Source organism: Nicotiana tomentosiformis, chromosome 2, assembly GCF_000390325.3.
Source record: "Nicotiana tomentosiformis chromosome 2, ASM39032v3, whole genome shotgun sequence".
Taxonomy (NCBI): Eukaryota; Viridiplantae; Streptophyta; class Magnoliopsida; order Solanales; family Solanaceae; genus Nicotiana; species Nicotiana tomentosiformis.
The window spans coordinates 17,811,154-17,883,242 of NC_090813.1; the positions used below are offsets into that span (position 1 = coordinate 17,811,154).

The window sequence follows — 72,089 nt, forward strand, 5'->3', positions numbered from 1 at the left end:
ACAATATGCCATAGTTGAGTTCCCAAAATATAACTCGATCCAACGATTACCCCAATATACATAGATGACCCACACAAACGTCTACAGAGCCTCTAAGAGTACAAAAGAGTAACATGACAATGCCGGCAACAAGGCCACATATATACCTCAAAATATGAAAACTTATACAAAAGAAGGACTACATGACCCCTGGGAGAAATAGGGCTCACCAAGACTACTGTGAGGAGAGAAAGAGAGCACCACCTATCTGCAATCGGCACTATCTATGATGGAACCACCTACATCCATTCAAAGATGTAGCGCCCCCGGCAAAAGGGACATTAGTACTGTCGAATAGTACTAGTATATAAGGCAAACACCAATCTTAGTAGAATGAATAGTGAAACAAAGAGAAGGTAGTCATAAAAATCAATAAGCGTTTCATAGAAATACAAAGAAAACACCAAGTAAGGGTCACATAGTTTCCAATTCAATCTTTCCATCTTTTTAGATTAATAATCTTTAGTGTTAAATCCACAACTCACAATGCCACCGTATTTTTACACGGAGTCCGGTTTCGGCCTAACCGGCTAAGCCATCTCAAGTGAGACATATCCATATCCACAATGTAAATCAATAATTCCAACACAAATGCCACCATGTGTACAACATGGCATCCGATCTCGGCCCGATCGGCTAAGCCATCTCACTTGAGACATAACCTCTTTCAATTATTCACTAAATTTATATTTCTTTCCCATCTTTCGTTACATGGCACAAACAGCCTCATTTATTAAGTAGTCCTTGGCACTTGGGAACATTTTACAATTCAAGTCTTTTTCCTTTTTATCCGTTCAAATAACATTATCACATAAGGCATTGCACACATAAGGGAAGGAGCTTGGAAATAACATAATTACATTCTCAAATAGCATGATGACATGGTAACCAGCTAAAACAATTAGGGAACATGAATCTTTCAATCCAACACACTAAGGCAAATAATTCTAGTACGATCAAGTTAGAACTTACACCCATCATTCGGACACCAGGAGTTCGATTCTAGGAAGAAGAGAGTTAGCCATACATACCTCAATTGCGCTTCTTTAGACTCTACAATTATCTGAAACACTTAGCAACCACAATCTATTTTAGCAATATACAAATTGAACCCATAATTAGAAAAACGTTCATAGTTCTAGCTCACTTTTTCCCCACACTCTTTATCACACATGTATGCAAGATAAACCACCCTCATACCCATGAAGTATCACCCTAGTACCCAATTATAGCTATGTTTGAAATTAAGAGCTGGGGTGATAAAGACCTTTTAGGGTGAAGAATTTTGGTGCTCTACTTGAATATTCCCAAGGCTTTGAGTGATGGTTGAAGATCAATTTGATAAAAAATTAGGCCTTCCCTCTAGAACCCTCCCTCTCACTCTAGAAATATCAGAAATGAGCTTCAAAATAGACTAAAGGGGTGTTTAAACGGAATAAGGGTCGGGTTTTAAATTAAGAAAAATGGTGCCCCGACATAGGTCTGCGGTCGCATATGTGACCGCATAATGGTTATGCGGTCCGCAAAGTGATCGCAGAAATGGCCCTCGAGGGCCTAAACTTTCAGCTCAGGTATGCGACCAGTATGCGGTCCGCATACTTGTTCTGCGATCGCATAATTCACCGCAAAACTCCCTCCGCAGAAACCCAGGAGGAATTATGCGACCGATATACGGTCTGCATATCGATTATGATGTCCGCATATCGATTATGCGGTCCGCATATCGATTATGCGGTCGCATAATCGACCGCAAAACTGACCTCAAATTGGCCAAACTTACTGCTTCACTCTGCGGCCATTATACGGTCCGCAGAGTGATTATGCGGCCTCATAATGGGCCGCAGAAACGCTTTCTTCTGTGAAACATTTTCCTCTAAGTCCGTAGGGTAATGTTCAGTCCAAAAAAGTCCGAACATAGTAACGCAGGAATCTATCTTGGCACCACGAAACCCCCGAGTTTTTGGTTAAAATTTTTACAAGTCTTTACATTCTCCCCCACTTAAGATCATTCGTCCTCGAATGAGGATCAAGGTTCACTTAATACAGCTTCAGTTATGCCACATACCAGCAGCCCCAAATTTTCCTAACTTCCTAATTTTCTGAAAATTTCGCTAGAGTTTCCTTTGTATTTAGGCCTATCCACCTGTCAGAGAGCCCCTGAAGCACACCTTAGCAACATATATAGAATTAAATGATACAACAAAATGGAAAATAACACCAACCGAAACCTCATGAGGGACATATAGCTAGAAAGGGGTGTCTTTATATTAGCCGAACAAGTGATACAAACTTTAGGGGAAACAACTTCATAGAACTATTACATGGCTGTTCAAACAAATGGGGGTACTTTTCTTTCATTTCATTCTCGGTTTCCCAAGTAGCTTCTTCGACTTATTGGTTTCGCCATAACACCTTCACGGATGCATTTTCTTTGTTTTTCAACATTCGGACCTGCCTATCAAGAATAGCAACCGAAATTTCTTCATATGACAATTCTTCACTAACTTCGATGGTCTCAACCGGCACAATAGCGGACGGATCTCCAACTACCTTCTTCAACATGGACACATGGAATACCAGGTGTACTAATAACATCTCAGGTGGTAGTTCAAGCTTGTACGCCACCTGACCTATCCTTTGAATGATTCTATACGGCCCGACATACCTTGGACTTAATTTCCCTTTCTTTCCAAACCGCATGATCCCCTTCATGGAAGATACCTTCAAGAACACCCAATCATCTTCTTTGAACTCTAAGTCTCTGCGATGAACATCCGAGTAGGATTTTTGACGACTCTGAGCAGTTTTCAACCGCTCTTTTATGATCTTAACCTTTTCCATAGCCTGATGCACAAGGTCTGGTCCTATTAGTTCAGCTTCTCCAACCTCAAACCACCTAATCGGCGATTCATCTTCTACCATACAAGGCCTCAAACGGCGCCATCTGAATACTGGCATGGAAGCTGTTGTTATAAGCAAATTCTATGAGCGGCAAATGATCATCCCAGCTACCCTTGAAGTCAAGCACACACGCATGCAACATGTCCTCAAGCGTCTGAATAGTCCGCTCTGCTTGCCCGTCAGTCTGTGGATGGAAAGCCGTGCTAAGATTTACCTGCGTACCCAAACCTTGCTGAAACGTCTTCCAGAAATTAGCTGTGAATTGGGCCCCTCAATCGAAAATGATGGAAACTGGAGTGCCATGAAGCCTGACTATTTCCTTAATATACAATTGAGCATATTGTTCCGCAGTGTCGGTGGATTTAACCGGCAAAAAGTGAGCTGATTTTGTGAGTCGATCCACGATCACCCAAATTGAGTCAAACTTACGTGGAGTGCACGGTAACCCTACCACAAAATCCATGTTGATCATTTCCCATTTCCACATTGAAATTTCTATACTCTGAGCTAACCCACCGGGCCTTTGATGCTCGGCCTTCACTTGTTGACAGTTTGAACATTTTGCCACAAAGTCCGCCACACCCCTCTTCATGTCATTCCACCAGTAAACTTTCTTGAGATCATGATACATTTTTGTAGAGCCTGGGTGCACGGAATATCTAGAAGTATGCGCTTCTGCCATGATTCTTTCCCGAAGACCATCTACATTTGGAACACATAGTCGTCCTTGGTACCGTAATGTACCATCATCCATGCCAAGAGAAAAGGACGTAGTCTTATGTTTATGAATCCCTTCCTTCAGTTGCAACACTACTGGATCACTGTATTGCTTCTCCTTGACCTCCGTCACAAGCGATGATTCCGCCCTATTTCGCACAATCACTCCCCCTTCACTAGAGTCCGTACGACGAACTCCCAAACTGGATAACTGGTGAACCTCCCGGGCCAAGGGCCTTTGACATGCCTCTAAGTGAGCCAAACTACCCATAGATTTCTGACTAAGAGCATCCGCCACCACATTAGCCTTCCCCGGATGATACAAAATGTCGATGTCATAATATTTGAGCAACTCAAGCCACCTTCTCTGCCTTAAGTTCAATTCCTTCTGCTTGAAAATGTATTGGAAACTTTTGTGGTCCGTGAATACATCTACATGGACTCCATACAAATAATGACGCCAAAGTTTTAATGCAAAAACCACCGCCGCAAGCTCTAAGTCATGAGTTGGATAGTTCTTTTCATGATTCTTAAGTTGCCTTGAAGCATATGCTATAACCTTACCATGTTGCATTAATACACACCCAAGACCGATCCTTGAAGCATCAAAATACACCACAAACCCCTCAGTACCCTCTGGTAGGGTCAATACCGACGCCGAAGTCAATCTTGATTTCAATTCCTGAAAGCTCCTTTCACAAGCATCAGACCACTGGAACTTAACCGCCTTCTGCGTCAATTTAGTCAATAGAGAGGCAAGAGTGGAGAACCCCTCCACGAACCTCCTATAATACCCGGACAAACCCAAGAAACTGCGAATCTCTGTTGGAGTAGTAGGTCTAGGCCAATCCTTCACCGCCGCAATCTTTTGAGGATCAACCTTAATTCCTTCTCCAGAGACGACATGACCCAGGAATGTAACATATTCAAGCCAAAATTCACATTTCTAGAACTTTGCATACAAGTGGTGGTGATGAAGAGTCTGCAGAACTGCCCTGAGGTGGTCGGCGTGATCCTCTCGACTTTGTGAATATACAAGGATGTCGTCAATGAATACTATCACAAAAGAGTCAAGAAACGTCCTGAAGCCTCGATTCATAAGATCCATGAAAGCTGCCGGGGCATTTGTTAGCCTGAAAGACATTACCAAAAATTCAAAGTGCCCATACCGGGTTCTGAAAGCTGCTTTCGGAATATCCTGCTCCCTTACCTTCAATTGATGGTACCCAGACCGCAAATCAATTTTGGAGAAGAACTTAGCACCTTGTAATTGGTCAAACAAATCATCTATTCTAGGCAATGGGTATTTGTTTTTGATTGTGACTTTGTTGAGTTGCCGATAATCAATACACATCTGCAGCGATCCATCTGACAAAGAGAACCGGTGTGCCCCAAGGCGACACACTCGGTCGGATGAAACCTTTCTCTAGCAAATCCCCCAGTTGTTCCTTTAGCTCTTTTAATTCTGCCGACGCCATTCTATAAAGTGGAATGGATATAGGCTCCGTGCCTGGTATCATATCAATCCCAAAATCAATCTCCCTGTCTGGAGGTACTCCAGGGAGCTCATCCGGAAAGATATCGGGGAAATCATTCACAATTGGTGCAGATTGAAGGGTAGGCACCTCAATAGTGGTGTCCGTCACTCGGACCAAATGATAAATATACCCCTTCCTGATCATCTTTGTGGCCTTAAGGTAGGAAATAAACCTACCTTTCGGCATAACATTATTCCCTTCCCACTCAACAGTTGGCTCATTAGGAAACCCAAGCCTCATAATTCTGGTCCGACAGTCAAGTTTGGAAAAACATGAATAGAGCCAATATATTCCCATTATTACATCAAAATCAATCATCCCTAGTTCAATAAGATCGGCCATGGTATCCCGAGCACGCATCGTGACAACACAATCCCTATAAATCTGTGCGGCCATAATAGACTCGCCAACCGGAGTAGATACAGAGAACAACTCATGAAGCTGTTCTGGTTCTATCCCGAAGCTCGTAGCAACATAAGGAGTAACATAGGACAAAGAAGATCCAGGATCAATAAGGGCATACACATTAGGAGATTGAAAAGTCAATATACCTGTGATGATAGCTGGGGAAGCCTCGACACTCTGTCGACCACTTATAGCATAGAATCTGTTGGGTTCTCCCAAACTCTGTGCACCACCCGTAGCTGTACCACACCCTGTAGGTGCTGAAGAGCCTCGAGCTGGAGGGTGTGCTAAAGATGTGGCAGCTGTAGGACTGGATGACTGAGTTGTGCCCCTGCCTGCACCTTGACGGGATGCACGACACTCTTTTTGAATATGGTCTCTCATTCCGTATCCGTAACATACTGGCATGTCCAGGTAGCAGACTCCCGAATGTATCCTCCCACACTTAGGGCATAGGGCCCTCTGCTGCTGCTAGAATCTCCCTCCTGATCGGCCCTGATGGTGGGACCCCCTACTGCCCTAACCGGGCCTAAAGCGACTCCCCTACTGCTGGCCATGCCCTGATGGCGGGGCACTAGCTGAAGACTGAGCATAAGACTGGGATGGCCCTGATGATCCTCCCCGAAATGCTGATCTCCCATCTCCGAATGAATCCCCAAGGTTGCCCGCTGATCGGGCCCTACTACTACTTTCCCGTTCTATCCCAAGCTTTAACTTTCGAGCCTTCGTAGCTTGGAAAAATGCCATCATCCTTCCATAGTTCATGTTAAAATTTAGAGCAGCTGTGGCAGCCTCATTAATAACCAAAGGGCTAAGGCCCTGCACAAATCGACACACTCTTACCTCCATCGTCGGCATCATATGAATAGCATACTTTGACAGGCACACGAACTCCATGTGATACTCCTACACATTCTTACTACCCAGTTTAAGGGTCTCAAACTCCATAGCATGGTCTGCCTTAGTCTCGGTAGGAAAGAAATGGTCTATGAAAGCATCCGCGAACTTACTCCATCTCGCCGGAGGTCTCCCCTCCTCACGGGAATCTTCCCACATCTCAAACCAGGAATATGCCACCCCTTTCAGATGATAAGAGGCCAACTCTACTCCTTCTACTTTAATAGCACGCATAACTCGGAGAGTCTTATGTATCTTATCAATGAAATCCTGAGGGTCTGCCCCGGGATCAGTACCTATGAACAATGGAGGGTCTAACTGAAGGAACCTGTTTACCCTGGAACTAGAAGAATCCTCTTGCGAGCTAAATAAGGTGGGTGCAACATTTGACCTCTGGGCCTGAGAAGCTACTAACTGAGTCTGCATCTAAATAGCTCCCCTAAGATCCCCATCAGAAATATCGGGACCTGGAGCTGGGGCTGGAGGTGGAACAGGTATATCGACGGGAGGGATTGTGGCACCCTCCGCGGGTGTAGGAACTGGGGTAGTCTGTTCTGGAGTAGACGAATCAGGAAATGTGATAGTAGGGGGATTATCCTCACCCGCATTATCAAATAAGGGATCAACATCCACTCCTGGTATGGCATTGGCTTCTTGGCCAATTCTCGTTCTCTTCTTAGGTGCCATTTACTGAAAGTTAGAACAATGCACGAGTTAGGGGAAAACAACCTCATGTTCCGCTCTATCGCACGATATAGAACAACAATGAAGGGTATCATTCTTAAATGTCCAAGTAGCCCCCTAATTATAGTTGTGGTCGACAACACACCGATAAGAAGGGCTCTACTAGACACGGCTCTGAGGCATCCTAGGACACTTTAAAACCTTAGGCTCTGATACCAAGTTTGTCATGCCCCAACCTCGGGGAGCACGACCGGCGCTCAACTGAGTAAACCCGGTCGAGCAAGCCTATTAAACCTTTACTACCCGACTTATTCATAATCCAAAAAGGGATTGCATCACCATTTGTAAAATGGGGGGGATCAGTTATATAACTATATAAACGTTGCTAGTTCATATTTCCTTATATACATTATGCCATAGTTGAGTTCCCAAAATACAACTCAATCCAACGACCACCCCAACATACATACATGACCCACATAAACGTCTACGGAGCCTCTAAGAGTACAAAAGAGCAACATGACAATGCCGGCAATAAGGCCCCGGCTATACCTCAAAATATGAAAACTTATACAAAAGAAGGACTACATAACCCCTGGGAGAAATGGGGCTCACCAAGATTGCTGTGAGGAGAAAAAAAGAGCATCACCTATCTGCGATCGACACTATCTGCGATGGAACCACCTACATCCATTCAAAGATGTAGCGCCCTCGGCAAAAGGGACGTTAATACTGTCGAATAGTACTAGTATGTAAGGCAAACACAAATCTTAGTAGAATAAACAGTGAAACAAAGAGAAGGCAGTCATAAAAATCTATAAGAGTTTCATAGAAATAAAAGAAAACACCAAGTAAGGGTCACATAGTTTCCAATTCAATCTTTCCATCTTTTTAGATTAATAATCTTTAGTGCCAAAGCCACAACTCACAATGCCACCGTGTTTTTACACGGAGTCTGGTCTCGGCCCGACCGGCTAAGCCATCTCAAGGAGACATATCCATATTCACAATGTAAATCAATAATTCCAACACAAATGCCACCATGTGTACAGCATGGCGTCCGATCTCGGCCCGATCGGCTAAGCCATCTCACTTGAGACATAACCTCTTTCAATTGTTCACTAAATTTACATTTCTTTCCCATCTTTCATTACATGGCACAAACATCCTCATTTATTAAGTAGTTCTTGGCACTTGGGAACATTTTATAATTCAAGTCTTTTCCCTTTTTATCCGTTCAAATAACATCATCACATAAGGCATTGCACACATAAGGGAAGGAGCTTGGAAACAACATAATTACGTTCTCAAATAGTATGATGACATGGTAACCATCTAAAATAATTAGGGAACATGAATCTTTCAATCCAACACACTAAGGCAAACAATTCTAGTATGATCAAGTTAGAACTTACACCCATCATTCGGACACCAGGAGTTCGATTCTAGGAAGAAGAGAGTTATCCATACATACCTCAATTGCGCTTCTTTAGACTCTACAATTATCCGGAACCCTTAGCAACCACAATCTATTTTAGCAATATACAAATTAAACCCAGAATTAGAAAAATATTCATAGTTCTAGCTCACGTTTTCCCCACACTCTTTATCACATATGCATGCAAGATAAACCACCCCCATACCCATGAGGTATCACCCTAGTACCCCATTATAACTATGTTTGAAATTAAGAGCTGGGGTGATGAAGTCTTACCTTTTAGGGTGAAACATTTTGGTGCTCTATTTAAATATTTCCAAGACTTTGAGTGATGGTTGAAGATCAATTTGATGAAAAATAAGGACCTCCCTCTAGAACCCTCTCTCTCAGTCTAGAAATATCAGAAATAAGCTTCAAAATAGACTAAAGGGGTGTTTTAACGGAATGGGGGTCGGGTATTAAATTAAGAAAAATGGTGCCCCGACACATGTCTGTGGTCGCATATGCGACCGTATAATGGTTATGTGGTCCACAAAGTGACCGTAGAAATGGCCCTCAGGGGCCTAAACTTTCGGCTCAGGTATGCGACCAGTATGCGGTCTGTATACTTATTCTGCGTTCGCATAATGCACCGCAAAACTCTCTCCGCAGAAACTCAAGAGGAATTATGCGACCGATATGCGGTCTGCATATCGATTATGCGGTCGCATAATCGACTGCAAAACTGACCTCAAATTGGCCAAACTTACTGCTTCACTTTGCGGCCATTATGCGGTCCGCGGAGTGATTATGAGGCCGCATAATGGGCCGCAGAAATACTTTCTTCTGCAAAATATTTTTCTCTAAGTTCGTAGGGTATTGTTCAGTCAGAACATAGTAATGCAGGAATTTATCTTAGCACCACGAAACCCCCGAGTTTTTGGTTAAAAGTTTTACAGGTCCTTACAATTTCCTAGCCCTATTTTGTATTTTTCCCATCAAATATCTGTTTAATTTTTGTTTTCTTTTGTTCTATTTAGTTAATCAAATATATGTTCCATCTTATTCTATTTGGTTGTATATCACAATATTGTTCAATTTTAGACTTTTAATCTGTGATGTCTAATTGAAGAAAAGCAACAGTTTAGACTTTAGAGCACACAAGGTTTGATGGAACTTAAAGCAACAAAAGTTAGTTAATCAAATATCTGTTTCGTCTTATTCAAATCCTATGTTGTTGCCTGCCGTAAGTTAATCAAATACATCGGCATCATCATTGAAGGAAGAAATCTATTCTTTACTTCCAGAGCACTCACTAAGTCCATCTAAAATACGTGGACAAGGTTATGATGGGGCTAGTAACATAAGGGGAGAGATAAATGGTCTTAAGACTTTGATTATGAAAGATAGTCCATCGGCATATTATATTCATTACTTTTCTCATCAATTACAATTAACACTTGTAGCTATTGCTAAAAAGCATTTGGATGTTGAAGATTTCTTTTGTCATGTTACTAATGTGTTGAATGTTATTGGAGGATCTTTTAAGCATAGAGATTCGCTTCGTCTTCTTCAAGCTGAAAAGTTGGAGTAATTACTTGAGTCCGGTGAAATTCATACTGGACAAGGATTAAATCAAAAACGGGGAATTCAAAGACTAGGTGATACTCGTTGGGGATCACATTTCAAAATATTAGATAATTTTATTATTCTTTTCTCATCTATTATTCGTGTGCTTGAAGTGATTAAACATGAAGGTTCTACCTCAAATGATAGAAATCAAGCTAAGTATCTTCTGAGTGATATTAAAACATTCAAATTTATTTTTATGCTACACTTGATGTTGAAAGTGTTGGCATTGTCAAATGAGTTGAGCAAGACCTTACAAAAAAGGGATCAAGATATTGTTAATATTGTGAAGTTTCTTAACATTACAAAGAAAAGATTATAAGATATGAGAGAAAGTGAATGGGAATCTTTGTTGGAGTGTGCTTCCTCATTTTGTGCTATGCATGATATTTTGATTCCCAAGATGGATGAGTTTTATTTTCCCAAAAAGTCAAAGAGGAAGTCTTCTAATGTTTGTTATTCACACCACTTGCGTGTTGAAATATTTTGTGTTGTGATTGAGGTGAAACTTCAAGAGCTTAATGACTGGTTTGATGTAGTGAATAGTAATTTGCTTCTCGGGAATACTAGCTTAAATCCAGTCAATTCTTTTGCTAATTATGATAAAGGTAGAATAATGACTTTAGCAAAGTATTATCCAAATGAGTTTGATGAAGTACGGATTCGGGATTTGAGTTATCAACTCGATACTTTCATAATTCATATGCGAGGTGGTAATGCCAAGTTCTCCAAATTGTAAGGAATTAGTACTTTGGCAAAAGTATTGGTTGAGGCAAATCTTGTGGAGACTTATTCATAAATTTACTTACTTTTGAAGTTGACTCTAATTTTACATGTTGCTACCACAATTGTGGAGAGAGCATTTTTATCCATGAAGCAAATAAAGAATGATGAGCGAAATAACATGGGTGATCAATATTTAAATGATTGTTTAGTTTGTTATATAGAGCGGGATGTATTACAAATGTAGGTACTGATGTTGTTATTGACCGTTTTCAGAATATGAAAACTCGTCGAGGACAATTGTAAAGGTATGATGTATATTTATGATATTAGTATTTTTGGAAATTTTATGCTTTGCGCCAAGTATTCATAGTTATTCCATTTGTTTTTCTATTGGTTTGTCTATATAAATTGAAAAATAAGTATCAAAATACATGAGATAGAAGTAAACAAGACAATGAAGTGTAATTGCTGAATAAGTTTGTGTACAAAGATCAAATTATATTGGAAAGAAAATATGTACAAGACATGATGGAGAGTGAAAGATGGCAGTAAAATACATGAACCAATACAAGTAACATTTGCCTTAAAATCATTGGGTAAGGTCACTAAGTAAGGAGTGAGAAGAGGAGTCAGATTAGAAAGATTTTTTTTATTGGAAGTCATATGATCAGTAGTTCAACTATCTATAATCCATACATCTCTACTTACACTAGATAACATGCAAGTGTGAGAATCATCATCAGTATAAACAGGCAAGGAAAGAAAACTACCAGCAAAGTTAGCAGATCCCATCAGATTGGATTGAGGCTCAAAAGCAGGACTGATTTGAGTTTGTTGTAGCAGAGACATGAGTTGAGAGAACTGTTGTTGACTCAAACCAGGTATAGAGGAGACCCTATCATCAGTCATAGCAGCAAGTCCAACAAAAGGAGCAGTGTGAGGTTGAGTTGAGACATAGCTTCCTATACATGGTTGAAATTGAGTGGATTCAGCAGATACTGTTGCAGCTAACCTCTTTCCCTTGTTGAACTTAAAATTATGTGGGTACCCATGGAGTTTCTAGCACTTCTTAATTAGGTGTCCAGGTTTTTTATAATACTTACAAAACATGTTTCCCCTCGAGTGATCACAATCTATCTTTTGATTGTATTGTTTGGGAGGAAATTGCTTGATATTCACATTAGTATTGAAAGATGCAGATTCTGTTGTTAACTATGGGTTGAATTGAACCTGTCTTTGACTCTCATCCTGAAGGAGGATATTGTAAGCACTATCTAGTGAAGGAGGAGGATGCATCATCGGTAAGTTACTCCTTACACCCACATACACCTCATTTAACCTATAAGAAATTGGTGTAGCTTATCCTCTTCTTCATCTATTTGAATATCAAGTTTTGCAACACAAGTACAAGAATTTTCATGATTTTTGCGCATTGTTCCCAATTCATCCCAGAGCTTTTTTAGTTTGTTAAAATATGAAGCAACATCAAGGGAACCTTGATGAGTAGAAACCAATTCCCTTTTTATCTCAAAAATTTTGGTTCCATTCACTGTCACGTACCTACGTTCTAACTGCTTCCAAATACTTTCAGCTAACTCTGAGTATTGTACACTTTCAACAATGGTTGTTGAAAGAGAGCTAGTTAACCCGGAAATAACCATGTTGTTGCACCTATCCCATTAACGAATCATCGTAAGATTCTCACCAAACATTGGCTTAAGACAGGATCCATCCACAAAACCTATTTTATTCTTAGCTGACAAAGAAACTATCATACTCTTTTTCCATCTACCATAACCAGACCCATTAAATGGAGTACTAACCAAACAGGTTCCGGGAATATCAGATGAATGAATGAAAAGGGGGCTAGACGGGTCTAGCGTGTATACAGTAGTCTTACTAGTACAAGCAGCAAAAGGAGCTTTAGAATTCACCATATTAACACAAAATTGTGCACACAAGCAAGTCAATTAGACAGATTGAACATGCAATTTCAAAAAAATAAAATTAGGTTTACCGACTTTCCTCACTAAACTGAAAAATAGCAGAATCTTTGTGAAAAAAATCAATCAGCTGCCCCAAACTCAGAAAAATCCATGACAAATAGTAGAAACACCATAGAAAAACAAGGAAAACCAAGTCTGCCTCCAAAAATCACCAAATATAAAATAGAAAGGATAAAACGAAAGACTCCGAATCAACTCACGAGGTTAGGATCGATCGAGAGAGTGTGCTTAGAGTAATCACAATCCCGCTCTGATACCATGTTAAGATTTGTAGATCGAACAAAAGTGGAAAAGATCAGATTTATGGTTCACGTAATTGGACATGTTTGCAGAGAGAAGGTTCGAGAGAATTTCTTATTATCTACTGTAAAAACTTGATACAAAATACCCAAGTCTCACTTATTATAGTGGGCGAGATTGGAAAATACAAAATAAGAGAGAAAAAGAAAAATGAGCCGGATCGGCTAATAAATACAACTGGCCCAAATGCCTAACACAACTATTAGTTAGCGCAAATCAGATAACTCCAACAAATTTCGATGTTGAGAAATGGGGTCTGTAATGAGAAATAGTCAGGAGGGTCACCAACTACAGCTGATATATAATCAACCAAATTTTTTTCTTATTGTCATATGTTCGACTAATGTTGGGAAAAAAGGGACAAGAGAAATGCGAACCAATAATAGAAAAAGTAGGTCATGAGCAGTTAAATATTGAGCACATTGAAGATATTTATGATGTGTACGTCGCGTGAAGCCATTCTATGCTAAAGCTGATACCAACATCTCATTTTGGCCCCTGAAACCATTTTTATGTCCAGTTTATGCTGAAATTGGTCCTAAATTGGGTAAACTTGTAAATTTTTATGTAATACGAATATAACTTCAATATTGACCTCAAAATTCGGTATATATGCAAATCTCCCAACCTTAGCTCTTCTCAATTCCAGGTAACACCTAGTCCAACTCCTGCTCTGGGCTGGATTGTGCATTGGGTAGATCTTCAACGATAAGACTGTTGGCTGCTAAGTAGGTTGATTTCATGGCCTTTCAAGATGAAAATAATGCCTTAGACTTGCAATTGCAATTGGATTGGACGAAAGGATTTACAGATTAGTTTGAAACAAGAGGGGAAAAATAGTTATATGAGGTTGATGGCTGCTAATCATGTAAGCAAAAATGGAACACATTATATAAGAGCACCAAAAAATAAATATACTGTTGAGAGTGGGATTTGAACCCACGCCCTTTCGGACCAGAACCTTAATCTGGCGCCTTAGACCAACTCGGCCATCTCAACTTGTTGTCTTGATTTCCTCGCAGTCCATACTACAACAAGGAGAATCCTCACGTTTGCAAAGTGTTTTTAGCCCGATCTTAGTGACCTTCTCTTGTGTATAATTTAATTTCCAACATTTCTAGCATAGAAGCTACGAGACGAAGTCAAAATCTTACCACAATTTATCTTCATTTTTCTGTCTAGAATATTCATTATCCATGAATTTAACACCTACTTAGGCTTGGTGGCAATGATTTTGTCCAAAAAGATGGTCCATCTATCATTTCTGTTCTTCCTTGTTTTCCGAAAATTGCATTTCTTTTTGTAATTACATTCGCCCTATAACATGATTACTAAAATGACAGGCGTAAATCTATTAACTTTTATCTTGAATCTATCTCAGTGTTTTAGCATGTTTTAACTCTTAAGTTATCCAAAGTTGGAAGTTGATTGCATACAAAAGTATAAAATTACCTTGTTATTATACAAAGATATCGAAAACCCCGAATACAATGACACAACAATTATTTAATAACTAGTCGTGATTATGAACTCCAAACAAAATATTATCACCTTAAAATCATATGCTCCTCAATCCCAAACACTACTAGAAATCCGATAAAAACCGACCAAAAAAATCGACCAACGTTGGTCGGTAAAGGCCAAAAACCGACCAAAACACGACCATTTACGTGTGGACGGTATTTTTGTGGTCGGAAAGGCATATCGACCAAAGTTGATCGAAAATTACCGACCTACTTTGGTCGGTCAATTAAATTCAAAAAAAAAATATTGCAAAAAAACCCGACCAAAGTTGGTCGGTTTTTCCGACCAACGTTGGTCGGTATTTTAATTATGTAATAAAAAGATTCACTATCTGGGAATCGAACCGGGGTCTGTACTGTGGCAGGATACTATTCTACCACTAGACCATTGGTACATTTTTATTTTAAGATTGTCTTTTATTTGATTTATACTCTTTAATTGTATTTTCGCACGAAAATAACTGACCAAAGTTGGTCGGTTTTATTAAAAAGTAAAATTACCGACCAAAGTTGGTCGGTTTTTTTAAATGACCGGCCGAATTAACCGATCAATTTTGGTCAGTTTTTTTAATATTAAATTTTATTTATTTTAATTAAAAAACCGACCAAAGTTGGTCGGTTTCTTAAAAAATAAATTTCGCGGGACTCAAAAATAGTTTCCCGCATTTTTGCGCCAAAGAAAACCGACCAAAGTTTGTCGATTTCATAAAAAAAAATTAAAAAATAAAATATTTTGAAAAACGACCAACTTTGGTCGATTTTTTGGTCGGTTTTTTGACCGACCAAAGTTGGTCGGTCGACCTTGATCGGTTTTTACCGAATTTCTAATAGTGAAATTGTTTGATGCAGTTCGGACAGTCAAGCTAATTCTTCTTTGACTACGATTTTTCATATATTTTTTAAATAGTATTATTAATTATTGTGATTTATAATACTTTTAAGCAATTTTTAAATATATAATTTTATTTTAAAAAACTTAAAAGATTTAAGTCCGAATTCATAATCAAAATTAAAAAGTTTAACTCTCGAAATATGAACTGTATCAAACAAATTGAGACCGAGGAAATACTAAAATAATAGTATTCGTACTTTGAAAAAAAGATCTTTAGTTTAAGACATGAAAGAAGCTTCCAAATGACTACTAATTACATTTATTGTAGTATCTATCGAGAATTTTATTCGTTTGTCATGTTATGACTTATGACTACTTTTTTCATAATATTCTAAAAGTCTACAGGGAATTATATGCATGCATGTGTTGCGAAAAGAAAGTTGATACGGTACGTCTAATCTCTTTAATTTCCAAAGCATTAATTTCTTACATTCACACGCAAGAAAATTCTTTCATCCATTTAACTAGCTAGAACTAGCATGATTCGTGTATTTTTCCATGTTGAAGTTTCTAGAGCACAGTAAGAAACAAATTCGTATTTCCATTTTCCACAAATATAATAAAGCTCTTCAATTGTATTTTCTTTTGTTTTTTCCTTTTCTTTCTATTAATTGACGTGGGGCTAAATCATTAAAAATGTTGGCTTTTGACTTGGGAAATATTTCCAAAGTGGATGAGGAAAAAATGCTTCATTTTGTGAATATTCATGGATCCGAGGAAGCACAAGTGAAAATAACAAGGAGAAGAAAAAAGAAAACAAAGCAAGAGAAGCTTCTGTATGGGTCAAATTTTGTATTTAGAATATTTGAGCCAAGATAGTAATAAGGGAAGAGTTCCCAAGTCGTCGTTCGTCTAAATGGCCCAAGAAGCAGCGAAGTCTGTGGTCGAAGAGTCAACGAGAGTCGTAGTCGAGGTGTCAACAAGGGTCGAGGTCGATGTCGAGTACTATTGACAGAGCTGTAACGGTTAGTTTTCAAGATAGGATATTAAAGAGAATATTCTAATGGATATTCTCTACACTTGTACCATTAGGATTTCTTAGGAACATGTCCCATATAAATAGGAAAAGAGACAATGATATGGGACATGTGATATTCATTTGTAAAGAACACACTTTGACTTACAGATTCGGCTCTCACTTATTAAGACACAAACATCACTTTTTCACTGAGATTCTTGTCCATACTTTTCCATCAAATCCGAGAATAACTCGAATATTCAAGAGTTTGTCTATCATTCATCATTGTTAGGAGGAACATCCACTTATTCCTTCTATTCTTGGATGACCAATTCACCCTATTTACTTAAATGCAATTTATTGCTGTTCTTTATCATTAAATGTTATTTCCTTACATCTAGTTTCTAGAGTATTTATTGCATGTTAATGCCATTATTCGGCCAGATCTACGTAATATCTGTTACTTCTTTAAAAACTCCGTCTAGGGATATTATTGTTAACTAAGATTAACCCTTATTTCTATAAATTTAATTATTTGAACCAAGATCTATATTTTTTGGTCGAACGGGGCTTTTGACTTAGGGAAATATTTCCAAAGTGGATGAGGTAAAAAATGCTTCATTCTGTGAATACCCCAGTCATGGATCCGAGGAAGCACAAGTGAAAATAACAAGGAGAAGAAAAAAGAAAACAAAGCAAGAGAAGCCTTCTAGTTAAGCAAATTTTTGGACACCAATTTGATTGAAACTTGAAAAAAATGAGTTTTTGAAGATGAGATGAAAAATAATTTTGAAAGTTTAAATTGTGTTTGAACATGCATTTTACATGAAAAAATTTTGATGTTTTGTGAGTAGAAAGCTTGAAAAACTTGAAAAACTAGTCTCTAAGTACTTTTTGAAACTTGAAAAATTCTTCAAAAAAAAACTGCCCAAAAATTGGTCACTTTTTTATAATGAAACAACGTTTTAAATATATATTTTTTTAAAAGTAAAAAAAAAAAAAAAAGTATGGCCAGACGGGAGCTAAATCCTCTTACTTGATATCACTTTTGAAAAGATGGACTACAATTTTCTTTATGGGAGATCGCTATCCATCACATAATTAATCAGATGTATATTTAAATTATTTTTCTTGTACAAATTAAATAGAGTCAAATTTTAGATAAGTTTCGATATCAGATAGTGTTATGTTCAAATTGAATGTCATATTTTATCTTCGGTAGGATCTTTCGATGCCTCTTTCAAAGCCATCTATTCGTTTCTACTACTCAATTTCATTGCCTATAATTAATTTAAAATACCAAGAATACCAAGAATACAAAGAATACTGAAAAAGAAGTAAATCTTGATTTTAGAGAAAGTTGACTACTTAGACTTCATTATTAACACTTGTTAGGTAAATTAGGAGTCCACCAAACTGTATAGAGAACCTGATTCTCTATCAATTCCCATAGAACACGGCGATAAGTAAATAACACAAGATATTTACGTAAAAAATTCTCAACTCATGGGATTAAAAATCACGAACTACACTGGTAGGATTTCAACTTCATTGACTGAGCAAACTTTATATTATAATCTATTATAATTTAAGAATTAAACTCTTAATCTCTCACATACTCACAATGCCTATATTGCGAGCCTCTTTGTAATAATCCTATTACAAAACTAACCACTTGACTAACTCTAGTCAAAATAACCATACAGTTTATGGTTATCCTACGAAATGCTTCTAAAAAGCTGAGTAGGAATTACAAGTGAATAACATGAACAAATACACAACAATACTAAAGGACACACAATGTAACCAATGTTGGGATCTTGTCCTTTGTTATGTTGTTATTTTGTTCTTCAATGCCTTGGGAGAGTCAAGGCGACTACACACTTGAGAGTAAATGATATTTAGGTTTTGCAAGTGTATGTAATCCCTTGCCTCATATTCGTAATATATAAGTGAGGTCATCAAAGATAATGCAAGGGAGTGTCCGGTACACAGCATGCTTCAACAATGCTGATGTACTGTTGCGTGTGCAGTACAACAACTTTAACACATGTAAGAGTTGACTTGTACTGTGACCGTATAAACTGATATTTATTTATTCCCTCTACTGTTCCCTTATCTGATTTCATTGAGACTTGTACCACACATTTGACTTGTTGCTCTGAACGCGGAGGAACCAATTGTATCAAGTTCCCTATATGGTTCTCTTATAAAGTTTGTTAAATCATCAAAACAAAAGATAAATAACTTATCAATTTTTCCCTTTTTGATGATGACAAACTAAGAATCTGAAAACCTATTTCCTCCCCCCCCCCCTCAATTTTCTTCCCCTTTTTAGCATCATAAAAAATGAGACAAGCAAATGCAAAAACAAGTCCAGCAGAATTAACGCATGCCACTTGCGTGCACACAACATAGCTAAAGACAAAACACAAGAGTATAACATGCATTTAAAGGAACGATGATGCTCATTAATTTGAAGGAAAAAGAACCATTGTAGCAATACCAACATTACAAAACATACATAAGTCAAACTGAACTAGAGTACCACAGTCAAAAGGGATGGATAAAAAAAAGACACTGTAAAATTAAGCAGAGGCTGGCAAAGGGACAAAATAGGGAACACTGGATGAGAAAGGGAATTACTAAGGAGCAAGGGCCTTGAGGAGACTATCAATGCGAGCATTAGCAGCCCTTTGATCGTTGATCAACTGCTCTTTCAAGTTCTCCACCCGTTTCCTCAACTCTGTATTTTCAGCCTTCAAGCGGACAACTTCTGCTCCCTGAGCACTACTGGAACCAAGTTCCTTGCTGGCATGTCTGAACTTAGACTCAAGAATGGCATTCTGGGTCTTCAACTTCCTGATTTCCTCATTAGCAGCATTTTGAGCATCGATAAATTGAGAGATTGTGGAACTACTGCCTATACCTCTTTTTTCTACACACCCGCATTACTCCAAGGTGGTTATTGAGAAAATTTATTTATGAGTTCCCACAGCTGCTCTCCCAAAGGGGACCGCAAATCGTTCAAAGACTTTTGTGAGCAGGAACCCATATGGCAACCCAAGATTTCTATCCATGAAGTCTGCCACTTTCTTCATGTGTTCAATCAAAATTCCAAGTAAATTGATGGGAGTGTAGGCGTCTAGTGCCTCCAAAAGAACCAGGTCCTTTATAGAGGCAATGGATCTCCTTTCATCTCTTGGGAGCAAGACCTTGTTCACCAACTCAAACAATAGTTGGTATTCTAGAAGCAATGCCTTCTTGTGCACTCGTTCCCCTTGTTGAACAACTTGAGGCTTGAGGATTATCTTCCTAAACTCTGGGGAATATGTTCCCTCCGCAGTTGAGAGCCCTTCAGTAGGCACCCCAAGAATTTCTCCAAGCACAACCTCATCCATCGCGAAATCTATCCCATTGATCTTCAAATAGATTGTATCACTCTCTACTATAATCAAGTCAGCATAAAAATTGCGAACCTCCTTCTCATACACTTTTGGACTCTGAATTGTAAAGAAATGAGCCCACTTGTGGAAGTCACAGATTTCTACCAATTGCCTCATTCCAGCCTGATCAAGAATGTCAGTATCAAAAACTCTACCCCACAGAACTTTTTTACTTTTTTAATTTATCTTTCCTTTCAAGCTCAGACACATCTACTCTTGCCTTCTTTGAGGAACTAGGTTCCTCACTGTTGCTTGGCCTCTTTCTGAGAGGCTTCTTTTTCTCAACAATTTTCTCCTTCTCAACTGACTTCTCCTTCTCAACTCTTTCTTCACTACCAACTTCAGTATCCTTTGCATATAGGACCTTCTTTTGTTTTACAGAAACATTGTTCTTAGATGCTTTCCTAACAAGAGGAGCAAGTTCCTGATTCGTCTCCTCATCCTTAACTTCCACAATATTTTTCGGAAGCATATCCTCCTCGTCAACTAGTCTACTTTTCATAAGCCTTCTCCTTTTCCTTTTCTCCTTATTCTCTATTAATGCACTCGCGAGAGAAACCTTTTTTGCTGCCTAGTGGTGGGTCGTTTAGGAACAGACTCTTATGTGACTGTCCCACCACTCCTAGCAGCAATAAAGTGGGTTACAGATAGATTTTTGAAGTCCTCCTCACTATGATCAGCATCTCCTTCGGACACCGACTTTATCTCAGGGTACACAACCTCTAAAGGGGCTGCAACAAGGTGAAGGGAAGAGGTAGGGTCGGTACTACCCATGGGCTGTGTAGTAGAGCTTGGAGTTTTATACCAAGTAGGAGCTGAGAACTCCTCTTGGGCAGAGGGACCAAGTCCCTCTGTAAGATCCCATGTAGTACTGACCGGTACCTGGTCACTTTGAGGCACCTGGTCCCCATTCCCTCGTTTTTCCCCATGAGTCCCAGTACCCACATCACCAGATAAAGAATCCCCAACAAGACTTTCCTCAACAACAACAGATAAACAAATTTGATCTATCTCACCCCCAATAACCATCAATGCAATACCAGTAGAAGAGGGTGGAACATTACCTGATGATGACAAGGCATTCAGATCAAACCCCTGAGCAATTGGGGTTTCAAAGACACCAGATACTGATGCACCACCACCCTGACCAGTAACAGTCATTTTGTCCACAAGTTCTTCCGCAACACGTTGACTGGAGACTTCTACACCTTCATCTCATTCCACTATTTCTTCTGTAGTTTGGAGAAAGCGAGAGGTAGACGTTGGTCCTTTTGATTCCACTTTCTATGTGGCAGCAGATGGTGAGGGAGAGACAACAAAAGTTTTAGGATTTTGGCTTTTTCGGTTGCGATGGGTACCAGAACTGGATGGCGTTATTAAGTATGATTTTAACCTATTATTTGCTCTCTTTTACTTGTATTTTAGGCCAAAATTGCTTGAAGGTATTCCCGAAAACTAATAAAATATGCTTGCTTGCAGGAATTGTTCAAAATGAGCCAAAGGAATCAAAATCAATTCACAACGGAGTCAAAAGTTGAACAAAAACCAAGGGTGGGCAAAGAGGTCTGAAGCGCGGACCGCACAAATATTGTGCGGCCGCGAAAGCTATGACGCGACCGCGATCAAAATTATGCGGTCCGCAAGAGGGAGATCCAGAGAGTATGATTTTGGGCTAAGTGATGAGCGTGGACCGCACCAGAAATATGCGGCTGCGATTGAAATTATGCGGACCGCAATGACTGGGATTCAGAGAGCTCACAACTTGAGCAAAAGAGAGAAGTGCGGACCGCACTAGAATTATGCGGCCATGGAAGTCCCTTGCGCGGCCACGATTAAAATTATGCGGTCCGCAAGATGAAGAATCAGAGAGTTAATTTCAAGCCAAACTCAAGAACGTGGACCGCATCACTTTTATGTGGCCACATAATCTGGAACGCGGCCGCTCTTAGAATTACGCGGTCCGAGAAAGTTCAGCTCAACCCAGATCCAAAAGAGAAGAACGCGGCCCGCATCAGAATTATGCGACCGCAAAAGCAAGAGTGCGGCCGCACTCAGAATTACACGGCCGCACAACCTCCGCAGGGGCATTTTTGTCCGATATTTTCATCTTAGTATAAATAGAACTTTTTATCATTTTTAGGGTATGTCAGTTTATGTTATGTTTTGTAGATGGCTGACTTTTCTGTTTTTGGATATTTTGTAGTAGATTCACTTTTTAACATTAGATTTTCATTCCATAAATTAATATCATGAATTTTATCTTCATTTCATCTTTAATTATGTTATTTCCATGAGTAGCTAAACCCATAGCTAGGGTTGTGACCCAACCCTAGTGTGGGTATTTAATAGGTAATTGATTTTAGGGCTTGAATGTGAATGTGTTAGTGATATTCAGCCTAGTTCTTGCTAGAACTCAAGAATTAATGGTTGCAAACATTGATTCATGCATTATGACTTAGTCTCTATTTGAGAAAGAGGGACTAAGTCTAGGAAAACTAGGCTAACAATGAATTGGGGTGAACTGAAAAAATTGATAGCCCCAATAAAAGGGTTGAACCTAGAGATTGTAACACCTAACTTGAGCTAATATCACTTGATTTGCATGAATGCCCATTTGGTCTTGAAAAAGCCAAATTGGGAAAAATCACTCAAACTACCGAGAGGTATAGAGTGAGTACCCGGGTGTGATTGCTATATTACAATACCAACTAATCAAGCTTGCCCTAGATTTTTCTACCTGTTAGATATCCACCTAGGTATAAGTCACTACCCTAGTCTCTTTAAACATTTGAAAAACAATAACAAAAATATTGTCCTTAATTGCAATCTTTAGAGTAAAGTTGAAGTAGAAAAACCAATCAAATTTGTGGAAGTGCAATTAAAGCCAAAACTTGTAATTAACTTAGATATACACCTAATCCTATATTCTAACTCCCTGTGGATTCGATCCCGACCTTTGTTGGGTTTATTATTGCATCGACCGCATCGCTACTCAATTGTGGTGTAGTTTTGGCACAGATCAGGCATAGGGGAGGAGACTGTGGATGGTGGTTGTTTGGAAATTAGGGCTTCAGTGGGTGAAGATTGGGGTTCCAATCTGGATGGCTGTGCTTCATGAGATGAAGACACAGCAGGGACTTCGGATTTTGGTGAAGACATGTCGATTTTTAGGGAATGAAGACACAAGAAGAGGGTTTTTGGAGAAGAGGAGTGTTTGATGTAGATAGTTATGAGAGAGAGACTACCTTTTTAGGATATTTAGAGGGACGAATTACAATTAGGCATGATTAATGATCTGGTTAGACGGGTCAGTTTGTAACGGGTGTGTCATTTGTGCTTAAAAGATATGGGAAAAGGCGAAGGCAATTAATGACGGGGCACACTAGCAGTTCAAAAATGCATATGTGTAGGAGAACTACTAACCTGAGTCATGGGAACCAGGTTCCCTGATAAATTTTGAAAATAAGAGCATAATCCTTCCAAAAATATGCAATGTCATTAACTACTTGTTTGTCCTGTAGTTTCCATATGTGTTTACCTGCAACAATATAGAATTGAGTTAGAAATTGCCAGAAAATATGTTTTAGTAATTCACCTTACCATCCTTTCATAGCCAATCATCGAGGAACCAGGTTCTCAGTTCAACTTGATCAACCCCAACTCCAGTCGGTTTCTTTCAAAATGCTCTCTTATTAGTACTTTGGTGAAGATATCTACTACATGGTCCTCTATTTTGCAAAACTTCATACAGATGAGTCTTTTTTCAACATTGTCCCTTAGGAAATGATGTCGCATATCAATATGCTTTGTCCTCTTATGTTGAACTGGGTTCTTTGCCAAATTAAGAGCACTTGTGTTATCATACAAAAGTGGCACACAATTAGAGAATACACCAAAGTCTTCTAGTTGTTGCTTGATCCACAACAGTTGGGCACAACAGGAGGCAACTGCCACATATTCAGCTTCTGCAGTAGAGAGGGCCACATAGTTCTATTTCTTTGTACCCCATGAAATCAAACATGACCCCAGAAAATATATCATTCCAGATGTACTCTTTCTATCCACCAGATTACCAGCATAATAATACCCAATTAAGTCAAAATTATTTTTTGAGGGATAATAGAGGACCAGGTCCTGCAATCCTTTGAGATACCTCAGAATTCTCTTAGCAGCTTTCAAATGAGATTATTTAGGACTTGACTGGAATCTAGCACATAATCCAACACTTAACACAATGTCAGGTCTGTTGGCTGCTGGGTACAAGAGTAATCCAATGATACCATGATATATAGTTTCATTTACAGGGGAACCAGGTTCGTCCATGTCTAGATGAGTGGCAGTAGCAATGAGAGTATCAATGGTTTTTGAGATTTCCATCTCAAATCTTTTCAGAAGCTCTTTAATTTACTTACGTTGACTTATCATAGTTCCTTTAGAAGTTTTCTTTACTTGTAGCCCAAGGAAGAAGTTTAGTTCCCCCATCATACTCATCTCTAACTCACTTCCCATAAGCTTTGCAAACTCCTCACACAAAGTATCATTTGTTGCACCAAAGATGATGTCATCAATAGGTTCCTCTCTCGTTTTTTTCAGAAAAAGAGTGTTGTCAATTTTTTCTCTAGTGAAGCCATTCTCCAGAAGGAACCTGGACAATCTTTCATACCACGCACGAGGGCCCTGCTTTAATCCATATAAAGCCTTGTCAATTTTGAAGACATATTCAGGATATTCATGGCATTCAAAACCAACTGGTTATTTGACAAAGACTTCCTCCTTCAAATATCCATTCAGAAATGCACTCTTAACATCCATTTAGGACAATTTGAATTCCATATGAGATGCAAAAGCAATGAGAATTCTGATGGCTTCCATTCTTACAACTGGAGAAAAAGTTCCATCATAGTCAATTCCTTCTTCTTCTTGATTATAGCCTTGGACCACCAGCCTGGCTTTATTTTTTTGTTGTATAGCCAAAATCATCAAGCTTCTTTCTGAATAACCACCTAGTTTCAATAACTATGCTATTTGAGGGTCGAGGAACCATGTGCCACACTTTGTTCCTCTCAAATTGATAGAGCTCCTCTTGCATAGCAGTAATCCAGTCAGCATCTTTTAATACTTCCTCGATATTTTTAAGCTCAATTTGAGACAAGAAAGCTGAGAAAATAAATATGTTTCTTACCTTGGATCTAGTCTGAATCCCTAAATCCAAAAGAGTGATTACATTTTGAAGAGGATGTGAGCTTTTGTGCTTCCAGTTAGACACTTAGGTTTTAGAGTGGGAGGTACCAGGTTTCTCAATATGTGACCCATCATAGGCATTGTTGGAAGTATGAATACCACTTCTTTGTTATGCATCAGGAGTGCCTAATACAACATCAACAACTCTATTGTCAGCTTCAGTTGATGTGATAGAGGGACCATGTTCCTCCAAATCAGCTGGAAGTTCTGTTGTATCTTCTTCACTAGTCTCCTTGACTTGACTCATCAGATTTGCCTACCAATTTTCCATATCAATAATCTCTCCAGGGACCTTTGAATAATCTCCATCTTGATCATCCTTATCATGTGAATCTTTCCCACTTGAGTGGTAAGATTCACCAAAGATCACATGTATACTTTCCTCTACACATTGAGTCCTTTTGTTGTAGACCTTGTATGCTTTGCTTTGTGAAGAGTAGCCAAGAAAGATTCCTTCATCACTTTGAGTATCAAATTTTTCCAATGTTTCCTTACCATTATTGAGAATGAAATATTTGCATCCAAATGCTCTCAGGTAAGTCAGCTTTGGTTTTCTCTCATTAAGTAATTCACACGGGGTCTTGTTAAGTGGGGACCTGATCATGCACCTGTTAATCAAATAACAAGCAATGTTCAATGCTTTAGCCTAAAAACCCTTTGGTACACCACTGTCAATCAGTATCGTCCTTTCCATATCTTCAAGAGTCTTATTTTTTTTTTCTACAACACCATTTTGTTGGGGTGTTCGGGAAGTAAAAAATTATAACTTATACCATTTTTAGCACAAAATTCATCAAATTTTACATTGTCGAACTCGGTGTCATGATCAGATCTAATGCACATAACATTATGGCCCATCTTCATTTGAATCTGCCTCACAAAGGCAGCAAAGACTGGAAAGGTTTATCCTTGGTTTTGAGAAATAAGCTCCATGTGAATCTGGAGTAGTCATCAACAGTAACGAAGATGTACTTCTTTCCTCCTCTGCTAGGCATCCTCATAGGTCTACACAAATCTATATGAAGAAGATCCAGTGGCCTTGAGGTGCTCACTTCCTTCTTTGGCTTGAATGAGGACCTCCCTTACTTCCCTTTCACGCATGCATCACACACCTTGTGATCTTTGAACATTGACTTTGGAAACCAACAAACCAGGTCCTTCTTGATCAGCTTGTTCAACAGAGAAAAGCTTGCATGTCCCAATTTTCTGTGCCATAGTCTAGTATCATCATCAACGACACTCAGGCATGTAAGATCACCACCATTCAGAGAATCAAAGTCTGTAACATAAATATTTTTAAATATTTTTGAAATCAGAACCACTTCACCAGTTATAAGATTGGTGATAGTGCAAGACTTTAACAAGAACTCCACTTTATTTCCTTTGTCGCAAATTTGAGAGACACTCATCAGGCTATATTTCAAGCTATTCATATAATACACATTTTCAGTTGAGTGAGTGAGTATTTTTCCAATCTTTCTAACTCCCAGAATGTATCCCCTTTTGCCATTTTCAAAGGACACACCCCCACCCTACAGGGCCTTGAGTGAAAGAAAACCATCCATTCTTCCAGTCATGTGTTTAGAGCAGCCACTATCCATGTATCATTTTTGACTGATTCCCTTCATTACTGCCTGCACAAGAGAATCATTGATTAGACTTAGGAATCCAAACAAGTTTGTGTCCCTTGTAATGAGGGAAAGGACGAATGAGACTTCTTTTTGTCCATGCAGGCATCACACATTTCTTTTTCAGAGAATCAGGTTCCTTAAAAGTAGATACTTTTTCAAAAAAAACTTTATTTTTCTGTTGGGACTACTTTGCTTTATAGGAATCTTTGAAATGACCAGCTATACCACAGTGAGTACAAAGCCATTTATCAGGCACAGTAACATACTTGCTATGTGGGTTTTAGGGGGTCTTTTCTTTGTGGAACCTGATTTCTTGCATGTTTCCCCCATTACTTTTATACATGAAAGTGATTGTATCAAAGGACCATGTCCACTTCAGAGATTTGTCTAGATCATTTTTAACCCTACGTACATATTCCTGAAGGTATCTATTTCTTTCAAGTTCAACAACAAGACTCAATTTTACCTTTTTGAGTTTATTTTCAAGCTTAAGGTGTGCCTCACTTGCCACTTCCTTTCCTTTATAGGAGTTCATGCATTTTTCCATTTCTTTCTTTATCTTTTCTACTGTTTCCTTCAAATAAATAACTACAACTAGCAAATCATCTCTTTCATGTTCTATCTCTCCGGTTTCCTAAGTTAAAATAGTTTTAACATTAATGAGATTGTGGTAAGTATCAATTAAGACATTTGCTATAGATACCGGCTTCTTTTAAGAATAAGACTTCATATTTCTTTGAACTTCTAGAGAGTTTACCTCATCGTCATCATTATCTTCATTCTCATCAGATTTTTCCATTAGTGCAAATATGGAATCATATTCTGCAGCTTCACTTTCAACGATCATCATGGAGGTGTCTCCTTATTCATCATCACCTTCAGATTCACTAGAGGAATCTTCCCACGCAGCCAGAGCTTGCTTCACAGCATTATCAGCAACATCTTTTCTCTTAAACTTCCTGTCAGGGACCTGGTTCTTCTTAGCCGTCTTGTTCGTGTTGTGTTTGTAATGGCCCTGCTTGTGGAGAGGGCAATCTTTGATGAAATGTCCCGGCTTTCCGCACTTTTGACAACAATCATAACCTTTTGTGTTTCTGCTAGAGCTGACCTTTTTAGGAATTTCTCCATTTATACGAACTATTTTCTGAAATCTCCGTGTAAGATAGGCCATGTCAGCATCATCACCACTTGAGTCACTGTTGTCTGCCTTGAGAACCAGGTTATTCTCCTTTTTGGGTTCTCTTCTTTCATGATCTTTCTTCTTTTCATTTCATAGGTTCCAGATTTCCAATGAGTTCGTCAATTGTCAGCTTCTGCAGATCTTTGGCTTTCGTTATAACATTGACTTTGCTCTCCCAGGAATCAGGTAACATGCTGAGTATTTTTCTGACCAGTTTGTTCCTTTGGATAATTTCTCCAAGGGAGTGAAGCTCATTGATGATGGAGGCAGAGCGAGTATGCATGTCCTGATTGGACTCATTCTCCTTCATCTTGAAGAGTTCATACTCAGTAGTAAGCATGCTGATTTTTAAATGCTTGACTTGAGTGGTTCCCTCATGTGCGGTTTGGAGAACCTCCTAAATCTCCTTGGAAGATTGATAGGCTGAGATGCGGTTGTACTCGTCTAGTTCAATACTACAAACGAGGATCTTCTTTTCCTTGAAATTTTCTCGATGGCCTTACGATCAACATCATTATTTTCCTTCCTTGTATTTGGAACTGTGACTGTTGTCTCGCCAAGGGTTTTCATAAGGATAAAGGGTCCATCACAAATAACATCCCAAAGCTCTAAATCTTCTGTCATAAAGTCATGTATTCTTGTCTTCCACCAGCCATAGTATTGTCCATTGAATCTTCGTGGTCTGTAGGTTGATTGACCTTCTTAAAAATTTGGTGGAGCATCTATGTAGATCATTTCTAGGTGTTAGCTTTATAGAAAGGACCCGCTTTGATACCAATTGATGTAAACTAAGAGTTCACCAAACTGTATAGAGAACCCAACTCTATATCCGTTCCCACTGAACACAACAATAAGTAAATAACACAAGATATTTACATGAAAGACTCACAGCTCACGGGATTAAAAATCACGACCTACACTAGTATGATTTTAACTTCACTAATTGAGCAAACTTTAGATTACAACCTATTATAATCTAGGAATTAAACTCTTAATCCCCCACCTACTCACAATACCTATATTTCGAGCCTCTTTGTAATAATTCTATTACAAGGCTAACCACTTGACTAACTCTAGTCAGAACAATCACACAGTTTATGGTTTACAAAATATCCTACGAAATGCTTCTAAAAAGCTGAGTAGTAATTACTAGTGCATAGCATGAACAAAGACACAACATTACTAAAGGACACACGATGTAATCAGTGTTGGGATCTGGTGCTTTGTTATGTTGCTGTTTTGTTCTTCAGTATCATTGGGAGAGTGAAGGCGGCTGCACACTTGAGAGTAAATGATATTTAGGTTTTGCAAGTGTGTGTAATCTCTTGCCTCATGTTGGTAATATATAAGTGAGGTTATCAAAGATACTGCAAGGGAGTGTCTGGTACATAGCATGCTTCAACAATATTGTTGTACTGTTGCGTGTGCAGTACATCAGCTTTAACAGTTGCAAGAGTTGACTTGTATTGTGACCGGAGGAACTGATATCTATTTGTTCCCTCTGCTGTTCCCTTATCTGATTTCATTATGACTTGTACCAGACATTTGACTTGTTACTATGAATACGGAGAAACCATTGTATCATGTTCCTATATGGTAAAATGACACATAACTTATCAACTTGACAACGACCTCCTCTTTGAAAGTCATTCCTCGTCCAATGTCAGTTTGACTTTCAGCAAATTCTTTCAAAAGAATACTTGATTCTTTTGAAAAAAGAGAAATTTTTCTTTCTAAGAAAATTATTGTATTAAACGAACAATCTGCCCTTGAGTCACAAAAACAAAAAAGCGGAAATTGTCAACAAGGGATCAAATATCCTTCTAGCTTAATGGCACTTTGAATTTTAAGTTTGGCAATTCAGAAGTGAAAGACTGAAAGTCGCTCTATTTTTATTTTTGTTCATATAATTTAATTGGGAGGTAGAACCGTGGGAGAAATAGAAATGAGGGAACATAAAAAGTAAGAGTGAAGTAAGTATTCATCTTTAATCATATAGATATTTGGGCTCGAGTTGTATGAATCTAATGAATTCGTTTTTGTTAGGGGTGTCTTACCTCAAAAGTGAATTTTTTTATGTGAATTTAAATAAGTCGGACTCTACTACAGATACCGAACACCCGATAGAAAAACGAAAAGGAAAAAAAAATAAGGGACGAGGAATTTACGATTGTGGATATCAACCGAACTTGCAGTCACTTTTGGGTTTGGAAAAGATATAACATTGTGGCCGCCTCATTTAAAATGAAAACTATAGTTAACTTAATTGAGAAAATGTAAAAGCAAAAAACAAAAATTGCAAATAAGCTATAAACTCATAAATAAAAGGCCATTGCCCAAGAATTTGACATAGGTAAAAAGAAAAGGGGGGGAAGGAAATGGAGGCATTTAAGGAGAAATAGGTAGGGTAACTCTATTTGGACATGTGAAAACCGGAAACCAGCTTACCGTCGACCATGCCTAACTACAAAGCTTTGACTAGCCAGTGGTTTATACTCAATCCGTCTCAAATTATCTGTAATAATTATCTTGTTTACGCCCCTTAATAAAAATTAATTAGGATGAGATTTTGATTACTTTACTCTTATTCATATTTTAATATTTAATCTTTTTTTATTGGTATTTGAACAAAGTTATCTATAATTAAGGTGTTTGTAATATTCAAGGATAATTATTATCAATGGTAAAAAATAAAATTTATATTAAACTTTTAAAATGACAAATAATGAAGATAACTATTTTTAGTAATATGAAAATATGAGAGGGAGTATCAAGCAAAAAAATATTAATATATAATTTAACAATCAACTAACACAAATTTATAATGCTCTAGCGCAACATGTTATTTGGACGCAAATCCACAATTCAATGAGATTTAGACATGAGACTTGATCTCAATTCTCGACACCTTCAATTTGACTTGTCAACCGGTAGACTTACTCAGTTGGTAAAAGCACCTTCACTCACGATCGTTAGGTCCTGAGTTTGAGTCACGCTAGAGGGAAAGTGTGAAAACACTATAGATCTTCCTAATTTGGGAGGAAAAAAAACGGTAGCCAAGCTTCATTATGTCTAATTAGTTTACTCCCTTTATAGAATTAGTTAAAATATGACAAAGAGGCCGGCTCAAGAACAGCATGGGCCTAAAGCCAAAGTTTATTAAGAGGCATTTTTTTACCAATATTAAGAGGCCTTAAACTTTAAAAAAACATATCATATTAAGTAACCTAATTTATCTTTATAGTTGACATATTTAAATTATGATTTAAAAAAAAAAAAGCAATATACTACTATAGGTAAAGATACAAAAAATAAATTTGAAATTCAAAGAAAAAGATATTAGCAAGTTAGAATAATCGAACCTGATTCTAAATGTTGATAACTTGATATTAGAATGAAATTTCAATAATTTTAATTTGTTTGCTGCAATGCTTGAGAACCAGAGAAAGAACGAAAAGTGCAATTTTAATTTATTCAATGCCTTTCATTCATATTGTTTAGAAAATAGACAATTTAGTAATGAAGAAGGAGAATTTAAAATACAGTTCTATTATGAGATAGAAAAAAATATTAATATTAAGACTATAAATTAATCACCGGTCACCATCAATCACATTGATTAATTAATTCTTATATATATATATATATATATATATATATATATCTTATACTTTTTTACCATGAATATTAAATATTTTCTACAAAAATTACTATAGATTAACCTATTTTTGCTATTATAAAACAAATGGAGCCTTAGAAACTTGGGGGTCGCTTGGCCCTTGAGCCGGCATTGTATGACCATTCTTCATTCTTATTTTACTCATACTTTTTCTTCTTGAATAGATGCATTTTATTTTGTTACGAAAGTGATATCATTATTTACTTCTTTTTTTTAAAAAAGATTTAAAAAGGAAATGGAAGCCAAACTCAAAATGATGAACTCATAATATGATCCAAATTGTACTAAAGACAATGTATTAACGTTAGGAGTGGATAGACGGCTTATACTGTTCACATTATTATAGTAGTATATCAAAAGACAAAAATGTAATTAACAATAAGAAGTACTATCTTCTTGAATCTTGAGTTTGAGTATAGGTCATAAACGACATAATAACTGATTAAATAACATAAGTGGTTTTCACTCTTTTCTGCTAAAGTCACTTTTTTTCCGTTTGTAACAATAAAGTCACTTAACTATACATATTACACTCAGAAGGTCACTCAACTAGATTTTTTAAATTTTTTATTGTCAGTACCTATTTTACCCTCTAAATTATTATTTTTTTAATTTTTTAAATATTATAAGTTTTTTTCTCTTTTTAATCTACATTGTGGACTTACCTATAGAAAAATATATTTTATTTATAAAATAAAAAATAAAAAAGTAGTTTTCAGCTCATATAATGACGGAATAATAATATAATTGAGCATAATTTTCAACCATATATAATGTATATTATAAAAATACCTTTATTTAAATAATTATTTTTATATTACGTGCATGGAATATATATTTTACAACCTTTATTTTCTTTCATTCTCAATTGTGTAAATAATTTTTTTAATTTTTTTTGTTAATACTAAAATTATTACGAACAAATTATTCTAATTAATTTTTTTACTATGCTCATTATTTTGTCATTTCAGCATTATATATGCTTAAATACTTTTTATTTTTTAAATTTATAAATAAAATTTATTTATTATATAGGTAAATCCATAATATAAATTAAAAAGGAAAAAATCATAATATTAAAAAGTTAAAAAAATAAAAAGAAGATAAATGTTTATAATTTATAGGGTAAAATAAGTATTTGACAATCCAAAATTTGGAAAATCTGGTTGAGTGAACTTCTGAGTGATATAGGCATAGTTAAGTGACTTTGTTGTTACAAAAGAAAGAAAAATGACTTTAGCACATAATTTGGGATAATTGAGTGATCATTTGAGTAATGGATTCCTCTTTTCTTCACGTGACTCTTGGCTTTTGGCCAACTTTTTGTGGCATTCTCTCCGCTCCGTTCACGTTTAGTTGTCCACTTTGGACTTTTTATGCCCCTTAAAAAATAATAAATGAAATATGAATTTTACTCATAATAATGTTAATATTTTCAAAAGTCTTGAGAAATGATTTGGAAATGAGTAATTAATTATAAGGATAAAATATGAAAAAAAATTGTCATTCTCTTGATTTAGTATAACGGGCTTGATTTAGTATAGCGGACAAGTAAAAGTGAACGGAATGAATAATTTTGAGTAGTATTTATACAACTCCAACTGCTCTATACCTCTCTCCATCGACCCTTTCTCTCATTTCTTTCTCTCAAATCTCACATACAATGAAGCTAACAAATGATCAATTTCTTACTTCTTTTTTCATATTACTGATCATTTCCTATGTAACATCTGCTCGTCTGCTGCCTACAAGTTATCGAGGTATGGAATGTCTCTCTCTCCCCCCCCCCCCCCCCCCCCCCTCTTTCTCTCTTTATTTGTGTTTGTGAAGCTTGCAAAACTCCAAGTATGGAGCTTCTACGGAGAAATTCCCATTAATAATACTAATGATTTTCACAGATATCAAGAAAGCTGAAGTTAATGGGATTACTCATTCAATTTCCACGCAAGAAGACTTCAACAATGTAAATCCTTATCTTTTCTTTCCTTTTTCAATTTCAATTTTGGTTTTGCGTTAATTAATTTCGTCAGTATTAATTTAGCGTAAATGAAAAATCTTCCTTTTTTTAATATTTGTTTTCTTGTTGTCTTTTCTGGTTCTTGAACAGCTCATGGGATTGGAGAAATGTGAAGACAGAGATGAAGCTTGTTTAAACAGAAGGATTGTAGCTGAAGCTCACTTGGATTACATATATACTCAAAACAAGCCTAAGCCCTAAAGAGGGATCCTGAAATTCAAACTATAGATTAAACTACAAAATCTGTCTACAACTAGAGATTTAGATATGAAAAGTTATAGGAACCAGCAACGTGTTTAAATGTATCATAAGATGTATTATATTTTATGAGCTATGAATAAGTAGTTAAAGTTTTGATTACTCTTTAATTTTCTGCTTCTTTACTAGTGGTAAAATTTACTCTGCACATCACATAATCTTGATCCCTAGGAGTGATGCATAGAACTTGATTACTTAATTTTACTATTCGAAATACTTGTGAAATATTGAAAAAACTTGATTAATAGTAACATTTCAAGTCGAAATAACTGTTTCCGATCACAAATTTTCACTTTTTTCCCACACAAAATTTATGTCCAAAAGATCAAAGCTCCACTTTAACTTGCTAGTATTCTTTTGCAACCTCAAACTATCATCATTTATGGCAAGGACAGGATCAGCATAATAAGAATTTAAAATGCTGTTTAAATAATCAATGAATTACACCTCATTTGGGTTAGCTATATGAAACATCTATCTATATTTATTTTGCTATATTCAGGTTCATAGTTCCAAGAAAGTTGTGCCTGAAAGCGAAAACTTACAATGAGTGTGCATCCCAAATTGAACAAAACATCCAAAAGACAAAGAATACACCGTCTATGAAAAACATAACATCGCACTAACAGCCTAAAATAGCAGAGGAATTTCCAACAGAAAGAATTAAGATTACTTTGAGGCTTTCTAAGTCTAATAAGAGACGAGATGTGATGCTTTACTCAAACCTAAATCCATAGTTCATAGAGAAAAGATGGATACAATAGCTTGCTTAGGGCAAATTCTGAGGTGGCAGTTCTAATGGAAATGCAATTGGTGATTTCAATAGCAAAAGTTGCTGAATTGGAGGCGTGGTTGCTCAGGACAACGCAAAATGACAAGTAATTTATACTGAACTTGGATAACTTGAATTAACATACCCCTGCTATTCCTTTTACTTCAAATCAAGACAAAGGCATATAGTGCGTTCTCGCTTTCAAGGGAATTCAGGTCAAAATCTAGTACAAGGAGGAAGCGAAAGGCTAGCTACCAAGTACGAAACCACTCCCTTGGTTGGGGCTGTGACTCCCCTATCCTTTCAATTTTTTGATTCCCAAGTCTTTTTTATTATCACTGTTGGAATACTTATGTTGACGACTTGGTCAGGGCGGTTCACAATTTTTTTGCTAAAGGCGGCATACCCATTTCGGGACGCTTGTAAGTCCAGGCTTCCAATTCCTGCAAATTGAACCGGTGATATGGAAAATAAGTCAAGGAATTACTAGTAATCCAATCAAGCAAGGAAGTATGCAACAGTACTTTTCTTTGATGAAGACTTTCATAGAAGGCATCAAGAAGATACAAATTTTACAATGCAGGCTAAATACATCAAGACAATGTACTTAAAATATGGAAGTACAATATCAACTATGATTACTTATATAAAAAAGCAAGTGGACAAGTCCTAGGCATGTTAAAATTAAAGGACCGGCTGAGAATTTCTCTAACCTATTCTTTCTGTCAGTCCACTGAGTTTCAATTTTCAACTTAGGCCACAGAAGTTATCTATTAGAGAACTCAACCAATAAGCACCGAGAACTGAATTAGAAGACTAAACAAAGAGAATTAAAGCAAGGGAGCAAATCATTGAACCTCTATTCAGACACTTAGAGAATTATATTTAAACATAAACAGAGTTAAACCATTCATCTATATCAACGTATACCTAACAGAAACAGGCATTTCGCACATTTGACTGTACCTGAGACATGCTAACATGAAAAATCTGTCTTCATTCAACAGCATCTAGTGAAACAACTCAACCATCTAACCTAGGTTTATTTATCATGAATACACAGTATATCAAACATAAAAAGGTCACAAAAGGTCCAACACAAACTAAATTAGACCGCTTTCACCGGAAGTTACAATCAACATTGTGAGCACGTAATTTTTGTCCTCTGCATAATTACACCTAAAAATGTTCCGAAATAGTTTTAATAATTTTTGTAGAGCTTAGGAATTTTATTTGTGTATTTGATTGAATTTTTTTTTGCATCATTAAGGGGCATTCTAAAATCATAAAAATAACAAAAATATTTTGCATTTTTTGCTTTTACATTTTTAAGTATTTTAATTACATGATAATTGCATTTCGCCTTCATTGGAGGTTAGTCAAAATCTGTTGACCGGCCAGACCTCTCCGGTCACCATTTTCCTCCTTCTATGCGGCTCGCGGAGGCTATTGCTATATGTCGCCCAAAAATGATTAAACTCCGGCCAATGCTCGTATAGCAATAATCTTTGCCCGCCGAAGTTCCGTTTGAGCGCCGACGATGTTGTCTTCTACTGGTAATCTTTTTCTTCTTCTTTTCATTCCCTGGATTTGATGATCCCATATTTAATTTGTTAATCGTTAGTTAATTCTGAATTTTTCTTGACACTATGCTTAGGTTAATAGTTAATCACTAGTAAATTGTTTAAACTTTCTGAGTAACTATTTGTTGCATTGAATCTGAAGTTTGGTCAATTGATAATTACGTTGTTGGTTTGAACTGCATATCTACTTAATCAACTTGTTTAATCAGTTGTTGAGTCATGTTTATCCTATGTTTGTTAGCTTACTGTTAATTCAGTTTAGTTAATTATTGTGTGTTAAACGTTTGGTTCTGATAAGAGAAAGAGGACAGTAATTTTGGGTAGAGGATAGTAAAATGATGAGTTAAAAGAAGGGTATTAACAAGGACTTGAGGGATCTAAAGGAAATAAGAAAACTTAGGGAATCTTGGTGTAACTGACATGAACTTTCTCGAAGAGTTGAAAAGAATTTATTAGCAATAAAATTGGGAGAGGTCGGGTAATAAACAGAACATAAAAGGACTGAAAATAAAGAAAATAACTGAAACACAACTGTGAGAATATTCTTTATAATAGCACACTCACATTCTGCATATAGAGGCAATTGACAGACTCTTTCTCATTCATTAATCTGCATTCACTATCTCTCATCTTATTCCCTCATTCATACACATCTCATCTCTGGAAAAAAAAGTTGAAACCAGTAACGACACGGCTGTTCATTTTGAGTGTATTAGCTCTGATCCCTTATTTACTATTTTTTCCGTACCTTTTTCTGCTTATGTGACTTACTGGGGGGTTGTTGTGGTTTTAGAGTAATTTTTGGGACACTTAGTCCCTAAACGGAAGCTTAAGTCTTAGGATTTTTTACCGTAGTTAGAACTGTGTGAAGACGACTCCGGATTGGAGTTTTGTTGGTTCCGTTAACTCCGTTGGCTGATTTTGGACTTAGGAGCATATATGGTCTGTGAATTTGAGGTCTGTAGCTGATTTAGATGATTAAGTTCGTATAATATTATGAGACTTATTGGTATGTTTGGTTGAGGTCCCGAGGGACTCGGGTTGATTTCAGGTGGTTAACGGACCAAGGTTCGAAGTTGTAGAATGGTTGAAGGTTTGCAACTGCTGGTGTAATCGCATCTGCGGATTGGGGACCGCAGATGCGTGTTCACAAAAGCGAGAAAATGGACCGCAGAAGCGGCCAGGGAGGCCTTGGGCAGAGGCCGCAGATGCGGCCATTCACGCGCAGAAGCGGCTTGCGCAGAAGTGCACACAGGCGCGCAGATGCGGGCAAAGACACTGATGTGGGGGATTTTCAGCACATGTGGTCGGCGCAGAAGCGGACAAGGGGCGCACCTGCAAGACCGTAAAAGAGGCCAAGTTGCCGCAGGTGCGGAAGGCCTGGGCAGAGTCCTTAAATGCGAGACTTCGCGAAATTGGCTTCATTTCATCATTTTGAGCCCGGCTTTGGCGATTTTTTGAGAGCATTTTTGAGGGATTTCGTGTAAGTCCCTTGTGCTTATTTTTGATTAATAATCTTGCTTCCCCATTTATTTTTTCACCTAGTTAGTGTGCTTTTAAGGTGGAATTTGGGAGTTTGAGGCTAGGGATTTAAAGAAGTTGATTTTAGGTTTTGAGTGGTCATTCGAGGTCAGATTTTGATAAATCTAGTATGGTTGGACTCGTGAGTGAATAGGCCTTCGAATTTTGTAATTTTTGCCCGATTCAGAGACGTGGGCACGGGTCGACCTTTTAGGACGAATTTCGAAAGTTTTGTTAAAGTCTTGATTTCATTAATTAGATTAGTCTATTATAGTTGTATTTATGATATGTAATTATTTTGGCTAGATTTGGGTCATTCGGAGTCAGATAATCGAGGAAAGAGCATTCTTACTGATTGATTGAGCTTGGTTCGAGGTAAATGGCTTGCCTAACCTTGGGGGGAGGGGGGGAATCCCCTTAGGATTTGGTACTGTTGTGATATATGAGCGTCGTGTACGTGAGGTGACGAGTACGTACACGGGCTATTTGTTGTAAAATCCGATTTATTTTACTGAGTAGTAATATGTTTTTCCTTTAATTTGAGTTATACCATTTAAATGAGTATTAGTCTGTTTTCATTCTTAATTGAGCTATTCCAACATGTGTAGCTATCTTGTTTAGTCTAATATCGCATGTCTACGTACTTTAATTACTTATTTGAACTCCTGAAGCATGCCTAGTTGATTTCTTGCTTTCCTTGTTATTTATCAGTATAACTGTAGAAATCTTGTTATTAATTATTATATATATCGGTTCGAGCTGTGTGTTTACATTTGAGACTACGAGGAGGTTCCTCGGGAGTTTTTCTTGCACATTTACTTTTGAGACTACGAGGCGGTTCCTCGGGAGTTCTCCCTGTATATTTACTTTTGAGACTACGAGGCGGTACCTTGGGAGTTCTCCTTGCACATTTACTTTTAAGACTACGAGACGGTACCTCGGGAGTTCTCCTTGCACATTTACTATTGAGACTACGAGGCAGTATCTCGGGAGTTCTCCCTGTATATTTACTTTTGATACTACGATGCGGTACCTTGGGAGTTCTCCCTGCATATTTATTTTGGTACTACGAGACGGTATCTCGGGAGATCCCCTGTTGTTTATCCATGTGTGTTGTATTGTTATATCGTTGTGTTTTCCTTTTGTTAAATTCCAGTCTCTTATTATACTGTTATATTCTCCTGCTTTATTATTATATACCAGCGGGCCTGACCTAACCTCGTCACTACTCTACCGAGGTTAGGCTTGGCACTTACTGGGTACCGTTGTGGTGTACTCATGCTACTCTTCTGCACATATTTTGTGTGCAGATCCAGGTACTACTTATCAGCCCCACTACTAGCTGAGAATGTTTGCTGCTGTACGTAGACTTCAAGGTACATCTACCGCATCCGCAGACCTCGGAGTCCCCCTCTATTCTCTCCTATGTCATTTACCTTTCGTACTTCTCCGTACTTCCTTATGTAGCTTGTGACTTATGATGTTCCAAGTTTTGGGAAGACTGTGTATTTATAGAGTATTGGTTATTGTACATGCCAAGCGGCATTGTTACTAGTTATTCAGTTATCCACTGTTGTTAGTTGCCAAGTTTTACTTTCATTTTGTCATTTTCCGCAATTTGTTAGGCTTACCTAGTTGTAGAGACTAGGTTCCATCATGACGTTATACGGAGGGAGTTTGGGTCATGACAAGTTGGTATCAGAGCTCTAGGTTCATAGGTGTCGTGAGTCAGAAGCAAGTTTAGTAGAGTCTCGCGGATCGATACAAAGACGTCTGTATTTATCTTCGGGAGGTTATGGAACTGTTAGGAAAAAGTTCACTTCCTTGATTCCTTGTCGTGCGAAATTGTTGACTTCAAAATTCTAAACTTTTGTATTTTATTCTCTCACTTATGGTGAGGACACGTATCGGAGGATCTGATGACCAGGCACTCACGCCCCCTGTTAGAGCCATGAGAGGCCGGGGTAGAGGCCGAGGACATCCACGCGATGCAGCCAGAGCACCCGCACGAGCTGCTACAAAGGAGCCCCCAGTAGCTCCAACTGGAGGGCAGACACCTAAGACACCTGATGCTGCACCTGCTCTCCAGGAGACCCTAGCCCAGTTTCTGAGTATGTTCAGCACCTTTGCTCAGGCTGGATTGACTCCACTTACTCCTGCCACATCTCAGCCAGGGGAAGAGCACATACTCCCGTCGCTGATACTCTAGAGTAGCGGGTTAAGGCCGAGCAGGTTCCAGAGATTATACCGATGCAACTGGTAGCTCCAATTCAGCATGAGACTAGGACAGCCGCTTCTGAGGTGGAGCAACTCAGACTTGAGAGGTACAAGAAGTACCACCCACCTACCTTCAGCGGATTGGCTACGGATGATGCTCAGGGTTTTCTGGAGGAGTTTCATTGTATTCTTCGTACTATGGGCGTAGCGAAGATGAGTGGGGTTTCTTTTACCACCTTCCAGCTTAGAGGAGCAGCCTATCGTGGTGGCGTGCTTATGCGTTGAGTATTCCGGATAAGGCAGCTTCACTTACATGGACTCAGTTCTCGGACATGTTTTTTAGAGAGTATGTCCCTTAGAGCCTCAGGGACTCATGGCGCGCGGAGTTTGAACACCTGCACCAGGGTGTTATGACTGTGTCAGAGTATGCAGTTTGCTTCAGTAATTCGGCTCGACATGCACCGTCCTTGGTTGCCACAGTTTGAGAGAGGGTTCGACGGTTTATTGAGGGACTCAAACCCAGTATCCAGATTAGTATGGCCAGGGAGTTGGAGATGGATATTTCTTATCAGCAGGTTGTGAGTATTGCCAGGAGATTTGAGGGCATGCTTTCCCAGGATAGATAGGAGAGGGAGGCTAAGAGGTATCGAGATTCTGGCACTTACAGCGGTACTCGTGACCACAGTTGCAGTTTGACATGGTAGGGGTTATGTGAGTCACCCCGTTCATTCAGCTCTTCCAGCTCCCAGTGGTTTTCCAGGCCCCAAGAGCCTTATTATGCACCGCCAACATCTAGTGTGCCTCCTGCTCGGGGTGCTTTCAGTGGCCAGTCCAGCAGACCTGGCCCGAGTCAGTCACAGCAGCCACGCCCTCTGAGGGGTTGTTTTGAGTGTGGCGACACCCGCCATATGATGAGGGATTGCCCTAGACGTAGGAGGGGTGCACCTCCATAAACTTCTCAGCCACCACGTGCTCCACCGGGTCCTCAGACTATGATTCCAACACCAGCTACCACCCCACCTGCTCAGCCAGCTCGAGGTGGAGGTCAGGGAGGTCGAGGTCGCCCTAAAGGGGGAGGCCAGGCCAGATATTATGCTCTTCCGGCTCGTACAAAGATAGTTGCTTCTGACTCTGTCATTACATGTATTGTTCCTATCTGTCATACAGATGAGTCAGTATTATTTGACCCATGCTCTACATATTCCTATGTGTCCTCTTATTTTGCCTCGCATTTGGGCGTATCTCGGGATTCTTTGAGTTTCCCTATTTATGTGTCTACTCCTATGGGAGATTCTCTTGTTGTGGACCGCGTGTATCGGTCGTGTTTGATTGCTCTTAGTGGTTTTGAGACCAGAGCCGATTTATTATTACTCAACATGGCAGACTTTGATGTTATCTTGGGCATGGACTGTTTGTCACCCCATTATGTTATTCTTGATTATCACACTAAGACTGTGATGCTGGCTATGCCAGGTTTACCGCGATTAGAGTGGAGAGGTACCTTAGAGTATACTCCCAGCCGAGTTATTCATTTCTTAAAATACAACGAATGGTTGAGAAGGTGTGTGGCGCGTATCAAGCTTATGTGAGAGATATCAGTATTGATACCCCTACAGTTGAGTCAGTTTCAGTAGTGAGGGACTTTCCAGATGTGTTTCCAGCTGATCTTTCGGGCATGCCACCCGATAGAGATATTGATTTTGGCATTGATTTGTTGCCAGGCACTCAACCCATCTCTATTCCTCCATATCGTATAGATCCTCATGAGTTTAAGAAGTTGAAGGAGCAGTTACAGGAGTTTCTTGATAAGGGCTTCATTTGGCCCAGTGTGTCACCTTGGGGTGCTCCTGTCTTATTTGTGAAAAAGAAAGATGATTCTATGCAGATGTGTATTGATTACCGCCATTTGAACAAAGTCACAGTGAAGAACAGGTATCCATTGCCTCATATTGATGACTTATTTGATCAGTTACAGGGTGCCAGAGTATTTTCCATGATTGACTTATGTTCAGGCTATCATCAGTTAAAGATTCGGGAGCTAGATATCCCAAAGATTGCTTTCAGGACTCGATATGGTCACTACGAGTTTCTTGTGATGTCATTTGGGCTAACCAATGCCCCATCATCTTTTATGCACTTGATGCACAGTGTGTTACGGCCTTGACTCATTAGTCATTGTGTTTATTGACGACATTCTGGTGTACTCCCGGACTCAGGAGGATCATGAGCAGCACCTGAGGACTGCGCTTCAGGCCTTGAGAGAAAAGAAGTTATATGAAAATTTTCAAAGTGTGAGTTCTGGTTAGACTCAGTGGCATTCTTGGGTCATGTAGTATCGAGTGATGTGATCCAGATGGATCAGAAGAAGGTGAAACTAGTGCAGAGTTGGCCTGGACCATCATCAGCTATGGAGATCAAGAGTTTTCTTGGTTTGGCGGGGTATTACCGTCGTTTTGTAGAGGAATTTTCATCCATTGCAGCACCTATGACCAGGCTGACCCAGAAGGGTGCTCCGTTCAGGTGGACATAGGAATGTGAAGAGAGCTTTCAGAATCTCAAGACAGCTTTGACTACAACCCCAGTATTGGTATTGCCTACAGGTTCGAGGTCTTATACTGTATATTGTGATGCATCGCAGATTAGTCTCAGTGCGGTGTTAATGCAGGATGGTAGGGTGATTGCCTACGCGTCCAGACAACTGAAGGTGCATGAAAAAAACTATCTTATCCATGACCTTGATTTAGCAGCTATTGTTCATGCTCTGAAGATTTGGCAGCACTATTTTTACGGTGTCCCTTATGAGATTTACATTGATCACCGGAGTTTGCAGCATCTATTCAAAGAGAAGGATCTTAACTTGCGTCAACGGAGGTGGTTGGAGTTGCTTAAGGATTATGATATCACCATTTTGTACCATCCCAGGAAGGCCAATATAGTGGATGATGCTTTGAGTCGCCGGGAAGAGAGTTTGGGGAGTTTAGCATATCTACCAGCAGCAGAGAGGCCATTGGAATTGGATGTTCAGGCCTTAGCCAGCTAGTTTGTTAGATTGGATATTTCTGAGTCGGGTCGAGTATTGGCTTGTGTAGTCTCTCGGTCTTCTCTTTATGATCGTATCAGGGAGCGTCAGCATGATGACCCCCATTTGCTTGTCCTTAAGGACACGGTCCAACACGGTGATGCCAAGGAAGTCACTATTGGGGATGATGGTGCGTTGTGGATTCAGGGCAGGTTATGCGTGCCCAATGTAGATGTTTTGCGAGATTTGATTCTTCAAGAGGCTCACAGCTTGCGGTACTCCATTCATCCGGGTTCCACGAAGATGTATCAGGACTTGAGGCAGCATTACTGGTGGAGGAGAATGAAGAAATACATAGTAGAATATGTAGCTCGGTGCCTAAACTGTCAGCATGTGATGTATGAGCATCAGCGGCCGGGTGGATTATTTTAGAAGTTAGAGATTCCAGAGTGGAAATAGGAGTGGATCACTATGGATTTCATTGTTGAACTCCCATATACTCAACGGAAGTTTGATGCAGTTTGGGTGACATCTGTGACTGGCGTACACAGTTTACATCACGGTTCTGGAGGGTTGTACAACAGGAGTTGGGTACTCGGGTCGAGCTGAGCACAATATTTCACCCTCAGACGGATGGACAGTCCGAGCACACGATTCAGATACTGGAGGATATTCTCTGCGTTTGTGTGATAGAATTTGGGGGTGCCTGGGATCTGTTCTTGCCACTTGTGGAGTTTGCCTACAACACCAGTTATTAGTCGAGCATTCAGATGGCACCGTATGAGGCTTTGTATAGTAGGAGGTGTCGATCTCCAATGGGTTGATTCGAGCTGGGTGAGGCTAGATTATTGGGTACAGACTTGGTTCAGGATGCCCTAGATATGGTGAAGGTGATTCAGGATTGACTTCGCACAGCCCAATCCAGGCAGAAGAGTTATGCGGATCAGAAGGTTCGCGATGTTGCATTCATGGTTGGAGAGCGGGTCTTGCTCCGGGTTTCGCCTATGAATGGTGTTATGAGGTTAGGAAAGTAGGGCAAGCTGAGCCCAAGGTTCATTAGTCCCTTTGAGGTGGTGCGACGAATTGGGGAGGTTGCTTATGAGGTTGCCTTACCTCCCAGTCTAGTAGGAGTTCATCCGGTATTCTATGTTTCTATGCTCTGTAAGTATCACGGTGACCCGGCTCATGTGTTGGATTTCAGCTCAGTCCAATTGGACAAGGATCTATCTTATGTTGAGAAGCCAGTGGCTGTTTTGGACTGGCAGGATCGAAAGTTGAGGTCAAAGAACATTGTTTCCGTGAAGGTTCAGTGGAGGGGTCAACCGGTCGAGGAGGCGACTTGGGAGACCGAGCAGGATATGCACAACCGTTATCCTCATCTTTTCACCACTTCAGGTATGTCTTTATACTCGTTCGAGGACGAACGATTGTTTTAAGAGGGGGAGGATGCAACGACCCGGCCGGTTGTTTTGAGTGTATTAGCCCTGATCCCCTATTTACTATTTTCCCCGTACCTTTTTCTGCTTATGTAACTTACTGGGGGGTTGTTGTTGTTATATCCCATATTTTCGTATGTGAAAGTACACCATAAATAAATTGATGAAAGTTCGGGAATGAGATTATTTTCGGATTATAAGTATTATGCTATTTCAAACAAGTGATAAGTAAATTCGTGAAGGTGAGAGGGTGAGTGAATCGAAGAAAATGAGACTCGTCGAAGTTTGGCAATTTGAAATAAAATATGGTCCAAGCTATAATACCCCGTATTTATGGACTAATGACATGCAAGGAACCACATGACTAAGATAGCAAGATGTATAAAGTGTGTTAAAAGTGAGTAGTATTATAAGTAATTTGAGATAATTCTTAATTATGTGGATAATTGATTAATGGTGGGGATAATAATGGTATTAAATTGGATTAAGTGGATAAAGATTTCTTTTGTGTAGGCTGCCACATGGCACTAAACTAGGCCAAGGTGGCACAAAAGTGCATGATGAGTCATGACACATGAGTGCCTTGATTACACGTAAAGGTCTTTTTGGATAATTACATTTGCTTGGTCTCTTTATTTGGTAATGTAAGAGAAGTTATTTTCTTGGTCTCTTTATTTTGAAAATAAGAGAAGTTATGGCATACTTAGAATTGGACCAACAACGTATGCTAAGCTTGCTAACGATGGAGCCTCAAAATATTTCGTTTGAACTTCATAATGCGATAAAGCATGAGATTTGCGATTCTAAGGGAGTACGGTACAATCTTTCTCAAGAATATTATACGGATTCTTCCCTACTTCGATCTGTCGTTACATGTTTTATCGCAATTGACGTATGTTAGAGGGATTTCCAAGAGAATCGGCTCAGGTATGTTAAGGCTATCCTTTTTTTCCTTTTGGCGTGATCCAAATAATACAAATGAAACGAGCAAAATACGTAACTTTCATAAATGACTCTATTCATAGAAATACTAGGGGTGTCTATATTCTTGATTCCCCATGTGAATTATTATTATATCTTCTATTCATGGATCTCAAAAAAATACATATTTGATAAAGTTTATCCGTAAAGCATATTGATTTTTATGACATTCCGAGAAATCTTATTAACGTAATTTTTATGCATTTCATGCATTTATACATGTACATTGACCCATGACCAGATGGCGTTATATACACGTATATTATATGTATATGGGATATGGGAAAAGGTTATGGCGTTATATACGCACCACCACCTGATCAGCTGGTATACGTTGATGATTTGCCCACAATGACCAAGATGATATGATGGGATGCCCTTAGAGGCTTGATGATGTTATGAACGCATATATCTATGTACGGTATGACATTTTATATGCATATGCATGCCATTATGAGTATTAAATGATTCACAGGGCTATCCAAACTTACATGTCGAGTCTTTTACTCCATGTTTCTCTCATGTCTGTTATTTACTGATTTCAATTCCTTACATACTTGGTACATTATTTGTAATGACGTCCCTTTTGCCTGGGGATGCTGTGTTTCATGTCCGCAGGTCCCGATAGACAGGTTGAGATTCCTCCAAGTAGGCTATCAGCTCATTGGAAGATATTGGTGCGCTCCATTTTCTCCGGAGTTGCTTATTTGGTTAGTATGATTTAGACATGTATTGATTGGTATGTCGGGGCTCTGTCCCGGCCTTATAACGTTTATGTACTCTTAGAGGCTTGTAAACATATGTCATGTATATGAAAGATTGTATGGCCTTGTCGGCCTATGTTCAGTGTAAGAGTGATTATTTTGGCCTTATTGGCCCGTACGTCATATGTATAAGTCAGTATATCAGGTTAGGTCATTTTATGTCAAGTGTTCTCTCATGTTTTATTCTTGTTACCTCATACGGCTCTTCCGACCCATTTACCCATGTTGATGTAATGAGAAAGATACGTTACGACGGTACTTGATTGAGTAAGGGCACCGGGTGCCCGTCGCGGCCAATTGATTTGGGTCGTGACAAAAGTGGTATCAGAGCAGTTCTGTCCTAGGGAGTCTACAAGTCGTGTCTAGTAGAGTCTTATTTATGGGTATGTTGTGCACCACACTTATAATCAGGAGGCTACAGGGCATTTAAGACTGTCACTCTTTCTTCTTACTCTAAATCGTGTGGTAGAGCTCAGTTGTAAGAACTCAATTTCCTAAACTCTATCTTATTCATAACACAACGATGCCTACATCTAGAAAGACAGTTGGTAAGAGATTGAATGTAGCTATCAAAGAGTTGTGTCAGAGGAACTCGATTTATCATGGTGCTTATGATGAGTAAATGCGAGATCTTCAGCAGATCATATGTGTTCTAAGACGTGTAAGCTTCTTGATAAGGAGCCTTAAGGCAGGAATATCTATCCACCCATATGGTGAAAAGCAATGAGAGATTCAGAAGGTAGATACAAGTTTTCAACAAGTAAAAGAAGGAAGGTGAAGAAGGGTACAAGGTACCCAGTTAATGAAGATTATCATTATTTACCATTCAGGAAGAGATATATAAGCATTTTGAGTTACCTTCAATAGTAACAGATGTATGTACAATCGGCCACACCGATCTCAGTTATGCCCTATGGGAGCTAACAGAAGTAGTATAAGAGAAGTACAAATATTAGGATCCGACTGGGGTTAGAGTGACCCAAAATTATGGATGGATTATTTGCGTTAGTTGACATTTTCGAAGGATATTGCAAATGTACTAATAGATCTCCTTGTGAGGCACCCAGATGGTGCACTCTAAAATAGTACAGCTAGATATGAGTACTACAAAGATAGGCACTGAAAGCCTGGAAGGGATAAATATTATCTTAGTGTGGCTCCCGTCCCTAATAGAGAGAGAATGTTAGGCAACCCGAAGAGCCAGTGGATGGAGCAAGGAGAGCTAAAAGCAAAAGAATGTCTTGTTAAAGTTTTCATAATAAAGTGATAGACATAAATATTAGCAGGGAAATAAGAAGAGAGTTAATGAAATATTATGAGTAAGATGTGATACATGGATGACAACGGTAGATAAAAAAAATGACACGATTACAGAGTCTATAGAAAAGGGAACGAAAAGACGAGAGGTGACAGTCCTTGAGGCAACAAAAGAATATAGTTCATAAAGCCATACCCTAATTTCGAAAAATAAGTTTGTGACTCTAACGGGATCACCAGAAGGAAAAGTTAGACCAAGAATAATAGAAATCAGTATGGGCTGGTGAACAAGATAAACTAAACATGAATTAGGGATTTAGTGATTTGATAATGGTCGACATCATGAGAATTTCAGATTTCGTTCCAATAGAATGGAAAACAAAAGAAGATTCATGAGAAATTCAGAGAATGGTCATTCGGGAAGACGCTTCCCTAAAGCAAGCAATGTGAGCAAAGTTAAGCTTAAGAGACTGTATGTGCCAGTTATACTAAGTGTCACCCTCGCGAGTAAGGAATTTTGTTATCCTTGGTATAGAAGAATTACCGCAAGGCGAGTAAGGGTCATAGATGACGTGAGAAGACGCCAAAGATGAAAAGGTAAAACATCTATAGGTAGATCGTCATAGCATTAAATTTTAGTACTTCTCTAAAGGGGGGATATGGAGTAATGTGGCATTAAGTATGAATTAAGTGGTTCTAGTAACCATGGAATGGTAAAAGAAGAATGTGATAAAATGAAAAAGGGATGAGATTGCACGTATTCAAAGCCTACATGTATGCTACTATTCCATAACATTATACAAACACAACGTCAAGGAAATGAAGTAACAGTTCCTGCCCAAGATCTTATTGATAAATAAGGAGCCAGTGCGAGAGGTAAGTTAAGACAAAGGATATAACCCAAGAAATATTACGCGGAATATTGATATGAGAATGGGCCAACGAGTAGTTAGTAGTCGATACAGGAAGAGCCTAGTTATGGCTAGATAAGAGGATATAGAAAAATCAATAGATCGTGCAAGATAAAAAGAGTAGAACCCAGCATGGGGAATTCAGTCTTGCAAATATGACATCGTGACCCTTGAGATATATTCAGATAGGAGTTGGGGTAGTTAAAGGTAACGTATGAATGTTATGGGAATAAAAGAGAGTGTCACTGGGAAGACAGTCAAAATATCAGTTTAGAAGCAACCCTACAAGAACAAGGGCGTGGAAGTAAGTAACTACGGAGAATTATAGGCAAGGAAGGACATCAAAAGGTCCGTCGAATATACAATGTAATAAGCTCACAGCTTTACAAGAGTCAAAGGATCCTCCCTAGATACTACAATGAAAGACTAGCTGAGGAAGTAAGGAAGAAGACTTCAACTTAAGCTCAGTAACCTAAGGAGGAAATGGTCTGATAATAACAGTCTCACAACAACATTGTATGCACTCCATAAGAAAATGGCTCCTACCGTGGCTAATGGAAGTAAAATCAGAAGTGATATTCAAGATCATATGATTTGTATGGAATTCCAATGTGTGGGGGCACTAAGGTAAGCTAAGTATGGATGCAACAAGGGGGCAGAAAGACCAGGAAAAGTAATTGCTTACATTTTTAAAAAAGCTGAGAGGAATAAAAAGAATTATTCGATTAATGACCCAGAGTACGTTATGAACGCACTTAAGAGTTCGGAGTTTTATACATGCAGCATATATGTTGACAATCATATAGATATAGAAGACTCTGGTATAAGTTAAAAGAAAGAACTGAGCCTATGGCATAGACAAAGGATTGAGTTGTTAGAAGATTGTATCATGGATATTCCATAACGCCCATGAAAGGCTAAAGTAATAACTAATACCAGAAGCTGCAGATCGGAAGATAGCTTAAGCCTACATAAAGGCTGATCAGAAGGAAGAGGAAACTAAAGAGTTACATCAACCAAGTAAATCAGGAGTCTAATTATTGGACCCAGAAAATTATAGAAATCGTGATTGAGAACATTGCAGGATCACTCTTAATATCATAGGTACAAGATAGAAAGTACAACAACCATATTTTATAACAGTCCTACGATAAAGCCAGTTAGAAAAGTACCAGCCTCATAAGAAGTCAGTACGAAGCTCCCACCGGATTGTGTATGCACCAGAGGTGCAAGTATTATAATAGAGCTTCAAGTTATGGACGTGAATTATACATATGTGGAAGGGAGGTCATGAAAGAAATAGAAGATACGATGCAAGATTTTAAAGTAGTAAGGTAAAGGTGAACAACGTATGAAATACTCAAATGCAAAAAGTTGTGAATAATCCATACTTCGGATAAAAGTCTAGAAGCGTGGGGATTTAGTATCCAGGAATAATAGCGGCATCGTTAGTAGCATATCTTCCAGCCTATGGTCCAGGTATCGAGAAGCATGATTAAGAGAGTAAAGAAGAGTTAGAGACGATGTGATGTCTCGCTTAATGTTCCAGAATGACATAAGGAAATCTATGATGCAAGCAAGTTGAAAGGTTGCGAGTAATATAAATAGATATGTGTAGGTCGCAAGCTATTGTATGGTGAAACGACAAGGTTCTAGAAGACAGGAGTAAGGATAAGAAAGGGCGAGTGAGAAGGTGACAAAAATGGATAAGTCATTAGGATTAAGCCCATGAAAACAAGAAGAGCAGATTGTTTCTCTAAGTTATAGAAAGCTCACTATAGCCTGAATGAACTCAAAGGAGTTTAAGACTAATAGCATTTAGAAGTGAGGGAATGCTGCCCCGGTAGTAGAATAAGGGTGTAATTGTGATAGATAAAGGATGACGTTTGGGCCTTCGATTGAGTAATGATCTGAGGAAGAAAAGAAAGGGATTTCATGAATTGGACAAGATTAAAATACCCACGTAAGGTGAATCACATTGGGATGCTATGAGATACGGTTATGAAAGCATGGTATCTCCCCAGGTGGATCAGTCTAATCATTTCAGATGTTCCCCGATGAGACGTGAACCCTAGCGGCAGTGTTACATAAAAGGTTAAGTTATCAGTGGTAGATTATATATCAATATTGAGGTGAATCAACAATGGATGCATAAAAGTTATAAAGTATGAAATTAGATTAGGCCGACATTCTTAAGATGAACAGTAATGTGGAAGCATTAAAGGACATAGATTTATACATATTGGATAAGCAACGAAAGTAACCTGGAGTTTGGTAGCAGACTTCAGTAACGATAAATCGAGGTAAGAGTTATGGTATAGTATGACCTACTTAGATGCAGTATAGTCATATGAATGGATAACCGGGTCTATGAATAAGTTATAGCAATATTCGTAAGTTCGACAAAGTACCGAGAGAAGAACTTCAGTATACCTATAGATGTCCAGAGGGATATCTTATCAAGCTATGTATATGTTTACAATGTGAGGCCTAGATATTGGCTAAAAACTGGAGGAAAAGGAGAGAAGAGTCGCATATGCACATTTACAAGGTCAGAGTCGTATAGGCTGCATGATAGAAGGTAGCAACAGTTACGAGATTGGGAGGATTACGACCACAAGTAGTGGTGGAAGAAAGAGGCCTAAAGGGAGGAATGCCCTGGCCTTTGAAATTATTCATAGAATGGTTGCCTATATGGCAAGGCGAATGCTAAAGTATTCTAAAGACATAGATTATGAAAATGATAAGTGCATCAGTCATCATTCGAGGATGAATGTTCCAAGGGGAGGAATGACTTTACACCCCATATTTTCGTCTGTGAAAGTACGCCATAAATAAATTGATGAAAGTTCGGGAATGAGATTATTTTCGGATTATAAGTATTATGCTATTTCAAACATGTGATAAGTAAATTCGTGAAGGTGAGAGGGTAAGTGAATCGAAGAAAATGAGTCTCGTCGAAGTTTGGTAATTTGGAATAAAATACGGTCCAAGCTATAATACCCCGTATTTATGGACTAATGCCATATAAGAAACCACATTACCATGATAGCAAGATGTATAAAGTGTGTTAAAAGTGAGTAGTATTATAAGTAATTTGAGATAATTCTTAATTATGTAAATAATTAATTTATGGTGAGGTTACGATATTAAATTGGATTAAGTGGATAAAGATTTCTTTTGTGTGGGCTGCCATATGGCACTAAACTAGGCCAAGGTGGCACAAAAGTGCATGATGAGTCATGACACATGAGTGCCTTGATTACACGTAAAGGTCTTTTTAATAATTACATTGGCTTGGTCTCTTTATTTGGTAATGTAAGAAAAGTTATTTGCTTGGTCTCTTTATTTATAAAATAAGAGAAGTTATGGCATACTTAGAATTAGACCAACAACGTATTCTAAGCTTGCTAACGATAGAGCCTCAAAATATTTCGTTTAAACTTCATAATGCGTTAAAGCGTGAGATTTGTGATTCTAAGGGAGTACAGTACAATCTTTCTCAAGAATATCATATGGATTCTTCCCTACTTCGATCCGCCGTTACGTGTTTTATTGCGATTGACGTATGTTAGAGTGATTTCCAAGAGAATCGACTCAGGTATGTTAACGCTATCCCTTCTTTCCTTTTGGCGTGATCCAAATAATACAAATGAAACGAGCAAAATACGCAACTTTCATAAATGAATCTATTCAGAGAAATACTAGGGGTGTCTATATTCTTGATTCCCCATGTGAATTATTATTATATCTTCTGTTCATGGGTCTCAGAAAAATACATATTTGATAAAGTTTATCCGAAAGGCATATTGATTTTTATGACATTCTGAGAAATCTTATTAACGTAATTCTTATGCATTTCATGCATTTATACATGTACATTGACCCATGACCAGATGATGTTATATATGCATATATTATATATATATATATATATATATATATATATATATATATATATAGATATGGGATATGGAAAAAGGTTATGGAGTTATATACGCACTACCATCTGATCAGCTGGTATACGTTGATGACTTGTCCACAGTGGCCGAGATGATATGATGGGATGCCCTCAGAGGCTTGATGATGTTATGAACGCATATATCTATGCATGATATGATATTTTATACGCATATGCATGACATTATAACTATTAAATGATTCACAGGGCTATATTCAGACTTACATGTCGAGTCTTTTACTCCATGTTTCTCTCATGTCTATTATTTACTGATTTTTATTCCTTACATATTCGGTACATTATTTGTACTGATGTCCCTTTTTCCTAGGGACGCTGTGTTTCATGCCCGCAGGTCCCGATAGATAGGTTGATATTCCCCCAAGTAGTCCATCAGCTCAACGGAAGATGTTGGTGTGCTCCATTTGCTCCGAAATTGCTTTATTTGGTTAGTATGATTTAGACATGTATTATTGGTATGTCGGGGCCCTGTCCCGGCCTTATGATGTTTATGTACTCTTAGAGGCTTGTAGATATATATCATGTATATGAAAGATTGTATGGCCTTGTCAGCCTATGTTCAGTGTACAAGTGATTAATTTTTCCTTATAGGCCCGTACGTCATATGTATAAGTCAGTATATCAGGTTGGGTCGTTTTATGTCAAGTGTTCTCTCATGTTTTATTCTTGTTACCTCATACGGCCCTTCTGGCCCATTTACCCATATTGATGTAATGAGAAAGATACGTTATGACGGTACTCAGTTAAGTAAGGGCACCAAGTTCCCATCGCGGCCCATCGGTTTGGGTCGTGACAGTTGTTTGGTTTTAGAGTGATATTTGGGACAATTTGTCCCTAAACGAAAGCTTAAGTCTTAAAATTTTTTTACCGTAGTTAGAACTGTGTAAAGACGATTCTGGATTGGAGTTTCGTCGGTTCCGTTAGATCCGTTGGGTGATTTCGGACTTAAGAGTGTGTCCGGACAGTGAATTTGAGGTCTGTAGCTGATTTAGGCTTGAAATGGCGAAAGTCGAATTTTTGGAGATTTTTGACCGGAAGTGGACTTTTTGATATCGGGGTCGGATTCTCATTCCGGAAGTTGCAGTAGGTGCTTAATGTCATTTATGTCTTGTGTGCAAAATTTGAAGTCAATCAGACGTGATTTGATAGGTTTCGACGTTGTTTGTAGAATTTAGAAATTTTAAAGTTTCTTAGGCTTGAATCTGTGTGTAATTTGTATTTTCGATGTTGTTGGAGGTGATTTGAAGATTCGATTAATTTTGTATGATGTTATGAGACTTATTGGTGTGCTTGGTTAAGGTCCCGGGGGCCTTGGTTTGATTTCGGGTGGTTAACGGACCAAGGTTCGAAGTTGAAGAATGGTTGAATGTTTGCAACTGCTGGTGTAATCGCATCTGCGAATTGGGGACCGCAGATGCATGCACGTAGAAGCGAGAAAATGGACCACAGAAGAGGCCAGGGAGGCCTTGGGTAGAGGCCGCATATGCGGCCATTCGCGCGCAGAAGCGTCTTGCGCAGAAGCGCACACAGGCGCAGATGCGGGCAAAGGCGCAAATGCGGGACAGTTTTCGCATATGCGGTCGGCTCAGAAGCGGGCAAGGGGCGCACCTGCGAGACCGCATAAGCGGCCAAGTTGCCGCAGGTGCGGAAGGCCTGAGCAGAGTCCTTAAATGCGAGACTTCATGAAATTGGCTTCATTTCATCATTTTGAGCTCGGCTTTGGCGATTTCTTGAGAGCATTTTTGAGGGATTTCGTGAGGTAAGTCCATTGTGCTTATTTTTTATCAATAATATTACTTCCCCATTTATTATTCCACTTAATTAGTGTGTATTTAAGGTGAAATTTGGGAGTTTGAGGCTACATATTTGAAGAGTTTGATTTTGGATTTTGAGTGGTCATTCGAGCTCGAATTTTGATAAATTTTGTATAGTTGGACTCGTGACTGAATGGACCTTCGGATTTTTTGATTTTTGCCCAATTCCGAGACGTGGACCTGGGTCCACCTTTTAGGATGAATTTCGAAAGATTTGTTAAAGTCTTGCTTTCATTAATTAGATTAGTCTATTATAGTTGTATTTATGATATGTAATTATTTTGGCTAGATTTGGGCCATTCATAGTCGGATAATCGAGAAAAGAGCATTCTTACTGATTGATTGAGCTTAGTTCGAGGAAAGTGGCTTGCCTAACCTTGTGTGGGGGAAATCCCCTTAGGATTTGGTACTGTTGTGATATGTGAGCGTCGTGTACGTAAGGTGACGAGTATGTACACGGGCTATTTATTGTAAAACCCGATTTATTTTACTGAGTAGTAATATATTTTTCCTTTAATTTGAGTTATACTATTTAAATGAGTATTAGTCTGTTTTCATTCTTAATTGAGTTATTCCAACATGTGTAGCTATCTTGTTTAGTCTAATATCGCATGTCTACGTGCTTTAATTGCTTATTTGAACTCCGTGAAGCATGCCTAGTTGATTTTCTATTTTCCTTGTTCTTTATCAGTATAACTGTAGAAATCTTGCTGTTAATTATTGTATTTATCGGTTCGAGCTGTGTGTTTACTTTTGAGACTACGAGGTGATACCTCAGGAGTTCTCCCTGCAAATTTACTTTTGAGACTACGAGGCGGTTCCTCGGGAGTTCTCCCTGTATATTTACTTTTGAGACTATGAGACGGTACCTCGGGAGTTCTCCTTGCACATTTACTTTTGAGACTACGAGGCGGTACCTCGGGAGTTCTCCTTGCACATTTACTTTTGAAACTACGAGACGGTACATCGGGAGTTTTCCCTGTATATTTACTTTTGAGACTACGAGGTAATACCTCGGGAGTTCTCCCTGCATATTTATTTTGGGAGTACGAGACGGTATCTCGGGAGATCCCCTGTTGTTTATCCTTGTGTGTTGTATTGTTATATCACTGTGTTTTCCTTTTGTTAAATTCCAGTCTTTTATTATACTGTTATATTCTCCTACTTTATTATTATATACCAGCGGGCCTGGTCTAACCTCGTCACTATTCTACCGAGGTTAGGCTTGGTATTTACTGGGTACTGTTGTGGTATACTCATGCTACTCTTCTGCACATGTTTTGTGTGCAGATCCAGGTACTACTTATCAGCTCCGCTACTAGCTGAGAGTGTTTGTTGTTGTACGGAGACTTCAAGGTACATTTGCCGCGTCCGCAGATCTCGGAGTTCCCCTCTATTCTCTCCTATGTCATTTACCTTCCGTACTTCTTTTATTAGACTCTGGTGTATAGAGATACTAGTTTCCTTCTGTAGCTTGTGACTTATGATGTTTCAGATTTTGGGAAGTCTGTGTATTTATAGAGTATTGGTTATTGTACATGTCGAGCGGCATTGTTACTAGTTATTCAGTTATCCACTGTTATTAGTTGCCTAGCTTTATTTTTGTTTTGTCATTTTCCGCAATTTGCTAGGCTTACCTAGTTGTAGAGACTAGGTGTCGTCACGATATTATATGGAGGGAGTTTGGGTCGTGACAAAACCTTTCCTTGCATTCAGGTCTTAAAATCTTAGATCTGAAAAACCAAAAAAAGAGAACAAAACTCTGGAAAAAAAACGCATTAGAGTTCTGGTTTTGCATTCAAAACAAAATAATAAAACAAAAGCTGTAGTTGTTTCTGTTTGAGTCAAAGAGACATTCTCCTTTGTTTTTTGGGCTTTTTTCAAGTAGTTTTAATCAAGTAATTGAAGTTGTTTCTGCTGTTCATCACTATTGAGTTTCATATCTCTACTGTCATACCTTTATTTGGTCCATTTTGATGTTTCTTCTGCAAATTAGAAAACTGGGATTCAAAAAAGATTTCAACTGATCATTCAATATTTTCTCGTCTTCTGGAATTTTAACTCTCATGGCTAAAACTCTATTCTTGATTAATTTATTCCTCCTTCCAACTTCAGAGATATATTTTCTATTTTGTTTATTCTACTATAATCAGGTACTACTTCTGGCTTGAATAATGTAAACATTATATTCAGTTGAATGAAGTTCATGTGAGCTTGCCTCTGTTTTAATTTGTTTCAAATTTTGCGAGTTGTGTAGATATTTATCTTATTTAAATGTTGTAATGTTGTTGAAATGCTTGATTCTTGTGTGAAATTCCTGTCATGATAATTGTTGCCTGTTAATTGGTGTCGAGCTGAGTAGAATTAGACTGACAATTGGTAAAAAGTATTGTAATACTTTTTTTGAACATCATGACAAATCTAGCTATGTATAAGTTAATCAATAGCAATTTTATCAAATGAAAGGTTAAGTTCATGCATATCTGGTTATTAAATTGGCCTGGTTTGTTTTGTTTAAAAATCAATTTGTGAGAGGTAACTCGATCTGAGGTAACCAAATTCGCATGTGGTGAAGATAGAGTGTAGAATCCATTGTTGAAACTGTGTTACAGAATTGTACGATTAACTTTATTAAGCTAAATGACTTTGTAATAATTTATTTCCAAAATAATTGTTATTCTTCATATTGCTTTTTTTGATTGTCTGAAATGTTGCAACATATTAATGGGGAAACATCAGTAGTCCGTCGATTGGGTTGTGTGAATCAAACAAAAGATTGTTGTTTTTGTGTTCTTAGTGTTAGTGAATTTAGTTGAGCCTGGTTCAATTGACGTGCCAGGCCCATACACAGAAATCGCATTTCCTAATTGGGCCATGATGTCAGCCCACGATTGGACTGCAACTTCCTCCTGTAAAAGGTTTGCCCCTTCAGAAAGGCCTCACGTTACTGGACCTTGCCTTAAGCCCATCTTATTCACTTAGACCAGTTGAAGACCTTAATAAGAGCACCTAATTAATTTCAGCCCCATAACAATACCATCACAAAATTCCTCAACGAGTTTAGACTTTGATTTGATTTTTACCCATCGATTTGTTCTGCCATATTGGTACATACTTCAGTAATCAAATTCCACGACTGAAAAATCCCTATCACTAAGTTCACCAATTTTTAGTGTCTATCTTTATATGTACTCTATCCACAATAAAATGCAATAACCTCGGATCTTCACAAGTGATCTCAAACTTTAGAAAATTAACAACTTTTGAACATTGTAGCTTTCTTTAGACACGATTAATAATAAATCATTGTGGTTATAGGTACGGTTTTCGTGGCATAGTCATGATACGTAACCCCAATTTCAAGTGCATGTTCGCGTGACTTGACCCTAACTTCAAATAATAATAAAATAAATATGTTGTAAATTGTGGGTACGTTTCACGTGGCATGATTTGTAATATGTACAAAAAGACAAGTGTGCGACATCGTGACTTGTTTAACTAAATTTCATAATTGTTTAAAATAATTAAAAGCGGTAAAAAGGTAAAACTACACGTAGGTTTAAAATATGAAATAATCATATAAGTAAGCCGGGTATAATTGTAAAGCGATCGTGCTAAAATCATATAATTCGGGAGTACCTCACATCTTCTCCCGGGTTAACAGAATTCCTTAATTAGTCTTCTGTGTTTCAGAGACTTTAACACAGTCAAAGATTTCCTTGATTTGGGATTTAAAATAAATTGCGAGTTGGGACGCCGTAAATAATTATCCCAAGTGGCGACTCTAAAAAATAAAATAAATAATCCTTATCACTTTAATTGGAAAAACTTTTTTCCCTGTAAAAAGGAGGCATGACAGCTCTGGCGACTCTGTTGGGGACACGAACCTAGAACTTCGGGTTCATGGTTCAGAATTCGAGTTTAGAATAAATGTTGTACTTGGCTACTTGTGATTGTCTGACATTACTTGTTTGAGCCTAATATGCTAAATGTTACTTTTTACCGATATTATATTCTATAAATTGTATATAAAATTGTTACGCTACCCTTCTTCTCTCTAAGTCTTCTAAATCTTCTGGAAAGCGCATGCTGGAGTGGATTCTTTTCCGTTAGAGTGTCATACCCCTAATTTTCGAACAAGGATCAGATCAGTTCCAAAGCCGGGTGGCCTTTTGGTTCCCGGTACGTTGCCCGCTCCCCTCCCCCGGCTTGAGTTATCCGCTCGAGTAAGCCAGGTCTAGAACTCTACACCCTTAAGGTTTAAACTTAGAAGAACATAATCTCATGCCGGATCCCTAGTAGGTACGCTTGTTTACATCATCTCCATTTGATTTTGGGGACTCACCAAAGTGGTTGGGTCCGTCTAGGATAGATGTACCCAAATTAAAAAATCATCCTGATGCATTTTGCGTGCTACTTGCGCATTTATTTGTTTCAGCTTGCATGTTGACCGACTTCTAGAATAGGGAAAGAAAATATAAAAAGAATAGGAGAGAGAAAATTTATCCGGTTCCTGAAATTCTCTGGAATTTAAAAAATCCCAAAACTCTGCCGAATTATTTAAGAGATTATTACAAAATGAGCCAATATTTGCAAAAGTCATGTTTTTCTTTACTTCCTTCTTTAGAAATATTTCCTTAGATAATAAAAAAAAACCAAAAATATTTTCTCTCTTTTTAGAAGTCTTTCAATCGGAAAAAAAAAATAAATCAAATCAAAATTCAAAAATATCTTTTTTTCTTCTTTATAAGTTTTTTTTAGAAAATAACAAAAAAAATCAAATCAAAACTAAAAATTCAAAATTAATTTCGCTCTCCTTTAGAAGTCTTTCTTTCAAAAATTTCTAAAAAAAAAAAGAGTCAAATTTTAAAAGATAAATCTCTTTCTTCTTTATAAATCTTTCTTTAGTAAATTTCATTAAAAACAAATTAAAATAGAAGTCCAAAAATATTTTCGCTTTTCTTCATAAGTTTGCTTCCAGAAATCGAAAAGAAAACTCAGAAATCCAAAATATTTTCTTAGAGCTTTTTCTTTCGGAAAATTCAAAGTCAACATTCAAAATCCAAAAATATTTTCTTTTTTCTTTAGAAAAATAGAAAAACAAATCGAAATCCAGGAAAAAAAACCAAAAAAATATATTTTTTCTTCCTATTTTTAGAAGTATTTTTCTCATAAAATAAAATTCCAAAATATTTTTCCTTGATTAGGAGCCATTTGTTTCCTTGAACTACGTAATGATCAGATTCATGCGGCGTCATGATACGTAGGCAATCCTCATCGGATGCGATCATAGCCATTAAATAAACTGAATGAAAAATAAATATATAAAAAGAGAGAAGAAAGGGAAAAAGGGAAAGAAAAGAGTGATAAAAAAAACATAGAGCGAAAAACAACAAATAGAGAAAAAATCAAGATGTGAAAGATCAAAAAATGAGAGTGCGAAACGAAAAGAAAAGAGATACACCGTGGAAAAGGTTTAGTTAAAGTTGGGATGAAACACGTAACCATTCAAACCCATGATAAAAGCGTTTAAATATTTAGGTGCATTGCATCCCAATATGTGGTTTCCTATCTACTAAGTGCTTCGAACTAACAATCTTATTGTGTGTGCTAAGGTCAGGTTTTGTATTTGGTGGTTGGTATTTGTTGATAATTTGGCTTCCCATCCTTACTTCGCAAGATCTAAAGGAAAGATTTTGATGGCCTCCGAAAGCAATCTACATATTATCAACCCTGAGGATAGCCCGACACTGACTATTCCACAGCTAGAATCAGCAACTGCTGAAGAGAATAAGATGTTGCGTCTCCGCGTGTTGGAAATGTGGGACACCTGGTCTAATGGTAGGGAACCGCCAAGTGCAATTCCTGGGTTCCCTGAGTTGATCCCAAGGTCGGGTGGGGCTACCAATTTCCCTGTGTCCAACCCATTTATCTCATGCGGGTACCCTCCAATACTATCTAACGGTCGTGGCATGCCTTTTGTGGATCGCCCCCAAGTGCGGGTTTCTAGGGTACCTCCAGCATTGTTCTCTGCGACGCAGCCAACTGTGCCCATGCCATGTTTTGAACTTCCGACTTTCACATTCCAGGGCACACAATTTCAGCAGGATATGACCTGTCACTCCGGACTCATATACTCAACCTCCACAATATGAGTTTCCGACTGAACCAGAAAGAATAGTCAAAACTCCCGAGCAAGAAGAAATGGCTCGAAAAATGAAAATCTTGGAGCAGGGTTTAAAGAACATACAGGGCTTGATTTGCCAGCTGGTTTCAAAACGCCAAAATTTGAAAAGTACGACGGGCACAGAGACCCGATTGCTAATTTGAAAAGGTAATTTAACCAGCTGAGGGGCGCTGGTGGAAAGTGGAACTGTTAATAGCTTATTTTGGAGAAAGCCTCACCAGAATTGCTTACGAGTGGTACATGACTCAAGAAGTTATCCATTAGCATGTGTGGGACGATCTGGCCCTAGATTTTGTCCGACAGTTCTAGTATAATGTGGAAAGCACTCCCGACAGAAACTCTTTGTCCAATTTGAAAAAGAAAATCATTGAAAGTTTCCGTGAATATGCTTTCAAATCGTGCAAGCAAACCGTCAGGGTAAAGCCTCTAATGGACGAAGCAGAAATGGTTATGGACTTCCTAAAAACCCAAGAAGCGGACTACTTCCAGAACATGATGTCCGCTATGGGTAAGTCATTCGTTGAGGCTATTTAAATTGGGGAGATGGTCGAAAATGGTTTTAAAACTAGTTGAATCTTAAGTCAGGCCGCCTTCAAGGCAACATCACAGGCCATTCAGAACGGCTTAGAGGGTTTGGTGAACAGAATTAGGAGAGAAGAGTGAGTCATGATGACTTCGAGTTTGAGGGGGCTCGCACGTCATTCAACCAATCATATATGTCGTCTAGAACCTTGCAACATTATTACCCTTATCATGATGCTGCATACGCTGTGGCACCTCCTCACTATGCGGTGATGAACGTGCAACCTTACCCACCGCCACAACATTATCTGCAAACTTGAGCTCCACATCCCAGAAATGCCCGTGCTTACCAAGCTCCATATAATCCCCAACAAAATATTTCCCAATACAATTCCCGCCCAAGAGAGCCTCCTAGAAGGAATCAGTCCACCCCTATTTGTGAGTCATACTCGAGCTTGTTCCAAAAGTTAGTCAGGCTAAGTCTGCTACACCCAGTGGCCTCGAACCGGCCAAATCCTGAGTCCCCCTCGCACCAAGCTGATTCTAGATGTGAATACCACTCTGGAGCAGTGGGACATGATACTAAAAATTGTTGGACTCTCAAAAGAGCAGTAAAGGACCTCATCGAGGTCAAGTCAATAGTTCTTAGGGAAGAAGAGGCTCCTAATGTGACAAACAATCCTCTACCTACTCACGATAATGGGCCAGTTGTTGGAATAATCTGTGATGATGGGGAATTTGATCCGGCATTGAAAGTCATAGTAGCCATTGCCGCAACAGAAGAGAAACCTAAAAACGGGCGCCAAACCTGAAAAGTTCCTTGTTAGATGGGAGTCCCGATAGTCATTCTTGTCGTCCTTTCTACGTCCGAATTATTTTAGGGTGTACTCCAGATGTTTTATTTTATTGCATTACTTTTTGATGTAAACCCTTTTATCTTTAAAAAACAAATAAATAAAAATAATATTTTATCGTCCATGAATGTCTCTTTTCTTAATCTTATCACTTTTCTTATTCTCTTTTCAGATCTGTTAATGCAGATTTTAATAACATGACATGCTTGCGGACTTCATGTCCAGATCCTAAAATGCTATCAGACTTCGAAATAATGAATGAAGAAGTAGAATTCAATGAAGATAATGCTTTTAAGGAAATAAATAAGAGAATTAGAACAGTAAGCCTAAACCAAGTCCAAATGACACCGCTCTTACTTGATTGGTATGTGGTACTGAAGACGTGATACCAGCAGAATATTGAAATTCCCTCTCTTCGGATTATTTTTGAAGCCAAGATCGAGGACGAAAAATGGGTCAAGACTCGATTGAAACAATTGTCGACATTGATTAATGAAAAACGATTGGATGCAGTTTGCCACGGGCAGTTGTACCAATAAAGAATGGCACATGCCTACAATAAGAAAGTACGACCCATGAAATTTGAAGTGGAGCAACTCGTTCTGATACGTATTCTCCCGCATAATGAAGAAGCTAAAGAAATATTTTCTCCAAATTGGAAAGGTCTGTACATTGTAATCAGAATTTTGCCAAAGGGAGCGTTGTACTTGGAAAATATCTAAGGAACTGTCAATGCACATGTAGTTAAAAGGTACTATATTTGACCCTTTACGCAACATTAATGCTCTCTGATTGGGATGACGAAGGCTTTCATTCTCGCTACCCAAACATCATTATCCATTTTGTCAACCCTTTGAGTCGGTTACCATTTCTTTGAAGAAAAAGAAAAAAAAAAAGACAAACAAAAAGAAGAAAAAAATACAAACAAAAAAGAAAAAAAAATGAAAGAAGAAAAAAAGAAAAAGAAGGAAAAAAACAAATAAAAAAAAATAAAAAAAAATAAAGTTCATGTAATTGAACTACGTTCGACCTGATTTCAAAAGGATACATAGGCAGCCTCACTCCCGGGTTCAGTCATACTAAACAAAAATTCACATTCCCCCAAAAGTTTAAACTGGGGCAACAGTTATGACGTTTTGGTAATGATTTTGCCCGAAAGGTTCCGAAGTTGTAATTCAATCCGATTATTTTTACGCAAATCCTATTCAAGTCCTTCCGATCAGTTGGCGAGAATGTTCAAGAATTGGAGGATACGGTTACTTGGATCTGATGCAACCAAATGAGAGAAATAAAATGAGAGAGTCTTATTGGTGAAAACCTCACGGGCACCGTAAGGCGATGGTAAGTAGAGAAATTAAAAATGAGGTAGTCTTGTTAGTGAAAACCTGCAAAGGACACTATAAGGCGATGGTGAGAAGAGAAATGAGAGAGGTCAGCTGGTGAAAACCCGCAAAGGGCACTACTGATCGAAAAGAGGGTCCTTACAGCCATGACATCAACACAGTCCTGGGCAAGGTTTCTCGATTTCAAGGCAAAATTGTGATGAGTTTCTAAGAGTCGGACGGTTTACATAGATCAGGTCCAAAAGGCATGTCATGTTCATTGAATTCTGCATGTACTCCCAAATAAGTCCATCTTTCTATTCTCCGAAAGGGACACCTCTTGCTTTAAACTCATTCTCTATTCCATTATTGTTGTTTTTTTTTTAATCCCTTTCGGTCTAACTTTATTCCAAAATAAGGCATAGAAGAGACGGCAATATTGGTTATAGGGCTCTTGTTTGAAACAAGCTGATGTATTCAAAAGGCACTCAGCCTAGGTAAAGATGTCAAGTTGACCCCGACTGGCCATGATTGGCGAATGCTCTGAAATTGGAAATTTTGAAGAAAAAAAAAAGGAAATCAAATTGGAATGCCAAAAAAGCAAAATGAAGTTGAACAGGTTAAGTCCCCCGTGACTAACCGTCTTGCAAAGTTTGAAAAGCCAAAGGTTTCCCAATGCTCTAAAATTGGAACTTTGAAGAAAGAAGTCAAAGGTTAAATTCCCATAAAGACAAAATAAAGTTGGAAAGGTTAAGTCCTGCTACGTGACTAGCCATCATGATAAAAGTTTGAAAAGTCAAAGGTTCTTCGAGGCCAAAAATAGAATCGGTATTCAGGAAACAACCAGTTGTAGTTGAAATTATCATCAAAAGAAGATGGGTCGAGATGAAGTGACTGAAACACTCAATGCCACAAAACCAACCACCATTTCGAACTAACAATTGTTCTTTATTTGAAAAACAGGAAACAGGTATAATCCAAAAATAACCTCACAAGAAGCAGGTGCAACCAAAAGAAAATCGTGTAGAGATTGAAAATAACTCTACAACAGCAAAAACTCTCAAAAGGGACGTCTTCTCAAATTTTTTCCCTCATTTTACTCATTGTCTAAATAAATAAATAAATAAATAAATAAATAAATAAAAAGAAGAATCAAAATCAAAATTCAAAATCATGGTAGTATAGGGTACACCAATCCTTAGCTGCATTTTCCAAAGTAGGGTACACCATTTCCTAGTTGATGATATTTTAGACATAGGGTACACCACTCCCTAGTCTCCTTACGAGTATAGTGTACACCAATCCCTAGTTGTGTCTTCCAACGTAAGGTACACCAGTTCCTACTTTAATTGATCTTAAATACAGGGTACACCACTCCCTGATATTTTCATTGATAGAGCTGAAACACAGGGTATACCACTCACTGATATCACTCCAAGACATATGTACACCACTCCCTAGTCTCCTTAACAGTATATGGTACACCAATCCCTAACTGGGTTTTCCAACACAGGGTACACCATTCCCTAGTTGAGTTGAGCTTAAACGCAGGGTACACCACTGCTTGATATCATCACCAATTGATCTTAAATGCAGGGTATGCCACTTCCTGATATCATTATTATTGATAGTACTGAAACGCAGGGTACACCACTCCCTGATATCATTCCAAGACATTGGGTACACTACTCTCTTGTCTCTTTACCAGTATAGGGTACACCAATCCCTAGTTCTGTTTTACAACATAGCGTACACCACTCCCTAGTTGATTGAGCTTAAACGCATGGTACACCACTCCGAGATATCATTACCAATTGATCTTAAATGCATGGTACACCACTCCATGATATAATTACTGTTTGATTGAGCTGAAATGCAGGGTACACTACTCCCTGATATCATTCTTAGACATAAGGTACACCACTCACTAGTCTCATTATCAGTATAGGGTACACCAGTCCCTAGTTATGTTTTCTAACATAAGGTACACCACTCCCTAGTTGATGATACTTTAGACATAGGGTACACCATTCCCTAGTCTCCTTACCGGTATAGGGTACACCAATCCCTAAATGTGTTTTCCATTATATGGTACATGACTCCCTAGTTGATGATATTTTAGACATAGGGTACACTACTCCCTAGTCTCCCTACCAGTATAGGGTACACCAATCCCTAGTTGTGTTTTCCAACATAGGGTACACCACTCCCTAGTTGATTGAGCTTAAACGCAGGGTACACCACTCCCTGATATCATTACTAATTGATCTTAAATGTAGGGTACACCAGTCCCTAATATCATTATTATTTGATTGAGCTGAAATGTAGGGTACACCATTCCCTGGTATCATACCTAGACATAGGGTACACCACTCTCTAGTCTCATTACCAGCATAGGGTACACCAATCCCTAGCTGTGTTTTCTAATATAGGGTACACCACTCCCTAGTTTATGTTTCCAACGTAGGGTACACACTCCCTAGTTGATGATATTTTAGACATAGGGTACACCACTCCCTAGTCTCCCTACCAGTATAGGGTACACCAATACCTAGTTGTGTTTTCTAACATAGGGTACACCACTCCCTAGTTGATTAAGCTTAAACGCAGGGTATACCACTCCCTGATATCATTACTAATTGATCTTAAATGTAGGGTACACCAGTCCCTAATATCATTATTATTTGATTGAGCTGAAATGTAGGGTACACCATTCCCTGGTATCATACCTAGACATAGTGTACACCACTCCCTAGTCTCATTACCAGCATAGGGTACACCAATCCCTAGCTGTGTTTTCCAATATAGGGTACACCACTCCCTAGTTTATGTTTCCAACGGAGGGTACACACTCCCTAGTTGATGATATTTTAGACATAGGGTACACCACTCCCTAGTCTCCCTACCAGTATAGGGTACACCAATCCCTAGTTGTGTTTTCTAACATATGGTACACCACTTCCTAGTTAATTGAGCTTAAACGCAGGGTACACCACTCCTTGATATTATTACTAATTTATCTTAAATGTAGGGTACACCAGCCCCTAATATCATTATTATTTGATTGAGCTGAAATGTAGGATACACCATTCCCTGGTATCATACCTAGACATAGGGTATACCACTCCCTAGTCTTATTACCAGTATAGGGTACACCAATCCCTAGTTATGTTTTCCAATATAGGGTACACCACTCCCTAGTTTATGTTTCCAATGTAGGGTACACACTCCTTAGTTGATGATATTTTAGACATAGGATACACCACTCCCCAGTGTCCTTACCAATATAGGGTACACCAATTCCTAATTGTATTTTCCAACATAGGGTACACCATTCCCTAGTTGATTGAGTTTAAATGCAGGGTACACCACTCCCTGATATTACCAATTGAGCTTAAGCGTAGGGTACACCACTCCCTGATATCATTACTGTTTGATTGAGATAAAATGCAGGGTACACCACTCTCTGATATCATTCCAAATATTGGGTACATCATTCCCTAATTTTTACCAGTATAGGGTACACGAATCCCTAGCTGTGTTTTCCAACATAGGGTACACCACTCCCTAGTTGATTTGATCTTAAATGCAAGGTACACCACTCCCTGATATCTTTGCCAATATAGGGTACACCATTCCCTAGCCAATTTTTCCCAACATAAGGTACAACAATCCTTAGTTGAGGTGTCATTTTGACGACAAGGAAACACCATCTCAAAAAAAAGGGATTCATCGTGATCTCTTCAGGGAACACCATTCCCGAAACTTTATTGCTTTTAATGAAGAAATAGTTTAGAATTTTTTTACAATAACTCACGAAATTTTCGTAGTAAAACTACGACAGAAAATTTTGGTCGTTTGTATATTTTGGTGTCTAAGCATGTTTTACCTCAAGGCACAAGGTTTGAATTAACCAAAATAAAAAGTCTCAATCCAGAATAAATAAAATAAAAAATTAAAATAAAAAGAAGAAATGAATCCAAAATGCAGAAGTGAATGAAAAGAGGTGGATTACTCAAGATATAACCGAAGTCATGAGTATTGCATTTCCCGTTTTGATCAAAAGAACCCATGCGAGAGCGAACTGGCACTTGCAGCTACCAAGCATCACGATTCAGATCAAAGTCTGCATGAGGAACCAGTTAAGACTCAAGATAAAGTTTCAGAAAACTTATAGATAGGAATCTTGTAACTCGTAGCTGATAGGCTTGTTCAGTTCCTTTTGATTTTGATTTTGATTTTGATTTTGGTGTAATAAGGAGTTCAGCAAGCAGCAACAATAGCGAAATCACATTTTTTTCGGTAGTCTCAGCTATCAAAAATTCCAGAACTATACTGACATGATTCCTTTATAGATATGTAAGCAATCTCGGAAGCAAGGGTTGGTCAAACACTTTCAAAATACTTCTCATGGAGTATCAAACGGGCAAAAACTTACTTATGATTGCTCATTTTATCTTTGCCTGAAAACTCTTCATGTTGCCGAGCAAAGAGGGGTTGATGTGAGCACATTATTTTTGCCCTCTGCATAATTACACCTAAAAATCTTTCGAAATAGTTTTAATAATTTTTATAGAGCTTTAGGGATTTTATTTGTGTATTTGATTGCATTTTATTGCATCAATAGATCATTTGCATTTTTTTGCATCATTAGGGGGCATTCTAAATTCATAAAAATGACAAATATATTTTGCATTGTTTGCTTTTACATTTTTGAGATTTTTAATTACATGATAATTGCATTTCTAGAAAATACAAAATTCAAAAAATGCTTTAATCATGATTATTTTCTACATTTTCAGGTTTATTAATTAGTTAGTTTGATTAGGTCATAATTTAAATTAGTTTAAGTAGGTTAATTCTACAAAATGGACTCAGATAGAAAAAATTAGGTTAATGTTGAAAACAAAAAAAAAAGGAAAACAAGAGAAGGCCATTTGGTTTTGTTTGAACTGCGGCAAACACTTCAGCATCCCACTTCATGAAATCAGCCCAGGTTTTGTTCACCCCCCCCCCCCACCCTACATGGTTCCAGTTTTGTTTAATCTCAGTCATTCCCTGATTTTGATCAAACAGCGTTGAACTAACTCCCTTGTTCCCTTAAAAATGTCAGACCAGACCCCTCCCCCTTACCCCAAAGACTCACCTCTCAGACTTCTCATCCCACCTCTCTCATCCTTCGTCGTCTGTCGCCGCCGGAAATCGCCCACGCCGGTGGCCAACCTCCAAACAGCCTCAAGTTTCACCATACAACCTCATTCTTAATCCGTTATTTATTTTTCCCAAAGCCTAATAGAACTCACTGATTAATAGATCTAGGGATTGACTGAACCCTAAGATTATCCATTTTTTATTTTTCCTCAAATACGGTCAGTTGGAAGTTGAGACTAATATAGATGTAAGTTATCGATTGATGTTGCCTTCTATCCTTTTTCGCATTCATTGGAGGTTAGTCAAAATTTGTTGACCAACCAGACCTCTCCAGTCTCCATTTTCCTCCTTCTATGTGGCTCGCGGAGGCTATTGATATGTCGCACTGGCCAAAAATTATTAAACTCCGGCCAATGCTCGTATAGCAATAACCTTTGCCTGCCGGAGTTTCGTTTGAGTGCCGGTGATGTTGTCTTCTACTGGTAATCCTTATCTTCTCCTTTCACTCCCTGGATTTGATGATCACATGTTTAATTTGCTAATCGTTAGTTAATTCTCAATTTTGCTTGACAATATGCTTAGGTTAATAGTTAATCACTAGTAAATTGTTTAAACTTTCTAAGTAACTATTTGTTGAATTGAATCTGAAGTTTGGTCAATTGATAATTACGTTGTTGGTTTGAATTATTGTGATGACCCAAAAGGTCATCTTATGTTTTAGAACTCAAATCTGCGCTCTTAAGTAGGGGTGTTCAAAATCGAACCGAAACTGAAAACCAAACCGAAACCGAAACTTAATGGCTTACTGGTATCGGGTTAACGGTTTAACGAACGGGGAACGGATTGAAATTCTTTTATTAACGGCTTATCAGTTTAGGGGCGGATTATTCAATTTTCTTAATGGATAATATATTAACTCGTTATATATATATATATATATATATATATATATATAATTTAGTTTTATACATATTACTGCTCTAGACAATTGTACGAAGTGCAAAGTGAATTGTACTGGTTTATTTTTATCCATAAATATGAATTAATATTCTTGGATGTTGTTTCTTCTAAGTAGTGGGTTAATTAGTTATCTGGGCATAGATGTTGTCCAAACAAGTTTTTAATTATTACTCCCAACTTGTATCTATGGAACTTTTAACTTTGACCCAACAAGCTTGTTCACTAGAACGAGTTTCATATATTGAAGAAAGGTCTCAAATGTGTTGTTGTTGTTGGAACTCGTGCAGATATGAAATGTTATCTTTCCGTGTCGTATATTTTTACTTCGATTTATTACACGATTTACTAATTAAAAAAGTAAAATCTAAACCGATAACCATCCGATAATAGCTAAATTGATACCAACCCGCCCGATATATTATCGGGTGGCTAGCGAATTAATACATTTAAAAGCCGATAATCGATAAGCCGAACCATTAAGAGTAAATAATCGCCCGATCTGCCGGATAATAAGCCCTACTCTTAAGCCTTGAAAGTCTCATTTTTACCCTTCTCGATTTGCGTGCGCAGTCCGAGCATGTTTCCGGAAAGCGTTTATGTTGAAAATTGATGAAAATAAGAATTTATGCCTTAATAGTTGATTTTAGTTGACTTCGGTCAACAATTTTGGTAAACGGATCCGGATCCGTATTTTGACAGTCCCGGTGGGTCCGTATCAAATTATGGGACCTGGATGTATGCCCACAATCGAATCGAGAGGTCCCTAGCTCAAGTTATGAATTTTTGATGAAACTTAAAAGTCTGAAAATTAATTGTTTTTAAGAATTGATTGATGTTTGGCATTGTTAGTGCCTGGTCTGTATTCTGGTTCCGGAGCCCGGTACAGGTTCATTATGATATTTAAGACTTGTCCGTAAAATTTGGTGAGAAACGGAGTTGATTTTACGTGATTCGGACGTCCAGTTGAGAAGATATGAATTTTAAAGTGTTCTTGAGAATTTTATTCGATTTGGTGCTAAATTCGTAGTTCTATGTGTTATTTTAGTGATTTGATAGGGCGAGCAAGTTTGTATGATATTTTTAGACTTGTGTGCATGTTTCGTTTGGATCCCCGAGGGCTCGGGTGAGTTTTCGATAGGCCACGGGATGTTTTGGACTTAGAAAATCTGGTATTTTGCTGCTGCAGGTGTTCTGGCATGTCCTTCTTCGCGTTCGCGAAGGTACTCTCGCGAACGCGAAGAGTAAACTGGGCAGCTGGAATTTTCTTCTTCGCGAACGAGAAGGCTTGGTCACGAACGCGAAGCGATGGGGGAGTTACCCTTCGCGAACGCGACCAGCTCCTCGCAAATGCATAGTGTTAGGCACACCTGGGGAAGAGTCGATCATTCCTTCATCGCGAACGCGAGCAATGGCTCGCGAACGCGAAGTCCAGGGGGAGTAACCATCGCGAACGCGAGCAAGATCTCACGAACGCGGAGGCTTGGTAGCCAGTACCCTTCGTGAACGCGACAGTAGCCTCGCGAATGCGATGCACATTGTCGCCGAGTGCATAAAACAGAATCAAATACGGGTTTAAGCCATTTCTTCAATATTTTTCAAGAACCAAACGGGTAGAGGTGATTTTCAAGAGTCATTTTCTTCCCCAAAGTATTGGTAAGTGATTCTAAACCATTTTCTTTCAATTACCTATTTCATTTTATGAATTATCAACCTAAAATCTAGAGTTTTCATGGTAGAATTAGGGGTTAGGGTAGAAACTAGAGATTTCAGAAATTTGAGGAATTAGACCTCAATTTGAGGTCGGATTACAAAATCAATTATATATTCAGGCTCGGGGGTAAATGAGTAAATGTATTTTGGTCCGAATCTCGGGTTTTGACCAAACGGGCCCGGTGTTGATTTTTTGACTTTTTGGAGGAAATTTTGAGAAATTTAATTTATGCAATATAATTGATTCATTTAGCAATATTTGATATTATTGAGTCATTTTGAATATATACGAGTGGTTTGGACGTGAATTAAAAAGGAAAAAGTTGTGATTGAGAATTGAGTGGCCTTCAGAATAAGGTAAGCATTGTGTCTAACCCTGACTTGAGAAAATTAGGAACCTTAGATTATTTTCTAAGTGAAATTCATGTGAGCGGCGTATATGTGAGGTGATGAGTACTTATGCGCCGCCAATTTACCTGTATTCCATGTTTCTTCCGCTTTCTTATATAGTCTCTTTCTTATGCCTAATTGCTACATGTTTATACTAGTGTTGTTAAATCGATCGTCATTATCATGGTTACGGATTTTCTATTGGTAAACGAGTATTCATTTAAAAGTTGAGATTTATGTTGTGGAACCAAATGTTGAAGTAAGGTTTGTACTTGTTATTCTATCTCCCTGTTGTTATTTATGCATTGGGTTATGGTAAGGGAGAGTGTTAATGCACGAAGGGTGATATCGTGCCATATTGTGAGTGTTAATGCACGAAGGGTGATGACGTGCCATATTGTGAGTGTTAATGCACGAAGGGTGATGTCGTGCCTTATTATTAGTGTTAATGTACGAAGGGTGATGCCGTGCCATATTGGGAGTGTAAAGGCACGAAGGGTGATGTTGTACCATGATATGAGAGTTAATGCACTAAGGGTGATGCCGTGCCACTTCTATTAATTTTATGGTGAGATTGTGAGTAAAAGCACGAAGGGTGATGCTGTGCATTTTTCCTTTAATGTATTCACTATTACTATTGATTCATGGTATATTG

The 72,089-nt window shown here is 38.3% G+C and overlaps 3 protein-coding genes and 1 non-coding gene across 4 annotated transcripts; 2 read left to right on the forward strand and 2 right to left on the reverse strand.

Annotated features, from left to right (window-relative positions):
* Positions 1-5,000: 5,000 nt before the first annotated feature.
* On the reverse strand, positions 5,001-5,984 carry LOC138904420 (uncharacterized). Its single transcript, XM_070192918.1, has 2 exons — positions 5,682-5,984; positions 5,001-5,579 (listed from the first exon to the last, which is right to left on the reverse strand). Exons 1-2 carry the CDS (start codon positions 5,982-5,984, stop codon positions 5,001-5,003), a joined length of 882 nt encoding a protein of 293 aa, XP_070049019.1.
* Positions 5,985-10,552: 4,568 nt separating this feature from the next.
* Positions 10,553-10,966, forward strand: LOC138904421 (uncharacterized). The gene has a single exon (XM_070192920.1). The coding sequence runs from the start codon at positions 10,553-10,555 to the stop codon at positions 10,964-10,966; it is 414 nt and encodes a 137-aa protein (XP_070049021.1).
* Positions 10,967-14,177: 3,211 nt separating this feature from the next.
* Positions 14,178-14,258, reverse strand: TRNAL-AAG (transfer RNA leucine (anticodon AAG)). The gene has a single exon. It is a non-coding gene; the product is annotated as a tRNA-Leu (tRNA).
* A 19,183-nt stretch (positions 14,259-33,441) lies between these two features.
* LOC104116908 (putative phytosulfokines 6) lies at positions 33,442-34,186 on the forward strand. Its single transcript, XM_009627868.4, has 3 exons — positions 33,442-33,569; positions 33,708-33,772; positions 33,917-34,186. The coding sequence occupies exons 1-3, from the start codon at positions 33,473-33,475 to the stop codon at positions 34,025-34,027; spliced, it is 273 nt and encodes a 90-aa protein (XP_009626163.1). The 5' UTR covers positions 33,442-33,472; the 3' UTR covers positions 34,028-34,186.
* The last annotated feature ends 37,903 nt before the right edge of the window (positions 34,187-72,089 follow it).

Excerpts from the sequence above, each read along its gene's own strand:
- LOC138904420 (XM_070192918.1), bottom strand. The coding sequence starts at position 5,984 with ATGAGAGACCATATTCAAAAAGAGTGTCGTGCATCCCGTCAAGGTGCA. Across the intron at positions 5,580-5,681 it reads CTGGATCTTCTTTGTCCTAT|ATTTATAGGGATTGTGTTGT; the intron begins GTTACTCCTTAT and ends ATGGCCGCACAG.
- LOC138904421 (XM_070192920.1), top strand. The coding sequence starts at position 10,553 with ATGAGAGAAAGTGAATGGGAATCTTTGTTGGAGTGTGCTTCCTCATTT.
- LOC104116908 (XM_009627868.4), top strand. The coding sequence starts at position 33,473 with ATGAAGCTAACAAATGATCAATTTCTTACTTCTTTTTTCATATTACTG. Across the intron at positions 33,570-33,707 it reads GCTGCCTACAAGTTATCGAG|ATATCAAGAAAGCTGAAGTT; the intron begins GTATGGAATGTC and ends TGATTTTCACAG. Across the intron at positions 33,773-33,916 it reads CGCAAGAAGACTTCAACAAT|CTCATGGGATTGGAGAAATG; the intron begins GTAAATCCTTAT and ends GTTCTTGAACAG.